This window comes from Mustela erminea, chromosome 9, assembly GCF_009829155.1.
Source record: "Mustela erminea isolate mMusErm1 chromosome 9, mMusErm1.Pri, whole genome shotgun sequence".
Taxonomy (NCBI): domain Eukaryota; kingdom Metazoa; phylum Chordata; class Mammalia; order Carnivora; family Mustelidae; genus Mustela; species Mustela erminea.
In genome coordinates this window covers 17,948,027-18,020,115 of record NC_045622.1, presented here as the reverse complement: position 1 = coordinate 18,020,115, position 72,089 = coordinate 17,948,027, and the positions used below count along the sequence as shown (strand labels likewise).

Here is a 72,089-nt window from a genome sequence, read left to right as displayed (position 1 = left end):
GAGAGAGAGAGAGAGCGTGCGCAAGCAGGGGAGGTGGTGAGGGAGAGGAAGAGAATTTTTTTTTTAATATTTTAGTTATTTATTTGACACAGAGAGAGAGATCACAAGCAGGCACAGAGGCAGGCAGAGAGAAGGGGGAAGCGGGCTCCCTGCCGAGCAGAGAGCCCGATGCGGGGCTCGATCCCAGGACCCCGAGACCACGACCCGAGCCGAAGGCAGAGGCCCAACCCACTGAGCCACCCAGGAGCCCCAAGGAAGAGAATCTTAAGTAGACTCCTCATTGAGCATGGAGCCCGACCTGGATCTCGATCTCATGACTTGAGCCCAAATCAAGAGTTGCTCAGCCAACTGATCCTCCCAGTTAGGTGGCTCATTAGAATTACCCTGGTGAGCTTTTAAAAATCCTGATTCCCAGTCTGCTCTCTGCACCTGTAGATCAGTATGGTTGGGTGGGAGCCCAGGCATCAGTGTTTCCTGAAGACCCTCGATGATTTCAATGCCCAACAAGTTTTTGACTCATGGAGATGGGGGACACACCCATGTCCCCGAAGCAAAAGAGAACAGGGTCTGTGGCCTTCCTTTTTATTTCCCTTCGGATTGCGTTTTGCACAGGAATGTAACAGGAACAGAGCTGCAAAAGGTACCACCACCTGGAGAAATCAGAATGAGGAAAATGGTTAGATCACAGAAGGTATAAAGGGGGAGGGAGGGAAGGGGAAACAGAGGGAGGGAAGAAGAGGGGAAGAACTCCAAAGCTAGCTGTTGCAAGAAAACTTGGGAGTTCCACAGAAGGTGGTGGGAGGGCTAGAAGAACCTTGTCACTGAGGAATATGCTGGAATGTGGGTGTGTAGAGGACATGCTTGCTGCATTGTAGGGATCTCCTGAGGATAGTTTGGTTTAGGGGAACTCATTCTCTACAAGGAATTAAACAGAGAGAGTCCTTCCTAAAACACTTCTTAAGTTCCCCAGAAGGAATTTATACACAGATACAATGTCTCCATTTACTATCAGACAAGCAAAATGCTACAATTTCTGTCTGCTTGACTCTGCCCTCCCTGGTGCAAAGCTGTCCAAATCTAGAGAGAAAATGACTCCTTTCTGCTTGGAGGCCCATGCAGCGTCAGCTCTTCTGTGGGGAACCTTTGAGAGAGGGTGATCAGGTGCTCTGTGGAGAGTACGTGAGGTTGCACAGTTTTCCTCCCGAATGGTTCAGCATCGGAAACAATGGGAGGCTCTGAAGCCAGCCAGGCAATCCCCATGTCTGGGTTAGTTGGCTCTCCGATGGCCCCCAAGGCCCTCTGTTGTAATTGTTCCCTTGCCTGTGTCCTCCCTGGATGCACGCTCTATGTGGGTGAGACTGCCCTCCTTGCTCCCCAAGGGCTCCGCTGCACCCAGTCCCACTGCCGTGCCCATCTATTGAATGAATGGATGACTACCGCTTTTCTAGGTCACAGCTGAGTACACTTGCTTGGGTTACTCAGCCCCTCTGAGCTCTAGTTATCTTTAGCTGAAAAGTGAGGATAATAAGACATATGTCATGGCGGGGGTGTGTGTGACAATTAGACACACGCCATGAAAGGTGCCTTTAGAGAGTCTGGCCCAGAGCAGGTGTCCTGTCTGATCCCTGTCACTGATGAGTCCCCCTGGTAGGCACAGGATTCCTCTGTTACCCCATTCCCGGCAAACCACAAGTTTTCATGAGCCCTACTTCAATGGAGCATCCAAACAGTTTCCTTTTATTTTATTTTATTTTTTAAAAGATTTTATTTATTTATTTGACAGATAGAGATTACAAGTAGGCAGAGAGGTAGGCCGAAAGAGAGAGAGAGAGGAGGAAACAGGCTCCCTGCTGAGCAGAGAGCCCGATGCGGGGCTCGATCCCAGGACCCTGGGATCATGACCTGAGCCGAAGGCAGATACTTACCCGACCGAGCCACCCAGGTGCCCCAGCAGCCAAACCTTCCAAACACACTTTCTCATGCTCTTTGTCTTCCTAGAGATCCATTTCCTGATTGTTTCTAGGGTTTTATTTCATCTCATGTTTTCTGTCAGGAAATACACCATTCAGAGCAGATATCTTTAGGGTTCATCTTTCCATCCCAGCTATGTGAAGGAGGAAAATTTATTTCTCCAAGTATTAGACTTGGTGCCAGAGGTCCGAGTTCTAGCTGTGGCTCTGCACAAGTGGTTACCCGAGAAGGGGCTTCAGGTCTTTCCTCTGTTAAAGGCAAAGATTGGGGTAGAATGGTTGGTGTGCACACTGTGCTTGAAGACTAAGATTTCTGTAGAACTTTCAGAGAAAGTTTCTTTCTAGAGAAAAAGGTGGAAGCTTAGCTCTTTAGGATAAGCAGCCATCTTTCCTCTGCTTTACATATTAAATAATGATTACTTTTTCTTTCTCTCCCTTGCCCTCTACTCCCTCTGTCCTTCCTTTAAAAAAAATTATGAATTTTACAGATAAAGTTTGAAAAGCACTGGACTAGGAGAATCTTTGCAGCCCTAACATTCTGTGCTTCTGATGACCCTCTTGTGTACATACCCCAATAATAAAAACCCTAAGAGATTTGACAATTCATAGGGTCCTGATCATTCATCAGAACCGGAAACTTCCACAGTTTCCTTCAGACCCTATTTGCTACTGAGCTCCTCTGGGAACAAGGATATGGATGCATGCACATTTGCATTATAAATTTTCTATTTTTCTTTCTTTTAAAAAAAGATTTATTTATTTACTTAGAGAGAGAGAGAGAGAGAGAACATGCAGGTGGGGGGAGGGGCAGAGAGAGAGAAATCCTCAAGCAGATTCCATGCTGAGTGTAGAGCCCAACACTGGGCTCCATCTCACAACCCATGAGATCATGACCCAAGCTGAAACCAAGAGTTGACGCATAAGCAACTGAGCCACCCAGGTGCCCCTCTATTGTTCTTGTACATTCTCTTGTTCTGGTATATTGCTTTTTTCCCCTCCAACGTCATCTCCTCAAAAACAACTAGCTTCACCTTAATTACATGGAGGGACTTTTTATGTTTTCCCAAAGGCAGAACTTACCCGTGTCTTCATCTACCTTGGAAGAGCAAAGACAGGACCCTAGACCGGAACTGTTTCCACCTCTTTCTTACGTGGGCTCGTCTTAGGGTCTGGAATAACTCAGGACTCCCGTGTTTGGTCCAAATCATCACTGGATTACTTTAATCTCAAGGAGATGAAAATGTCAGGACATCGAAATGTTGTGTTAAGAAGTGCCTCTACTGGGCACAATTCCTGCCCTTTTTCTGAAGGTGGACGTCTTTGATCACCGAAATGGCTCAGGGCCCCAGAGTAAGTACAATTTATTTGGTCTTTGAAGGCAGATGACAGCGGAGATGGCTGCTGTACTTGTAGCCATATCCCTGTCATTATAATCAGGGGTCCACCTTGAAGGAGGGAAATGTTCCAACCCGTTGTATTGTGCTGCTTGGTGCAGAAATTGTAGGCTAATTGTGTTATTCAAACATAAGTCTCTTATATAATTCAAAGCAGATTTTATAGAGACATCACATCCCAACTTTTCAAAAATGTCATTTGAACACTGAGAGACCTTCCTTCCCTACTTTTTAATGAAAACTTCAGAAAACAAGTATATATGATTTCTGGGCAAAGATGTACTTTTCATGGGAAATTGGCAAACATGATGTGTTTTTGTCTTTGTTGCAAATCTATAGCTTCTCTTCGGTAAGGCATCTGCAGATCCTTCTAGTACTTTACTTAAGAACAACAGGCAATTGTTAGAGTCTGTTAATCTGGCCTGACTCTTGTAAGAATGAAGCGGCTTCCTTATAGTTGGTGTTCTACGGTAAAAGAGGACATGATCACAGGGGGTGCTGGGGAGTCCATGTAACATCTTCTGAAAACCCTTCTATGTAATTCAGACTGAAATTGAAACATTACCTAAATGGGGCATCTGGGCGTGGGGGCTCAGTAGGTTAAGCATCTGCCTTCGTTCGGCTCAGGTCATGATCCCAGAGGCTTGGGATGGAGCCCCATGTCGGGCTCCCTGCTCAGCGGGGAGTCTGCATCTCCCTTTCTCTCTGCCCCTCTGACCGCTCCTGCTCGCTCTCTCTCTCTCTCTCAAATAAGTAAATAAAATCTTAAAAAGAAAGAAACATTGCTTAACTTCTATGGTATGTTATGATGTCATAAATAATGATTGTCTGACCAGACATCTCATCCGAGGATTCCCTGGGAGTCAGAGCTACCCAAACTTTGAGGATGAGTCTTGGTAGCCAAGGTGATGGGTAATATCTGTCTATCATTCTATCAAACATAAGGTTTTTTAAGAATCTGACTTAAGGTCTCTGTTATGGGTGACTTGTGTCCCCCCAAATTCATATGTTGAAGCCCTGACGTCCACTACCTAAGGATGTGACTGTATTTGGACCTAAGATCTTTAAAGAGGTAATTAAGTTGAAAAACGAGACCAACAGAATGGTCCTTAATCCAATATGACTGGCATGCTCCAAGAAGATGAAATTTGGAGACAGACATGTGTGTCCATGGAGGAAAGACCACGGGAGGACACAGTGAGGAGGCAGTCATCTGCAAGCCAAGGAGAAAGGTCTTGGAGGAAACCAACCCAATGACAACTTGATCTTGGACTTCCACTCTCCAGAACCATGAGAAAGACATTTCTGTTGTTTCAGACAGCCCTAGTGAACTGAGGCAATCTCTAATAAGTTCTCGGGCTATTCGACTTTTTAAATTATAAAAATAAAATGATCACATAGTGAAGTGTTAAAGACTACACTGAAACAAATTTACTGGGCAGTTAATAGCTATTCAACAAATGACAAATAAGAAAATGTTGTCCGTAGAGATGGCCCGCATTGGAGTGATCAGAGGTGGCCCTGTGGGATTGTGGAAAGTGCTGGGGGTCTTGTAGACACAGATTTTAGTCAGAATCCTGTATCTGCACTTACTACAAGGTGGTTTGGGCCACGTTTCTAAACCCTTCTGAATGTTATGCTTTTCATTTGCATATTAGAGGAAAATAGTATTTATGTGCAAAGGCTCTGTGAAAATAAAGATCATATGGGTGAAACATGTCATTCTGTTTTTGGCCACAGAACGTACTCAAGAATTAGTGGACATGGAAATACTTTCAAAATAGCATCCTGAACTGATTTGGGCCAATTCCCCTTGCCAGGATATTCAAGAAGCTCTTGGTCAGGAATGACTAGGAAACGCCTGTTTTGACTTTGGCTAGGTTTCTCCCATCCTCTTCCCTTTTTGGGGTCCCTCTGGTTATCCTCTGTGTGCCCCCAACGGTACCCATCACACTTGTACGTTCACATCTGAGCACACCTTGGCCATTCACCCTGGAACTGCTTCCAGCTCACCACCTGGATTTGCATTTCTCCAGAAGTTTCTGTTCTCATCGCATCTCAACCCTCTGAGGATGTCAAGTGAGGGGATTTTTAGAACGTCTGAATCTTGGCAGGAGAAGAACAACTTCCTAGCTCAATCCTTCCCTAGGGACTTCCGTCCTACAACCATCAACTCTTAACCCCACCATTGCTGTCTATGTTCCCCCCTCTTCAATGTCTGTCTCTCTGAAGTGGCTGGGCTTAAGCCATTTCATTTCTCATTACTGTGCTGTGGTTTAACTATTTCGTGAGTGGATACATGGAGAGGTCACAGGAACCTTGAACTGTGTTTCCAGGAGTAAGGATGGATTTCTGCGGCTCCTTTCCTACCCTCTGCGGCAGACTCTATTATATGCATCTACAATATCCATTCACCTCTTCCCCGCTAATAAATCCCAGTTCCGTCCAAGGCAGAAACATACACAGCCTCAGATGAGATGATCACTTTTCCACCTCTCCTGCAGATGTGAGTGGCCAGGTGACATAGTCCTGGGAAGAAAATAGAAGTGGAAATCTTTCCTATAAAGTGTTTGCTTTCTGTGAGAAAAAGGGATAGCCAGGACTGGCAGCAGTCTCTTATTCTTCTTCCTCCTGACTTGGAAATTGTTACTACGCATGGAGCTGGTGTGTACTTCTTGCCACCCAGAGGCATTGAACATGGGAGAGAGAAGGATCTCAGAGAATCTGACCCTGACACCACCAACCAGTGCTAACCCAGTGCTGGCAGCTACTCACCTCCAGATTGTTTAAGTCAGAAAAATGAATCTGTATCTTTCATTTAACCATTAGACTGTGAGTTTTCTGTTATTTGTAGATAAATGGTTTCTGTACAATACTTCTCTCTTCTGGCCCCTCAAATGACTTACTAATCATAAAGAATTTACAAGTTGGATATAAATACCTGATCATGTTTCTTGGAATAGCAGTATATTATGAATTGTGAATAGGTGTTTCATCACAAAAGGGTTTGATACTCAAGTGAATCTGAGAAACACAGAGATCAACAAAGTTAAATGGATTTTCTTGACAAAAGGTCTTTTTTTCAATTAATACTTTAATGTCCTTTTTGAATCTATAAAAGACATATATACACACATATATATATTTTTAAAGACTTTATTTGTCAGAGAGAGAGAGAGAGAGAGCACAAGCAGAGGGAGAGGGAGAAGCAGGCTCCCCACTGAGCAGGGAGCCTGATGTGGGGCTCGATCCCAGGACCCTGAGATAATGACATGAGCTAAAATCAAGAGTCAGACATTTAACCAACTGAGCCACCCAGGTGCCTCTGACTTTGTTCTTTTAAGACAGTGTTTTTATAACCTAACCATGAAGTGACATCCCAGATACCACACTGTACTTACTAGATGTCAGTCAGTAAGTCAAGCCTGCACTCAGGCAGAGGAGATTACCTAAGACGTGAATATCCAAGGCAGCAGTCTTGAGGTCATTTTAGAGACTGCCTACCACAAAACACTTTTCTTTTGTTACAGAACATCTACTAACATTTCAGGAGACAACACTCATAATTTGAGTCACTCATGATTTGAGAAACCACGAAGCAGGGACACGCTAGGCAGCCCCAGAATGGCCATAGCATTAGCTTTTTGGATTGAACTCATTGCCCTACCCTATCAGCGAGGCAAGGTGACTGGAAATGGTGGCCAATGGGAGAAAAGGAGGCCCGTCCGGTTGGAGGGACCAGATGCAGACAACATGTAAGAAGCATATCAGTTGGAAAAAAAAAAATTCAACAAATCTACACCAAGTGCCTGCGAGCTGCCAAGCATTTTGCCAGGTGCCAACCTTATCAAGGACACATCAATGCACCTGTAAATAAGTCAAAGTATGCTGAGAGGTACAATAAAGCAGGTGAGGCCACACAGAGAGGTCACCTTGGTAAAGTCGCTTATGAAGACTGTTATAACAGAAGGGTGTGGGGAAAAATGTTACGGGCATGGAAAGTATTCAGCAAGAGGCTTTGTTCCAACACCCTGGGGTAGGAAATAATTTCTGTGCAGAAAAGAGCCTATTAACCTGGCTGAAGCAGGGAGTCCGGAGAAGAATAGAGGCTCTGCTGGGGCTGACAGAGGGGCCTGAAAGCCTAGCACAACGGATATTCTAAGCAAAGGCAGCCGGCTCAGTCCCAGGCACTGGGGACCTGACCTCCTCAGGTGTGGGGCAGGGCGTTGTCTTTGGCTCCCAGAATATCAAATCACCTGAGCCACCTGTCCTGCTTCAAACGTAGGCTTTGAAACATTTCATTATTTTCTATATTTAGCAAAGGGATACAGGTCTGTAGTTAAAATGAAATGATTTGAAAAGCTTATGTCGAAAGACCAGCTCTGACTCGAAAGAAAGAAAGAAAGAAAGAAAGAAAGAAAGAAAGAAAGAAAGAAAGAAAGATAGATTAGCTACTCCTGGGGCACCTGGGTGGTTCAGTGGGTTAAGCCTCTGCCTTCAGTTCAGGTCATGATCTCAGGGTCCTGGGATCTAGCCCCGCATCCGGCTCTCTGCTCAGTGGGGAGCATGCTACCCCCTCTCTCTCTGCCTGCCTTTCTGCCTACTTGTGATCTCTCTATCCCTGTCAAATAAATAAATAAAATCTTAAAAAAAAAAAAAAAGACAAGCACCTCCTTAAACTTTGTCAGCTGATTCTAAGGTTATTTGCATCCCTATTTCTAGGTCAAATGCTTATTCAGTTATTTCTTGATATATCACTTTTACATAGTATCCCTTCACTTCCCTAAACGTTAGACAGAATAGTCCCCTGTCAAACCTCTATGGTCAGCTTCATTCCTAAAAGACATTTTTGCTGGATATGGAACTCTGGGTTTTACTAGCTCCTTCAGACCTAATTAGAGAGTTTGCACTGTCTTATAGCCATCGGTGTAAACACTCACACCTGCCTGGTTTGTTTATGGTGTTTTTGGTCTTCCAGAAATTTCTTCCACTTCTTACAAAATGACCCCAATCTTAATTATCTTAAATGAGGGTACTGGAACCATTCTCCAAAGAGTTTTAAGCATTGAAGTCTGGAAAATGTGGACGAGGACTTAGAGCTACCCATGTGAGAGGATCATGAGGAAAAGGGGAGAGAGAGGAGAAGAATGGGCTTGTGGGGTCGGAAGTGGACAATGGGATGCAGCCAAGGAAAGTATTCAGGATTAGAACCTCAGAAATAGTGTAGCATTCTGGAATGAATCTGGGCAGAGATCAGGACACCAAACCTGTTGTGTTCCCATCTGGGCTCTTCCGTGAAAACTCTGGGGCCTGGGCTGTCCACTTAATGTCTTCAGGATTTGGTGGTGTGATGTGGAGAATATAGGATTTGGACCAGATGACCTCTACGCACCATCCCTCCTCCACCATTTTTCGGTTCTACAATTAGAGGATTCTATAACTCTAGGTGGGAAAGGCTATTATTTGTTTTCACATTATTGTGAACTAATTCAATGAGCTTGCTTTCTCAGGAACTGCCATAGCCGCCATTGAAGAGAAATGATTTTTGATTAGAAGGCAGGAATAGAGTATGTCGTTTAGAAGCATGAGAGGGGGCAGGTAGGTTAAGGAGAGGTAAGACTGAGGACGAAGCCCCACAAAGGCTGCCGGTGAGGTTCTGTTAGCTTCATTTTACACGAGGAGGTCCAAAAGGGTGGATAATGTCACCCGGCTAGCAAGGGAGGGATTCTGAATTTTAACCCAGTCTTTGTCAAGTTCTGAAGTGTAGAAGAGAGGCGCTCTGGGAAGTGAAAGAAAAAGGCAGAAAGAGGGAAAGATGAAGATTTCCCTAGTCCAAATTGACTTTGCTCAGTAGGAGGAAGCACAGTGCTTTGTTTTTTTCCTTCTTGTACACCCAGACAGGTCCCTGGGTCCTCTCCTGGGTTCTGTGGCCCTGGCTTAGGACGAGGAGGCCACGGCTTTCGTAAGACGCTCTCAGGACAACTCGGGGGTTTTGATGCCGCCAGTTCCTGCTACAGCAAAGCATTTGAGGGAGAACAGCAGATGTACTCAGGATTTCTGAAATGGGGGATTTTACAGAAAGTGGACCGATTAGGAGTCTCCTGCCCTAGGTTGATGCTTTGGTTCTCAACGTGAATGAAGGGAACTGCAAGACACCAAGTTTAGACACTGAGTAAGTAGGCCCTCACCAGCCCAGCATTCAGACAAGAATAGGACTGCATGGCCAAGGCCTCTGACTCTACTGACCACCGGTTCAGGATTAAACACCTGCATCGGGTACCCGCGGCGACAGAAGCACGGAGGGGGCATGGCCTTAGACACCAGCCCAAGCATAAATACGAGGGTCTTGTTTGCATAAATCTGGACAGAAACAGTTCGCACCGCTAGGTGGCAGTATGGCGTTCCTCTTTGTTTCTTCTAAATGGCTGCATCTTCCCGACATAAGGAATTAAATTTTTTACGATCAACCCAAGTACCCTTTCTTTCCGCTCCTCTTGGTTTATGTCCCTGTCCCTACACATTCTGAGACTCAGCACTGTGTGTGTGTGTGTGTGTGTGTGTGTGTGTGTGCGTGGTGGTGGTGGTGGCGGCAGCGGATCAGAAGCATAAAGGTCGAGGATCCACTCGGTCTGTCCCTGACTCCCATCCTCTTTCTGTACCTCTGCAACAGCTCCATTAGCCCTTTGTTTTATTGTTGGAGATTTATAATGAAAAAAAAAAAAAAGTAGAGGGCAAGCCTAAACATAACCCTGGAAGGGAAATTCATTTCTAGGCTGAGATGTATAAAACTTCTGGTGAAAATATCTGTGAGGGGAAAATCCTAAAAGGAGGAAATAAGATAGTTTCCGAAAGATAAACTGATGATTTTTGCCAAGGGCCAACGGGCCGAAGTCTAGAGGCGGACCCTCAGGAAGTTAAGTGTGGAGCTGCTCTGCCATCTGGTGGACAGAGTTGCACCTGCCGTTTGTAATCTTCAGTTCCCAGACTTTTGAGATTTTTATGCATTATAAAGAAAAGACAAAAAATCCAAGCAAGAAATCCTTAGCCCCCCAAATCTTGAATAAATAAATAAAACTAATGCATGGTTGACAACTTTTTATTTTGCAAAGTAATATATTTTTTAAAAAATCTATCATCTATGGTTATCATCTTTTTACTTTATTTTTCTAGATTTTATTTATTTATTTGACAGATACAGAGCACAAGTAGGCAGAGCAGTGGGCAGAGAGAGAGGGAGAAGAAGGCTCTCCACTGAGCAGGGAGCCCGATGAGGAACTTGATCCCAGGACCTTAGGATCATGGCCTGAGTCGAAGGCAGCTGTTTAACCGACTGAGTCACCCAGGAGGTCTTACTTTTAAAAAAGGAATAATTCTGGGCGCCTGGGTGGCTCAGTGGGTTAAGCTGCTGCCTTCGGCTCAGGTCATGATCTCAGGGTCCTGGGATCGAGTACCGTATCAGGCTCTCTGCTCAGCAAGGAGCCTGCTTCCCTTCCTCTCTCTCTGCCTGCCTCTCTACCTACTTGTGATCTCTCTCTCTCAAATAAATAAATAAAATCTTAAAAAATAAAATAAAAATAAATTGGAATTTCTTCTGATTTAAAAAAAAAGGAATAATTCCACCCCCCCTCCAAAAAGTGTTTTCATTTTCTCAAAAAGAAAATAAAGGACAGCCCTTTTAATGAATATTTAGATTAATGGAAATATTACTTTTTTGTAATTTTATAATTTTGTTACAAAAGGGGTGAAAATTTTAGCAAGCTTCAGTACTGGCCTGAGGAATAACGTTTGAGAATCACTGATCTAAAACACTTCATACAATTACTTTAAAACATTTTTAATAATATAAATATTATATTATTGTTGAAACATTTTCACATAGAGACTTGGAGTTAAACCACCAAATTCAAAATTGTCTTTAGTGGCTTAATTTTAACCAAAAAAAAAAAAAAAATTGTCATTATTTCAGTTTCTGAGTCTTTGAGATGCCTGTGGATTTCTCACATTTGTTCCATCCTTTCATGGTTTAGGAGTAAGTTGCCTCAATCTAGTATTATCACAGTAATTTACTGGTGGTAACACGTTCTTCTGATGCACTTGTCTCTATATTTGGTTGTGAAAATCATGTTTGAGCACCTACCAATTGTTACATGTGTATTTATTCTATGAAGTTCATAATGTGCTGTTATGCACAGTCTTTTTTTTCCTAAAAATTTTATTTATTTATTTGACAGACATCACAAGTAGGCAGAGAACGAGTGAGAGAGAGAGAGAGAGAGAGAGAAAGAGAGAAGCAGGCTCCCTGATGAGCAGAGAGCCTGATGCGGGGCTCAGTCCCAGTACCCTGAGATCAAGCCTGAGCCGAAGGCAGAGGCTTAACCCACTGAGCCACCCAGGCGCCCCCTGCAGTGTATCTTATAAAGCATCCACAAGACACAAAACTTTAAATAATATGAAATTAAAAATATAAGCTTTAAGTTCTCATGCCACCCCCAAATCCTCCTGTGTTCCCCGATAAGCCCCACCCGCTCAGCTTATACTGTTCTCTTGTCACTCCTCTGCTCAAAACTCATCAGTACGTTCCCCGTGTGGAGATCTAAGTCTGCAACACACATTTCAAACCTTCTCCAACTTTCTATCTAAATCAGCGTCGACCTAAATAAGTGTCTGGCCCATCTTAGGGGTCCTCAGATGCCCAGACCCCTTCAGGTCCAGTCCTGACCCACCTCCCTCACCTCCCCCAATATGGCCACATCTTCCTCCAAGATTCCATTCAGCTGCCCCCTCTGCTGGGGAGTGACTTCCTGAATTCCCAAAGATCTCTTGGGATCTCTCCTTTGAATTGGGACGGGCCTTTTGGTCAACACTGGTACGTGAGGAAAATCAGGCAGAAATAGAGAGGCCAAAGTAATGAGATATATCATGCACAACAAGTTGGAAAAGAGGTGATAAAATAATTCCCACTGGGGTAGAAAAATGTTTGTTCTTTTTGAAATTCCAAGAAAATCCACAGAAAAATGGTTAGAGATCATAAGAACATTTAGTAAGGTGACTGTTTGTTAAATGTATATCATCTGTGATTTTCTCATATACCCTTGATATTTAGAAATATAAGATAATCTCAGTCTCAGTGTAACTCCCAAACTGGACTATCCCAGAATAAAACTGACCAGCAGGGTACAAAATCTGTTTGAAAACAACTCTAAAATGTTTACTGAAAGAGAATATTTAAGATGTGGGCCCTGTACCGTATTTCCTGGGGTTGAGACCCATCTCAACCATTTCCGTCCTATGTGACCTCGGATAAGTAATTAGCCTTTATACAGCGGTTGCACAATATAGAATTTGACTTCCTTTTATCCTTGGTTCCTAAGAAGGAGACTCTGCATCCTTGGGATTTTCTAAGCTTTGTTATTCTTGATGGTCCCTGGGACCACACCTGAATTTATGCTAATGAGATGGCTCAGGATGGGGCTAGTCCTGCCAGAAAGACCAATCATGTGACAAGCATCAGTCTGACCACGGGAAGATTGCGGGGATGAAGACTTAGTTCAGTCTCATCAGCAGTGATTCAATAAATCATGCCACCATGGTAGAATCCCAGGAAAAAGCTCAATGGGGCTTCCTGGTTGATGGACACGTTGATGTCCCAGGAGGGTGCCATGTCCTGATAGCACAGGGTAAGGACAGGAAAGCCCTGCATTCAGGACCCTCCCAAACCCTGCCCCCTCGTCTCTTTATCTGACTGCTCCTGATCCTTTATAATGAAACCGTAATCACGAATGTAATCACAAACACACCGCATTCCTGAGTTCCAGGAGTCTTGAGAGTGAATTGTCAAACCAGAGGGCACAGAAGGGTGCCCTAGAGCTCCAGGGCAGCGGGACAGGAGTAGAGGCAGGAGATGGTGTGCATTGTGAGCTGGGCCTTAAGGAAGGTTCAGGGTGAAAGTGAACCGGGGCGATTCTGACTGGTGTAACCGTGGGGGAGGTGGCTCCGAGAACAGAAACAGGACAAAGAGGAGGCACCACAATTAGAAACAGATGAAGAGCTCAACTGTCGCGGTCATGTGAGGCCCCAGAGGAAAACCCAGGTGAGCAGCACCCAGAGGGGAGCTGGAGTAGGGCTGGGGACCGACCTGGGCGATGTTCTGGGGATGTCCCAGCAGAGTCCCAGAGTTTGGACAATGTCCGATCCTGGGAGGAAGAGGAGGAAGAGGAACAGCTACTGACACAACCCACCAGGTCAGTCTGGCTGCGGACCCCACACTCAAGAAATTGTTCTGGGATTAAGTTTCGGGAATAGCATGAGAATCACATGGGACCCTGTGATGAAGTACTTTTTCTACAGCCTTATATCTAGGGTGTCCCTTCTGTTACTGAGACCAAGGTGAGGAAGAAAGCAACAATCTGCAGAAGGCCCTGTGGGGGAGGGGTGACTTTTTTTTTTTTTTTAAGATTTTATTTATTTATTTGAGAGAGAGAGAGACAGTGAGAGCATGAGCGAAGAGGTCGTCAGAGGGAGAAGCAGACTTCCCGTGGAGCTGGGAGCCCGATGTGGGACTTGATCCCAGGACTCTGGGATCATGACCTGAGCTGAAGGCAGTCGTCCAACCAACTGAGCCACCCAGGCGTCCTGAGGGGTGACTTTCCAAGATGTCCTCAATGGGGTCACTGTGCCTTCTGGTTGTTCTGTTCAAAATCCTGCCAGGTGGGGTTGGGTGGTGGGAAGAGTGGTGATGTCTGGGGTCTTGTAACTGCTATTTCCCCCTACAGAAACTAACCTTCGGGGTAGTTTTCCAGTTTGTTAGTTAAGAGTTTCTTTTTCTTTCTTAATTTTCTTTTTAAGATTTTATTTGTTTATTTGACAGGGGGAGAGAGAGAGAGAACAGCAGGCAGAGCAGCAGCAGAAGAGGGAGAGGCAGGCTCCCCACTGAGCGGGAGCCAGATGTGGGGCTCGATCCTAGGACTCTGGGATCATGCCCCAAGCCAAAGGCTGACACTTAACCAAATGAGCTACCCAGGTGCCCCAAGAGTTTCTTTTTCTTATTCTTGAATGTCAACTCAGGATCAAATAGAGCCCCTCTGATAATCTGGTTTGGTTAGAAGTAGAAAAAAGCCTGAATTGACAGGGTGCCCTGACACAGCATCACCAGGGCCACTGAGGGGCGCCCCCTCCGGCCTGGCCAGTGGGGGGGGCCTCCCTCACCCTCATGCCCCCTCATCTCCTAGGAATATTATTACCTGCTTACCATGTGCCTGACGCTGCAGTATGCCGGGTCTACAAAGATGGCGGGACACAGTCCTTCCTCCGGTGGGAGCTGATGGGTTCGTGGCCAGAGCTGAAAAACTAGTTCATGTAAAATGTCTGTGCTCCAGACCAGTGTTCACTAAGTGCTCCGAGGCCATGGAGTAGGGACTTCTAGGTCGTCCTGAGGCAAGGGACATGGTGACCTCTGAGGTGGATCTTGAAGTTTGAGTTGGTGTTATCCAGTGAAGGGAGAGGTCAGTGGGAAGGAGGAATCCTGTGTGTAGAAGCACAAAGAGTGTAAATGAGTGTAAGTGTGTAAATGAATCTGGTGGGCTCAGGCTAGGAAGCGACTGGGTGTGGCCAGCTTGTAGTGTGGTGTGGTGTGGGTGTGTGTGGGGTGGGTGGTGTAAGATAAAGCTGGGAAGGTACTTTGATGTGAGCAGGATTTTACAGGCCTCAGAAACTTCTAGGGGTTTTGATTTTGAACACATTTGTTTAACATTTGTATGCAGCAACCTGACTCAGGGCATGGGTCAGATATAGAACCTGCCGTTTGGGCTGAAGGAGAAGAGAGGAATCATTTGGCAAAGATGCGTTAAGACTCAAAAATAAGGTTAATGAGTTCTCCAACAGCGGTGCAAACAGGCAAGATATTGTATTGTGTGGTACTCTGACGCATGTGGGAAGCCCAGCATGGTGGTAGGTCTTAAAAGGGAAAGATCGGGGACACCTTCTCTTGTGTATTGCTCTGCTGTGTTCATCTTAACCTATAACGAGATAATTGGGTAACAGGCCCTCAGAGTAGCCTGGGCACAGGCCCGAGCTGACTGGATACTGGGAAGACCAGGGCGTGGATATTGATACAAAGGCCACATGCACAGATTCATCTTCGGGTTCAAACTTCCTCAGGATAAACTGCCTGTTGCAGTGGGAATGGAGCTCAGGATACAAACCCAGGTGTGCAAAGCCGATCCGATTTCTTAATTTCCTTTAAATCAAACTGGATCTGATTCAAAATCTCCAATCAACTTACAGGCAGGAAATTAAACCTTACTCGCTATTGGAGTTCCTCTCTCCAAACGTGCAAACATCCAAAGGTTGGACGGTGCTCAACACTGGGGAGGCCCTTCTGGTTGACGGTTGTTGGCTGAATGGCCAGAGTCTTTGTGAGTTTATCCTTTCCGTCATGACCTTTGCCTTTCTGTCACCATACTGCATTACAGAACACAGGACAAACTTCCATGACTTCTGGCTCCACTGTTTGAGGTCCAACTGCTTTAGGTAAAAGAAGCGTCCAATCCAGAGGAGGAGAGCAAAGAAAGCTTCCTGGAGGAAAGGCTCTTTCTGCCAAAGCATTCTGCTTCATTTATTTCCTTTCTTCTCAGGAACCTTCTGGTTGGATAATCTTTCACTTTTGTCCTCCTCATCCTGCCACACCTGGTCTGGTTCCTCTAGAATGGCCTTGTTTGTCATCTTGTTGTCTTTCCTGCAGAGACACAATAACCACCTAAGCAACATCAAACAATACAATTTCCAATAGTAAGACATGGTATGAAGGGCTTAGGAAGGAGGGGAGGTATCGGTTCTTTTAGGCTCTCTGTGTATGACCTTCTTGTTGGTCTCAGGTATCCATCTGTTTAGAAGTAGATCAGGTTCTTCTTTTTTTTTTTTAATGATTTTATTTATTTAAGAGAGAGTGTCGGTGGGGTGGGGAGAGGGAGACAGAGCAAGAAGCTCAAGCAGACTCCATACTGAGCAGAGAGCCTGATGTGGGGCTTGATCTAAGGACCCTGAGATCAGGACCTGAGCCAAGACCAAGAGTTGGACTCTTAGCTGACTGAGCCACCCAGGGACCCCAGATCAGAATTCTTACACACGAAACACAAGGGAGAAGAAGAGAGTGAGGGAGGAAGAAGAGAAAAGCAGACTCTACCTTTCATCTTTTCCCTTCCTCCTGAGTTTGAGACATTTTAGAATCTCCAAGTCTTTGCTTCCACCCTGTGGTCCAGCAAGCCACTCTCTGCAACCCCCACCCCCATTCATTCGGATGCCCTGCAGAGCAGAGCTGGGAGGCAGGCAAGGCACTGAGCCATCTGAGGGCTCAGCTGTTCAGCTTTCTGTATACACATGAAGCATTCCCCAGGAACAACTTAGATGACTGTACTGAGTTCCACTAAATCTAGGCAGACTCGCCTCCCTTCATAACCTCTGGCTGGGACTGGTGAAGAACACAGAATCCAGTAAGACACAAAATAAATAAGCTTCATTTTCTCTCACCTGGGAGTATATTGCGAGCAGATTTCCATCCTGGTACACCATACAAAGGAGGGCTACGGGACGGGACAGAAGGAAGGGATTTTAGAAGCTGTAGCCCAAAGGCAGAGACGAGAAAGTTGGGGTATGTTTGGAGAATAGTGAGCGGTCCACTTTGGCTGGAATGTTGGATATACGTGGGGCAGTAATGGAACGTGGATCTAGAATGTTGGGGGTCATTTGCACAGTGGAGTGAGGATTTGTCAGTGTATCAGTGAGACATTAGCATTCATTATCCAGAGATTTAGAAGAGAGGGTGTCATTGTGAGACAACCATGCACCTATTAGGTTGAGTATGTGGACATTTTTGACATCCAGAAATAGTGTTCTCATTGGTTCTACCTAACATTTAAGGCAACTATCGTGAGTTTTTGTGACATGAAGGCCAGTCTTCATTTGTTGGCTCAGAATCCACCAGCAGGAATCTCCTAATGGATCAGTCTTCATTAAATTGAGTCTTTGATCATTTGTCCCACCATTTGCTAGTCTCCTTAGTTGCCGTTTCACAGACACACATTTCTCCATTTGTTTTCCTCTACAGAATATGGTTGAAAGTCATTGTCAGATGCCTTGATAAAATCTGTTTTCGGTGCAGGTACCCTGTGAAGGCAAAGAACAAGGTTAATCTGACTCTTGGGGAATACTCTTGGGGAACCAGCTCTATTTCTGACTGTCCACCATTTCTTCCTGTCAGTGTTTCTAAATAGCTCTGAAAATAATCATTGTCCAGTTTTGCTCAGGGATAGAATGGAGCCAGCCCGAGAATTTCAGGCTATACCTCAGTTTCTAAAAATTCTCCCACTTTCTAAAACAGAAATATTTTATCATGTTTAAATATATATAATATATAAATATATAAAATGTATATAAAACTGAGCCTCAAAAATTTTCAGAGGTCATGGTTTCACAGTATGAACTTTGAGGAGAACTGATGTAATTCTCAGATACTCAATTTCAAGAGAAAAGCTATGTATTATTTATTTTTTAAGTAAGAGACTTTTAAAGATTTTATTTACTTTTAGAGGGGGAGCTGCAGAGGGGGAGGGTCAGAGAGGGAAAGAGAGAGAAACAGACTCCCCAGTGAGCACGGGGCTCAACTCAGGGCTTGGTCTCAGGACCCTGAGATCATGACCTGCGCGGAAATCAAGAGTCGGACCTTAACCTACTGAGCCAGCCAGGTGCCCCTTAAGTAAGATATTTTTAAGTAAGGAATTGATCTTGTAGGGGCCAAGGTTAGGCTGATCCAAAACGTACTGCTTTGGCGTCACGATTATTTTAACTGAAAGTTACTTAGGAAACAACCAGTGCAAAGGAGGAAATAAATCTCCCATTTGAAAGGCACCTTCTTTGTACTAAGAAGTAAAAAGACATCCTTATCACCAGAGACAGGGACTTTAAAACGGAGAAGGGTGCAGAAATAAACATTGTTACTTTTTTTTCCCTAATTTTCTATCTCAGCTCAAATCCCGCTTAAGAATTCCTTGCTAATTAAAGCTCCCAAATGCCTGTTTTTCTTCATCTTGTCAATTCCTCATCAATTTATTATCTCTTTGTCTAAAAAGAATAAAAACTGACTGCTGTGGTCGTTTCTTCAGGTCTCAATTTCACTATTGGGCCTCTGTGTGCACATAATAAAACCAAGGATTTTTCCCTCCTGTTCATCTGTCTCATGTAAATTTAATTCTTAGTCCAGCTGGAAGACCTCACTTCAGCTGCATCCTAACCAAATACCAGAGCTGCAGTATATTGTGAGTTTGTAATAATTCCAATCTCTAGGCGATGATATTGTGGAAGATTCCAAAATGCACTGAGCATTGCAAAGAGAGTCATTCAGAAGGGCGTCTGGAGGATACTAGGAAGCGGGGCTTATACACCTGTTCTGTCTCAATTCGCAGAATAAGGTGAACTTTTGACTTTAATCAATTGCATTTTGACGGTTTCATCCCCCCCCCCCCCCCCCCCGCCCGGCCCCGACTGCCTGGAAAATAATCCTGGCTCAGGTTCTGTCCTCGCTTGTTTTTGAGGGGAGGTTTCTGTCCTCAGCCTTTAAGTGGGAGATTCTGGTTTCAGGTTCTCGGTGTGTACTCCATTATGGGAAGTAATTCTTCTGAGGGGACTTCTTCCTTTTTAAGATTTTATTTATTTATCTGACATAGAGACAGCAAGAGCAGAAACACAAGCAGGGGGAGCGGGAGAGGAAGATGCAGAGAGCCCAATGTGGGGATCAATCCCAGGACCCTGGGACCATGACCTGAGCCAAAGGCAGATGCTTAACGACTGAGCCACCCAGGTGCCCTTTAAAAGGACTTCTGAGAGCCTCCTGCTGGAATCCCTGCAGGATTTAGGTTTGAGAAATATGGCTCCTGCTGTAAAATTTTGGCCCCATTGGACACACATTACCGGAGATGAGTTATAATTCCATTCACCAAAACGGGGCATTTTTGATACCCCCAAATTAGTTTACTTGTACACATAACTGGAAAAGGTTTGTAAGACCAAACAAAATGAGGGGGAAGCTTATTTTAATTGGAGGCCTTTAAAAGAAACCCTGCAAATTTGCTTGCCTTTGGGCAGTGAAACCCAAACTTCAGGAAACTGAATCAGCCAAGCTAAGAAATCTAGAAACATTGGCTGAAACCTTTAAGCCCCTTCCTTCTTCTGCTCACTGCCCCCAACCCCCGCTCTTCCTTCCCCTTCCCCACCCCCTCCTGTTCTGTAGCCAGCCTTAGCTAAACAGCCCTTCCCCTCCGGAGACCCTGACAGCCTTCTGATCCTATGGGACCCCAGGTAAGGTTAAACCTTGGGGAGGTGAAAGACCCTGGAGCCACACCCAAGAATCAAACAGCACGCCTCCACTGGATGCAAATTGCAAGAGGTTTATTGGTTACACAGGCGCCTGCGGACACATCAGCCTTTGAGGACTGAGCGCGCCGGGCTAAGTTGGGGAGCAGATTATATAGGGCAAGGTTGGGGTGGCGGGAAGCGAGTTTACAGAAGCAGATGCTTGGTTACAGGGATGTGATTGGTTAACCTAAATCAAGCATTGTCAGGCACTGTAACGGTTTGTTCTGGCGGGAAGCGGTGGCGGGAAGCGATCCTACAGAAGCAGATATGCATGGTTACAGGAGTCTAATTGATCAATTTGATTCAGGCATGATTGGGCGTTGGGGTCAGGGCGTTCTGGCGGTTCCTTGGGACAGCACTCTGGAAAGTCCCGGTACATTTCGTTTCTCATTTGTCTCTCCTTTTGACAGACCGGGTGACCACAGACAATGTGTTGCCATCAGGCTATGGGGACAATAGGTTGCTAAAACAAACCTTACCAAGGAGGAAGGGGGTCTTTCAGAGGCAGGAGCTGCCCACGCTTCCTTCACCCCATAGTCAAAACCTGAACTATGGCCCATAGCTAAACCATTTCTCAAAGCTACCAAAGACCCTTGTACATTTGCAGGGGAATTTAACACCGTGATGCAAACACATGACCCCAGTTTCTCTGGTTTGTATCAACTAATTATAAAGCGAGTTGGTGAAGGCCTAGCGAGAAACTGGAAGCGGGCAGCTCACTGATAGAACCCACTAGAACATTTCCCTGAGCGGAGAACCCTTAAATTGGGAAAAAGACTGTGAAGCTATTCCTGAGGCTTTCTTCCCCAAATCCTTAATAGGGAAAAGATTCCACAAGGTATTCAAAGTCCCTATGAATCTGTCTTGGTTACTCTAACTAGAGAGTGTCTTTGCCGAACACTCTGGCCTTTCTGCCACCCAGTGAGCCAGCTCCGTGATAATGATTATTGTTTTAAAGATTTTATTTATTTGAGAGAGAGCAAGCATGCTAGCGTGGGAAGGAGCAGAGGGGGGAGGATAAGCAGACTCCCCATTGAGCACTAGCCCAGGGGGGTCTCAGGACCCTGAGATCATGACCTGAGCTGAAATTAAGAGTCCTATGCTCAGCCGGCTGAGCTACTCAGGTGCCCCAAGACAGCTGAATTATTTTTCATTCTACGTTTGCTGATGGCCTAGGTACAGAACTATCATTTCTTGTTAAGCAAACCCATTTAAATTAGGCAAAGTATGCAAACTCCTGATCTTATTAATCTAGCTAGTCTTTCCTGGCCGCAGTCTAGGCAGCCTCATCTGCTATGGGGTCTCCCTGCTATCGGGTCGTCTCCTTTTTAGTGTCCCTTATGGTGCGGGATTGCTACTTCTTTTGGAAGCCAGATGGCTTTGAGGGGTTTTCGTATCTCTTCCTTGTTTTTGATAGCTTTTCCTGCGGTAGTAGGGAGGCCTCTTTCCTTGTAGACGGCCTCCCTGTATATGTACAGTAGCAAAGGCATATCGAGAATCAGTGTGGACGTTGACCAGCTTGCCTTGACTGAGGGGTCTAAGGTGTGTAGTTCAGCCCATTGTCCTGACCATCCAGCTGGTAATGCCTTAGCCTCTAGGACTTTAGGGGTCGTGGTCACTGCATAACCCACTTTTTGGGCACCCTCTTGTAGGTAACTGCTGCCGTCGCTGAACAGCCCGAGCTCTGGATTTTTTATGGCTTGATCCCATAGATCTGGATGGCTTGCGTAGGCTTCATCAATTACTCTGGAGCAGTCACGGTCTGGTTTCCCCTCTTCCATGGGGAGATAGGTTGTTGGGTTTAATGTCCTTACTGTTCCAAGGGTGACCCATGGATTCTCGCAGAGGAGCCCTTGGTACTGTGCAGGCCGAGAGCTGGAGAGGAAGTGGTGCCCCTCTGTGTTCGTGAGGGACCCCACTGCATAAGGGACCTTGACGTTAAGTTCTTGTCCCAGGCTGAGCTTGTCTGCCTCCTTAAGGTGTAGGACTGTGGCTGCTAGCTCCCTGAGGCACGTGGGCCACGGAGTTCAGATTCTTTCGCAGATAGGCAGCTGGCGGTTGCCAGGGCCCAACAGTCTGGGTGAGTACCCCGAGAGCTAATTTTTTTTTTTTTCATGTACAAAGAGATTGGAGGGTTTTTTCCTCTGTTTGGTAGGCCCAGGGCTGGAGCCCGGCCCAGGGCTGGAGCCCGTCCCAGGGCAGACTTTATCTATCTGAAGGTGGCTTCTGCTTTCCCAGTCTGGGCAGGGGGTTCTCAATTCGGTCCCCTGAGAGATCACAGAGGGGTCTTGTTACTGCAGAGAACCCAGGAAGCCAGATGCGGCAGGATTCTGCTGCCACCAGGAATTCTCATAGGCTCCTCATCGTCTGGGGCTGTGGCAAGGAGATGATTACTTTCTTCCTCTCCCGCTCTAGTTCTCTTCCCTTGGGTGCAGAGGAAACCGAGGTATTGGGCCTGTTGTTGGCAGATTTGTGCCTTTTGTGTAGTCTTCTTGCGTGTCACTGGCGGGGAGGCGGCCATCCCCATACTGGAGGGGGGTGTGCATGGATCTGGGACCACTGGGTTTAGGAGATGACTGCCTACCTTGTTGATGGCCTGCAGGTCTTGGGCTGGTCCATAGCCCCCTCCTGGCTTCTTAACTGGCAAGAGTGGGGGTATTTTAAGCCAATTGGCACTCAATTAGGATACTTGTGTTTTTTAAGTTTGGCCAGATGTTTGTGAAGGCCAATCTTAGCTTCTTGTGGGAGCGGCTATTGCCTTTGTGTCTGGGATTGGGCTTCCAAGATTAGTTCAGCAATGATGGGGCCTGATTTTGGTCTAGTCCAGTGGGTTGTCTTTGGCCCACACTGAAGGGAAAGGTGAACTCCAGCCCCATTTGGCTCCACCTGGGTGCAGAATAGCCTCCATTCTTTTTTCCTTGGTGTGGTAATTCCTAGTAACAGAGACCCTGTCTGCTCTTGCCCTGGGTTTAATTGGAGAATGGTATGCCCGGTGGGCTCAAGCTTATCTGAGCCCCAAGCTTAGAGAGTGTATCTCGGCCCAGGAGGGGGATGGGGCAATCAGGTACATAAAGGGAATTCATGTTGGACCTGGTGGCCCCAAGTTTACACTGACAAGCCTGGCAAAAGGGCTGTTGTATTGCCGTGTCCTGGTAACCCCAAGGATGGCTGCAGTCCTCTTGCTGAAAGAGGCCACTGGGGAGGTGACAACAGCGTGCTTGGCCCCAGTATGAACCATGAAATCACTGCTCGGCCCCCTATTTTTATTCTGATCATGGGCTCATGGGGGCCAAGGAGAAGAGAGCGCAGTCCCCCACCACACTCTGAGTCTGTTTCTGCAATGCCTGTGAGGCCCCCCTTCTCCGGGTTCTTTGTTGAAGTGGGTGGGCTTTTGAGCCTTACCCTGGTTGGGACAAGGTTTATTCTTGCTTTTTGTTTGTTTGTTTTTTAAACGCACCTTTACTGTAGGCACATTGATTCCCAGCCAAGATCAGGGTCAAACCCAGAACCCAGGGTTTCCCGCTTTTGGTGGTTGGGACCTCTCTGCCAACAGGGCCACTCTGAAAACTCTTTCCCAGAATGAACAGGTGGGCTCATGGGTCCAGTGGAGAGGGTCGGTGGTGGAGAAAGGTTGATAATACATCATGGAAAGGCCGGGTTGGTGACTCTTTGTCTTTATTGTGCCTCTCAGATTCTTGATTCTCTTTGTACTCGCATTTGGAGGGCGCCTCGCCTGGCCTGGGGCACAGCCTGGCTGCTGGTCCCGGAGAAACTGGATCCTCTGGGCCTAGGGCGCTGGGGAGGCTGATGGCAGTAGAGTGTCTGGAACTGGAGGGGGCCAGGTGTAGATGGCCTTGGGGGCATGTACGGAGGGGGCAGGATCAGCTTAGCCTTGGGATCTCTGGCTGGGGATTTGGTGGTCTTTTTGGATTGCTTGGATGAGGCACTGGCCTGTCTCTGCCTATTGTAAGCAGATACCCAGGGGGTAGGGTCTGGGCAATTCCTAGCCAGGAGTCGATGTACAGAAACTGGTCAGGGTGTCCTGGCTTCCCTGTTACAACTTGTCACACCCAATGAACCGTTGGGACATTCTGAAGGCCAGTCAACATTAAAGGTGGGCCACTGTAACTCACAAAGTGTTCTCAGTTTGGTGGGATACATCCTAACTCCATTGTCTTTTGAAAACGCCTTCCTGAAATTTTGATCAGTCTAAGACTGTAGGTTTGCTCTGCCCTGACCCCACGGTGATGTTCCCGTGTGTGGGGGCCCAGAGACAGACAAGGGTGCGTGCCCCTTCAGAGGAGATCAGTCAGATGCCCGCCTGTCCGCCCTTGCAGAGGAGACGTGGGTGCCTCTTGGCCGCAGCAAGTCCATATAAAACCCCGGACTGGCGACCTGAAAGGCTCACCCTAGACCCCATGAGGTCACCACGGAAAAAGGTTGGGGCCCACTCGGCAGACTCCGTAGTCTCAAGACCGAGAAGCCACATAATCAGCTCGCCTGAGAAGCCAGGTCAAACGGCATGTTCACTCGCGCATTCACACCGAGGTTACTACAGTTCCTCCCCCCCCCCGCCCCCTGCCCCCAGGCTGTACCTGCGGAATTCCTTTCAGAAATTCCCTTCTGATCCCCCTTTTGGGGGGTTCCTGACCTGAGGGACTTCTCTCCCTGGGAAGTCCTACTTGTGAGACCTCCAAGAAGTCTCCGGAGGTGTTCAAGCTCCTACTTCCACCCTGATGGGGGCCCGGGGGCCCTGACTGGTCCTGGGACCCCAGGCCTTACCGGAATCCGATGTGGGAACCAGGTCCTCACCCGCCCAGTCGAGACAAGCGGGAACAGCTGAGCGGGGTCTGTTCGAGGGGACCGGGTGGGAGACTGCCAAAGATTAGGCAGGGCGCGCCTTCTCCTTAGGATCCCTCGTCCCGTCACCCCCGCGTTCCATCACCACCCCCCCCCCCCCATTGCCCTCAAACCCGTGGTGACAATGGGCCAGCGCGGTTGGGGTTCCAGGCCAGGGAACCAGATGATATGGAAGGCGGACTGGATCCCGGCCAAAAAACCCAGGCGGCCCTCGGAGACCTGGGAGGATGGGAGGTTTATTTTACACCAGCGGGCTCAGAAGAGAGGAATCTCAAACTCTGAGCCCCGAGCACAAACTGAGGGGTAGTTTGTACTTTTGAACCTCCATCTCTCTGGCCTCTGCGGCTGGTGGGGCAGGGGAAAGCCCGGAATGGCTCCGGGGCTGGGACTGGATTCCCCTGCTGGATTGGTCGGCCACCTGAGAACACAGATTTCTTTAGCAGCAGCACCCGCGGAGCAGTTGAGACTGGCCTCCTGGAAGAGAGGAGAGGCTTTGCTTATCTACACCAAATCCCTGCTCTGCTTCCCACCGGGATTTCTGCTTTTCCAATATACTGAAGAGGGAAAGAAAAAAAAAAGTGCTCCATCCTGATTGGTTGGAAGGGCCTTGTCCTGATTGGTCAATACGGGCAGACAAGTCAGGCAGCTCATTGGTGCTTTTTGGAGTCAGGGTCCTGGGTTTTAAGACCAGCTGGGAGAGGGAGCACGGTGGTTCTGCTCCCATGGTCTGTGTCTGTCTCTCTAGCTGGAAATAAGCAAACCAAATAAGCGAAAAAGGAAACAAAACAAACAAACAAACAAAAAAATAGGGCATCTGGGTGGCTCAGTGGGTTAAGCATCTGACTTGATTTTGGCTCAGGTCATGATCTCGGGGTTGTGGGCTGTGCTCCCCTGTTGAGCAATGGGGAGTCTACATGGGATTCTCTCTCTGCCTCTTCTGTGCCCCCCCCACTTGCTCTCTCTCAAATAAATAAATAAATCTTAGAAAATAAAACACTAGAAAGAAAACCACACAAATCATGAAACTTCAACATTAACAACTACCTCTAAACCAACACAAACCCCTATTTGAAGTGTTAACTCCAAAGTGTACCTGTTATTACTGCAAAAGGGCATTTAAAAATTTTTTTAAAAGACTGTCCAAAACTCAAAGGACTGACCCAAGATAAGGCTAGTCAGTCGCCTCACTCTCTTAATGAAAGGGCCCCTTCCACCAATCTCCCCAGTAGGGCTACTCCAAAGACCTTGAGGGATCTGCCTTTTCTTGGGGACAGTTGATGTAACCATAGGGGAGAGATAACCAAGGCCCTGATAGACACAAGGGCAACTTTTTCAGTTCAAAACCTAACCAGCCTCTCCCATTCCCTTCCTCAGAGGACTCAAACTGTGTAAATGGTTGGGCTTCTTAATACCCTATTATGGTTTTCAAGTCTTTCCCTATCCTATTCCACTTGGGATCCAATCAGCAACATCATCTGTTCCTCCTGGTCCCTTTGGTTCCTATGCTTATAATATGGGGTCAAGATTTTCTTGAAGCCCATCCGGATGTTCTTCTTTTCTCAAAAACAGTAAATATTTTTGAGTAGCAAACCCCCAAGTCCCCAAATTGATGAAAATATTGACACCCTAATATCTATCCCTGTGTGTTTTTGTTTGTTTATTTGTTTTTGTTTTTCTGTAAAACTCTTAACACTGAACTCCTCTTGGCTTCTATTCCCAAGACTCTTTGGTCAAAGAAATGCCACTGATACTGGGTGTATTTTTTTCTGCGCCGCCCATTAAAATCCAGATTGATAAAAGAAAGCCTGTCCCCAGTAACAAACAATACCCTTTAAATGCTGAAGAAATCCAAGGAATCAAATCTATCATGGAAGATTATTCATAAAGAATCAAGTGCCCCACGTAACACTCCAATCCTTCCCATCCATGAGCCACATGGAAGGGGGACTGATTTCTCAGGATCTTAGGGCAATTAATAATACCATATTGTGGGGCGCCTGGGTGGCTCAGTGGGTTAAGCCGCTGCCTTTGGCTCAGGTCATGATCTCAGGGTCCTGGGATCGAGTCCCGCATCGGGTTCTCTGCTCAGCAGGGAGCCTGCTTCCTTCTCTCTCTCTCTCTGCCTGCCTCTCAGTGTACTTGTAATTTCTCTCTGTCAAATAAATAAATAAAATCTTTAAAAAAAAATAATAATACCATATTGTGATACTCTGTTTCAGAAAATTAATCACTGAGCATAGGATTATCCATTTTGGGCTCTTATTATAAAGAAACTAAAAATATCTGGATCTTTTAGTATACTTAGTAAATAACATTCTGTGCCACATTGAGAAAGCATGTATTTATTTGTCCATTTACAAGACCACAATTGCTTGCTTCTTAGTTTTTTCTGGGAATTAAGGATTCTAAAGGTAAAAAATTCTAATTAATATATGTAAAAACAAAATGACTACAACTAATAAGGATGAAAAGAAATGATTATGAAAAGTTTACAAGGAAACAGGGTGTGTGTTTTTAGTAAAAGAAGATTTGAGGATTGGAAATGCATTTTGCTACAGGAAAATGAAAGCGATTTTGCTGTAATGCCCTATTTTGGAAATGCAAAGAACAAGGGACAAACTAAAATGAACCTAAGAAGTTGTAGAAAGTATAGGGAAAGACATTTTATGTTGCATGGTCGAAGCTGGCTAAGATTGAATCTATTTATTTATAGCTTTCAAAAAATGAAACTCAATAGGGTACTGATGCCTCATTAGAGTTTGGTTTTCTCTCTGTTAAAACAGCAAAATGTTCTGAGATTTTTGGTCTGTTCTTAACAAGAAATTTCTTTTTCACTTATGTAATCTGCCTGGGAAACAAACACCCCATGTTTTGTCTTCTGTTTTTGTCTTTATCACATCTTTAATTACTTACAAAAACTGAGACTTCTCTATTCAAAAAGAGCTAAGACTTCTGAAGCTACATAATCTTCTATATTTGTTCTTGAAATCTTTTTGTCACCTTGGTTAAGTAAATAATTAAGTATTGTTTCAAAATATTCTATGATCTTATTTAGTCAAGCGCCCAAGCGTTTTATATTTTTTGTAAACTTCCCCAAATCAAATTCTAAATGAAGTCTTTTTTTTTTTTTAAGATTTTATTTATTTATTTGACAGAGATTACAAGTAGGTGGAGAGGCAGGCAGAGAGAGAGGAGGAAGCAGGCTCCCCGCAAAGCAGAGAGCTCGATGTGGGGCTCCATCCCAGGACCCTGAGATCATGACCTGAGCTGAAGGCAGAGGCTTAACTGAGCCAGCCAGGCGCCCCTAAATGAAGTCTTTTTGATCTGGAAGAAACTTGGATTATTTTTCCAGAGGGTCCCTGGAACATTCCAAACGATTTAGGCTTATTTAATATGTTAAATTACATAGGGAACACTGTCAAATAAGTAATACTAAATCTTCTTGGATTTAGTATTTATATACTTTCTGTATTTACATAGGTGTATGTTAATATAAGTGTTCCAAAATTTATATGGATAAAAGGAGATGTACTTCAATTTTGCAAAAGCCTAATCAGATCCATAGAGAGGAATCCTACTTTGGTAGAACAGTCTTTCCACCATACACTTCTGGGAAATGAAGACGTTGAACATCACAGCCTTCAACCCAAAGACTTGGTTTATTGGAAAAGATACTTCTTCAAGGAATCGTAACAGCTATTGCTAACCAATCCTTGTGCCATTAAACTAGAAGGCATCCATTCGTGGATTTATGTTTCTCATTTTAAAAAGGCTCCAGGGTCACCTAGCTGGCTCCATGGGAAAAGCGTGCCACTCGTGATCTCAGGGTCATGAGTTCAAGCCCGAAGGTGGGTGTAGAGATTACTAAAAAATTAAAATAAACAATAAAAAAGGCTCCAAAGTCCAACAGGACTACTAAGCCAACTTAGACCTTAAACTGACAAAATCCTAGAAAAAGAAGCAACCATCTGAGTAGAAGGCTTCCCTGAGTCAGGACCATGCCAGTACAATAACTCTTTCATAACATCAAGCACCCAATGGAAACGCCTAGACTCACTGAGATTTTAGCACTATTGTTTCTTTGTTTAGAAATTCCTATGATTTTTCTGTTTTATACCCAGTAGGACTTCTTCACCGGTGGTAACTGAGTCTCAGTGGTTTCTGTATACCTAGTGGTGTCCTCTCCCTGCCTTGACATACATTATGTCATTATGTAGCTTTAAAATCCTATTTATGAAGCTTTAAAATCCTATTAGTTTTTCTCCCTGCTCTTTTCTCCTCCTGAACCTGGAAGGATAATGTTGTTGTTCTAATGTCCCAATCCTTAGCTTCATCTGGCCACCTAACTGATCGATGGATTAACCATTTCCCACTGGAAGTTGTGCAAAAAAATAATAACCTGATATTAGTGCCTATCTCTTATTTTTAAAATACTTAGTTTTAAAAACTTTACCGTAACTTTTGATAAGAGGTCTTTGGCTGTACCCTACCAAGTTTTTAGCCCCCCAAATCTCATTCATGCTTTCTTTTGGTACCCTACACTATCCACCTTTTCCTCCCATATAAACTCTGGAAGGGAAGTTTCTAGGCTCACTTGTACTTGCAGTGTGAGTACAGGGACCCCCCCCCCTTTCCTGAGAAGAACTCACCAGTCTGTAAAACCTTCTTATGCAACCCACTTCCCTTCACTACCCTTCCCCACGCTTGCCAACTTAGTGAAACTTCTGGGCACCCTTCCCAAACTGACCCCTGGTTTGAGCTGGCTTCCTCCTCATAGCCTGCTAATCTGCTAGTCAAACTATACTATCGACATGTCTGGTTTGCTCTGTGCACCTAGAGAATATATTTTTATATGTGGATATGATCACCAGTTTTGGGCTTATGAATGTCTTAATTGGAGAGGCTGGGCATCTGGGTGGCTCAGTCGGTTAAGTATCTGCCTTCAGCTCAGGTCCTGATCCCAGGGTTGTGGGATCGAGTCCTGCATTGGGCTCCTTGCTCAGCAGGGAGTTTGCTGCTGCTTCTCCCCCTCTCTCCTGTTTGTGCACGTGTTCTCTTTCTCTCATGCTCTCTCTCTCACACAGACTCCCTCAAATAGATAGATAGATAGATAGATAAATAAAATCTTTAAAAAAATAATTGGAGAGTCTTTAGTGGCCCATGTTTTGGGAGACACTTAACATCCCCCTTAATTTATTCTCAAAATGACTGTAGCTACTACTCCCAAATTTCACTTGAGAAGAAAAAGGGCCTTCATAGTAGATGATCGCCCTGATAAGGGCCCTTCTGAATATGAAGGGCCACAGGGGAGGTTGCCACCTTCCTGCTGGGTATTCTAGAGGACAGCTTAACTGATCCCTTCGAGTCGTAGGTTTCATGGCTTGGAGTGGGCACAGCAGGCTTAGAAGTTAGGATGAGAAATCTTACGGAACTGGTAACGGACTAGCTCACGCGACCACCAGAGCCACCAGAACGCAATAAGGATCTTCAGATTCCCTAGCTTGGGTAGGGCCTGGACAACAGGATTGCTGTAGATTATAGTTTGCTCTGTAGCTAATATGTCTTGCTGTACTTAGGTAAACACTTCAGGAGAGGTGTGAGTAGAAACCACCAACTTACCCAAACTAGCCAAATCCTTAAAAGGACATGTGAGTTTTACCTAAGAATGGATTGATTTTAGGTTTTCTTTTCTTTCTTTTTTTTATTTTTTAAGATTTTATTTATTTATTTGACAGACAAAGATCACAAGTAGGCAGAGAGGCAGGCAGAGAGGAGGAAGCAGGCTCTCTGCTGAGCAGAGAGCCTGTTGAGGGGCTCGATCCCAGGACCCTGAGATCATGACCTGAGCCGAAGGCAGCAGCTTAACCCACTGAGCCACCCGGCTGCCCCAAATTTTAGGTTTTCTGATATTCTTAGCTGGCTTCCTTCGGAGTATAAGAGCTTTCTTATGTTGAGTTTCACAAATTGCACTGTTGAATATTATTTTAATTTGTGCCCTCTGTGTTATTTTCCAGCTGCTTATTCTGTGTATTTTCTGTTGCTACTCAAAATGTCTAAGCAATGCTGGCTCAAAGACTAGAGGTCATTCATCAGATCTACACTTTGACTAAAAGAAATGAGAGCCTCACTGACATCTAGACCTTATATCCCCAAACCTCTTTGTTACCCAAATGTGGCCATTACATTCTCACTTAGCCTGCTTGTTGAACGTATCAAATGTCAACCAACTACAGAACTGCCCCTACTGGGGGGCGTGAAGGACCTAGAGCAGGTTGCCAACCATCCCAGTAATGAAATGGGTACATGATCATGAAATTGATCCCCCATGCTTTCCTGCCTGAAAGATCTTGATCAAAGGGGGAAATGTGAAAGAAGATTCCAAAGGGAAGCAAACATTGCTATGAAAGTTATTCAAAATGCGGTGGGAAGGATACTGAGGAAACAGGTTTTACACCCTTTCCTGCTTCAATTCTCAGCACTTTGGTCAATTACAGCTTGTCAATCAGTTCTCATGCCTCAGGGAATACAGCTTTAGACTAAAATAAGGAGACACCTGTTACTAAATAACCAGCCTTGTATTAGGTAGTCAGTTTAACTGCCAGCACCAATCATCATCTTCCCAATTTATGTAAACTTTGGTTTTGCCTTTATAAGCTTGCGTTACTCACTTGCAATTCTTTTTTTTAAATTAATTTATTTATTTTCAGAAAAACAGTATTCATTATTTTTTCACCACACCCAGTGCTCCATGCAGTCCGTGCCCTCTCTAATACCCACCACCTGGTACCCCAGCCTCCCACCCCCCCGCCACTTCAAACCCCTCAGATTGTTTTTCAGAGTCCATAGTCTCTCATGATTCACCTCCCCTTCCAATTTACCCCAACTCCCTTCTCCTTGCAATTCTAAGCATGCTTTGGTTGGCTGACTCTGTGTCTCCCAGATTGCAATCCCTAAATCTCCCCAAAACGAATTTCGTTGTTTTACGTCCCCATTGTCTTTTGGGTCAACAATGTCTTTTTTTTTTTAAGATTTTATTTATTTATTTGACAGACAGAGGTCACAGGTAGACAGAGAGGCAGGCACAGAGAGAGAAAGGGAAGCAGGCTCCCTGCTGAGCAGGACCCTGAGATCAAGACCTGAGCCAAAGGCAGAGGCTTTAACCCACTGAGCCACCCAGGCACCCCCAACAATCTCTTTCTAAAAATGAATTGTTACTGTTTAACATGAATCTTGGTGATACATTTTAGTTATTCAGGCAAAAACAGTTATAGGACTGATGGATTTAAAATGCATGGAAAGGCTCCTGGGTGGCTCAGTTGTTAAACATCTGCCTTCTGCTTGGGTCAGGATCCCAGTGTCCTGGGATCGAGCCCCGCAGTGGGGTCCCTACTCGGCAGGAAGCCTGCTTCTCCCTCTCCCACTCCCCCTGCTTGTGTACCCTCTCTCTCTGTTTCCGTATTAAATAATAAATAAAATCTTAAAAAAATAATAAAAAATAAAATGCATGGCAATTGATTCTGAGTCTTATATGAAACACATTTTTTAATGTCATCAGTATTTGGGGGTGGAGGTAGATTGGTAGGACACACTCAATGTTAAGGTTTGGAGAGATGTTTGCAAAATCGACCTTAATGGAAGTTTAGGAATATGAAGGCTCAATTATACACACTTATGGCTGTGAGTTACAGAACAATAAGAACTAAACCATCAAGATGGGGAAAATCGAGTACCTTGTGTAGGAGTGAATAGATACATAATTGATCTCATGAGTCAGTGGGGCTTAGTGCAGACAGCGCAGGCTGGGGAATCAGAAGTTTCAGGTTTAAGTTCCGACTCTTTTACCAGCTCAGTGTCCTTGCACAAATTATTTAATGTTTGTGTGTCATGAGTCTTCACCAATAAAACAGATTTTTCCCCTGCCTACCTCCGGAGTGGGAGATTACTTGTCCTACACAGAATAATGTATTTTCAAGCATTTTTTAAAAAAAGATTTCACTTATTTATCAGAGAGAGAGAGCACAAGGGGAGGCGAGCAGCAGGCAGAAGCAGACTCCCTGCTGAGCAAGGAGCCTGATAATGGACTTGATCCCAGGATGCTGGGGTCATGACCTGAGCAAAAGGCAGATGCTTAACTGACTGAGCCACTGAGCCGTCCCTAATTTTAAGCATCTGTAAACAACAGAACACTATTGAATAAAATCAGGCTTTATTTTTTATATTTTAAGTTACATGTTTGAAAAAGTGTCAGCCAGCACTCTTCTGAGCTGCTGCTGCTTCTTTTTTTTTTTTTTTTTTAAGGTGCTCAGGAAACTTAAATTCAAAAGGTTGAACATATAGAATTAGAAAATTAGATCTGTTCCAAAAAATCATGCTGTATCACGAAGTCCCATCAGTAGTATTGTGGCAAAGCACGGTGTATCACAACAGCCTTTTCTGTAAATGCATGTGGTTTCTCACATGTTTTTCTCTTTTCTTCTATAGCATTGATTCTTAAATTGTGGTCCCTGAGGTAATAGCATCACCTGGGAATTTGTTAGAAATGCAAATTCTTGGATCCAGGTTAACCATCTTAGACATTTTGGGAGTTTCTTTCTATGTTTTAACAAGCTCTTTAGGTAATTCGGCTCCATGATTCAATTTGAGAATAATTATTTTAGAGAAGTCTGAAATTACAGGATATGGGCCCCTAAACAAATGTAATCTTTAATGATCTCAAGTAAAAATTAATGTATTGACTACTCAATGCCAACCACTTTCTTTTTTGTTTGTTTTTTTAATTTTATTTTTTCAGTGTTCCAAGATTCATTGTTTATGTGCCACACCCAGTGCTCCGTGCAATCCGTGCCCTCCTTAATACTCACCACCAGGCTCACCCACCCTCCCACCCTCCCCTCCAAAACCCTCAGCTTGTTTCTCAGAATCCACAGTCTCTTACGGTTTGTCTCCCTCTCCAATTTCCCCCAACTCACTTCTCCTCTCCATCTCACAATGTCCTCTATGTTATTCCTTATGCTCCACAAGTAAGTGAAACCATATGATAATTGACTCTCTGGCTTGACTTATTTCATTCAGCATAATCTCCTCCAGTCCCGTCCATGTTGCTACAAAAGTTGGGTATTCATCCTTTCTGTTGGAGGCATAATACTCCATTGTATATATGGACCACATCTTTATCCATTTGTCTGCCAACCACTTTCAATTTGACGCTTTCTATTTAGTTTTCTGACATGAGGATTTTTACCCTCCTTTGGTAGATGAAGAAATTAAAGTTCAGAAATGCGAGCAATTCCAAATCCAGGGCTCTGTTCACTATCTTAAGATTTATAAAACACAAAGACTACCTAATTAACACAGGTCATGCCAATGTGGTTTAAAAAATATTTGTTGTTGTTGCTGTTTTCATTTGAAGCAAAATGTATGTACTGTTGTAAGTTTTGGAGTCTGTCACTATTATTGGGATTGGTTGAGGTTTTTTTGTTTTTGTTTTTTTGCCTTGACTACATCATAAGCTGACTGGCACATTTAATTAACAACACCTCTTCTGTGAAAGGCGCAAACACAAAGTTGACAGGACAATGCACTTGAATAATGGAAAGATGAATGGAAACTTGTATATGAATAAATCTATTTCTAAACTACACTCCACGCCCAGCATGGAGCCCAACATGGAGCTTGAACTCACCACCCTGAGATCAAGACCCTAGTTGAGATCAAGAGGTGCTTAACTACTGAGTCACCCAGGAGTACTGGGAAGCTCTGTTCTAAACAGTAGTTTCCTGATTGACAATAACAGTTTTCTGTAGGTCGAGGGTACCATCGTCAAACAAGCTTGAGAACACGTGCATTTAACAGTGTTTTTTTTTTTTTAAGATTTTATTTATTTATTTGAGAGAGATCACAAATAGGCAGAGAGGTGGGGATGTGGGGGTGGGGGTTGGAAGCAGGCTCCCCACTGAGCAGAGAGCCCAACATGGGGCCCTATCCCAGGACCCTGGGATCGTGACCCAAGCAGAGGCTTTAACCCACTGAGCCACCCAGGTGCCCCAACAGGTGGTTTTTTTAAATAAAGGCAGACAGTTATCCTAGGCTGTGTTGTCAAGCTCTGTCTGATAAGAGGTTATGGTAGGGAGTAGTGTTTCTCAAATATAAGTTCACTTTAAGGTTCGAGACTTTCTGTGGTTTTCTAACCTATAAGATAGATATCCCCAGAAATAAGTCTGCCTTTCCAATTCCACCTTTTGTTTGTTCCGATAGACACTGCAAAACGATTTTATGACACAGTTACCGCCATCAAGGCTGGTGAAGTGCTGGGCTGAGACCATCCCATTCATCCTACGGCGTTCTCAATGCTCCTGTTCTTCAGGTATGTAAATGAAGCATAGAGATGTTAATTAACTGGTTTGAGATTACACTGATGATGATCGCAGGCAGGGTTCGGCTTCAAATCCAGGGAGCCTGGACCTTAAGCATCTGTACCCATAATCACTATTCTGTGTTCCTGTTCAGAAGTGTGTGACCCCAAAGCCTGGGATGTCTGATAACTTATAAGAAAAGCAAATAACAACCAAAAAAAAAAAAGCAGTCTCTTTCTTTACTTCCTTCCTTCCTTTAAACAAAAAGGTCTTGAGATTTAAAACCATTTGATTCTTATTTAGTGTGTAAACCATATTTTAAAAGTGGCATGTAATTTTTGAATAGTTAATGCACTCATATGCATAGAATGGAGGTGTTTGGGGGCTCCTGGGTGGCTCAGCCGGTTAAGCATCTGCCTTAGGCTCATGTTATGGGACAGAGCCGTATGTCAGGCTCCGTGCTCAGCAGAGAGCCTGCTTCTCCCTCTCCGTCTGCCTGCTGCTCTGTCTACTTGCGCTCTCCGTCTCTCTGTCAAATAAATAAATAAATACAATCTTTAAAAAGAATTAAAGAAAGGTGTTCGGTGCAAAGTCTTTTGCCACCTCTGTCCCTCAGCCTTCCAGGTCCTCTTTCTGGAAGCAAACACTGTTATCAGTCTCTTGTGTATCATTTCTCAAAATATTTTAGTAAGTGCTTATATGTAAATGTTTATATACATGTCCTCCTCCTACCTTTTTAGACAAATAGTGGAAGATGACAAACATGTTTTGCACTGTGTGTGTTTAATTAACAAAATATCTTGAATACAACAACACCCAAAAGCTGTCCTCACTTTCTGATGGATGGTTAATATTCTATTGGATGCCTGGGTGGCTCGGTGGGTTAAAGCCTCTGCCTTCGGCTTGGGTCATGATCTCAGGGTACTGGGATTGAGCCCAGCATTGGGCTATCTGCTTGGCGGGGAGCCTGCTTCCTCCTCTCTCTCAGTCTGCTTCTTTGCCTACTTGTGATCTTTTTCTGCGTAAGGACCTATTTAGCAAGAGGCTTTCGTTAAAGTTAAACTGTCCCTGCTCCCCTGCCCCCAGGGGATTTACTTAAAAACAAGTCCTGGAAACCAGCTCCAGGTAACAAAGCCCAGATACAAGGGTGGGTCAGGCCCGTGGAGATATCCGATCAGAGGGGGGTTGCATACTGTTTCCCTAGCTACCAAGGAGTGTGGGCCCCGCCCTTTGGGAGGTTTTGGCGCCAATTCTAACCAAGGTGTGATAGGCTGGTTCAAATGTCTACTAGGGTAAATTGTAATTAAGTTGCTCACCTAGGACGACTGTGCAGCTTTCTCTGTGTGTTACAGTTTCACTGGCCACCTGTGCGTGGCCAGGCCCAACTGCATGGCCTTTGCCCTTAAAAGCTAGTCTGTGAAACAGAGGAGGGTCGCCCTCTCTTGTAAGAGGTGCGTCCCCGAACTTTCGGTCTGGTTCTTGATGCTTGGTGCTGAATAAAGCTTTGCTTGACCTTCGCTTTATATCAGTCTCGCTTCTTTAATCACGGACCCGTTATTGGGGCATAACACTCTGTGTGTCAAATAAATAGATCTTTAAAAAAAAATGCTCTATTGGATGCGTATATCATAATGTAACCCCTTCTCTCGCTGGACTGGTCATTTGCAATATTTCGCGATTTCAAGACTACTGTCATATGTGTTCGTATTTTGCACGATCAGAAGTGAGTATGTAGGATAAATTATGTTCTTCAGGAGTGTTTTTCAGTTTTGTTCATCAGTTATACACAGTTCTGGCTTCTTGGGTATTGGGGTTGTGCTCCCAAGTATTTTAGCTTTCTGTTGCTACTCCAGTGTAATTTCTAATGTCTGTATTTCTGGGTGCTGTTCTGACCTGCTTTTATTCACAACACTTCTTCTTCCCTTTTTTTTTTTTAAAAAGATTTATATATATATATATATGTATTTAAGAGAGAGCACAAGCCCAAGGGTTGGGGTGCAGAGGGACAGGGACAAGCAGACTCCCTGCATAGCAGGGAGCCGGATGTGGGGCTTCATCCCAGGACTCTAGGATCTTGACCCCAACCAAAGGCAGACGCTTAACTGACTGAGCCACCCAGGAACCTCTGCTCACCCTACTTCTAACACCAAACACGTGGGTTTTCCCCCCACCAACAGCCAGTTCTCTAATTCTCCAGACACAGCTGAGTGAATGACTTAAATCAGTCCTGATACGAACGGCCCAGAGTTAATGCAGACCCCAACCGTCTTCACTTCAGATGGCAATTCCAAGTCCCAGCCCTCTCCTACTTCTGGCTGACTAGCTCTAAATGGAGGTTTCCCTGTTACTTTCTCCTCAGGTTCACAGTTTGCTGGAACAGCTCACAGAACTCAGTGAAGAGAACTCACTTTCCATTACTGGCTTACGATAAAGGATGTTAGAAAGGATAGGCACATAGGGCAAGACCAAGATGAAGAGGTACATAGGACAAGGTTGGGGTGGGAAGTGTGGAACTTTTCATACCCTCTGGGGGAGCGTCTCCTTCCTAGCACTTTGATGCATTCTCCAGTCTGGAAGCTCTTTAAACCTCATTGTTTAGGGATTTCTATGGAGGTTCCGTTACATAGACACGATTGATGAAATCATTGGCCACTGGTGACTAACTCAAGCCCCCCCCCCCCCCCCCCCCCCCCCCCCCCCCCCCCCCCGGGTTGGGTCTGAAAGTTCCAAGCCTCTGATCACTTGGTTGTTTTCTCTGGCAAACAGCCCCCACCCTCAAGCTATCTAGGGGCCCAGCAAGAGTCCTTTGCACAAATTCAGGGTTGAGATAGGGTTGAGAGGGGCTTATTCTGAATAACAAAAGATGCTCCTCTCACCCATATCTCTTAGGAAACTCTAAAAGTTTTAGAAGCTCTTGTGTTAAGAACCCAGGCAAAATGTCCATTTCTTATTGTATCACAGTAGTACAGCTATTGATTTCTGTACTCCAATGATGTACCCATCTGTCTTTCTGAATTTTCTTTTTGTTTATTACAGTTTTTCAGTGGATTCTTTGGGGTTTTTCAGATTTATAGGATATAATTTGCAAAAAAAATGATTTATCGCTTCCTATCCAGTATTTATACATCTTACCTTTTTCTTTTTCTTCCCCGGAGTGTTTGCCAGAAACTCGAAAACAAAAGTCAACAAATGGTAGCCCATTTGCCAAATCCAGCCTGCCCTCTGTTTTTGTAGGTAAAGTTCTAGAGAATCACACCCATACTCATTTATTTACGTAATACCTGTGGTCTTTTTAGTAGAGCTGAGTAGTTCTGACAGAGACAATCTGGCCAGAAAAGGCTTAAATATCTACTATCTAGCCTTTTGTAGAAAAGATTTCCCCATCTCTAGGCTAGAACAATGTCAAATATTAAATCATAACTAATAGGGAGCATTCTTGTTTTGTTTCTGACTTTGATGGAATGCTTCTGGTGTCTCCCATTTAAGTGTGATACCATAATGGTTTTTATTTTTATATATTCATTTATTTAAAAGATTTTTATTTACGAGAGAGAGCATGGCAGGGGGAGGGCCAAAGGGAGAGGGGGAAGCAGGCTCCCTGCCCAGCAAGGAGCTTGATGCAGGACTTGATCCCTGGAGGCTGGGATCATGACCTGAGCTGAAGGCAGATACCCAACCGACTGAGGTTAAGACACCCAAGGGTCCCAGAGTAGACCTCAGTTTTAAGAGGCCTGAAGCAGATACTATTTGGGAGGCACTCTAAAAAAAAAAGAACAGAAAATGAGGAACATAAGTTTTGGGCCCAGGCTTTGGAAGGAGTCCTTCCAGAAGACTTAGTTGGTTAGCTTGTCAGAGGCCTAGCAATTAGACATTAGCATGAGCTGGGTTCAGAGGCAGGTCAGACAGCAGGTCACTCAGTGTCATGTGTGTGTGGAGAACCCAGGGGACCAAGCCAGAGCAGAGCCAGAAGCCCGGAACAGTCTGGGGGCAAGGACACGTGAAGCTGCCTCCAAGTCTGGAGTCCAGATGCTTCCATTGCAGGCCTCCTGCTCCCTCTACCACTGTAAGGGGGACACTTTGTTTTAGGTAAATGTGGGGTGGGAATGGGGAATAATTTCACCGGGCCAGACTCCTCAGTGGGAGAGGGAGAAGGAGAAGGTTTCTTGGGACTGTCTGATTGAAGCCATGTAGGGTCTCCATTGAATACCTCCCTGTGTTTCCTGGGCTTGCTCCAGGCTTCCCGAGGACTGACTTTGGCTCTTCCTGGTTACTTTCCTATTCTGGGCTTCCCTCATACCTGTCATTCCACATGCACAGGCCGCGCTCGCCGACATGGTTGGGACCTGTCCTATGAAGCAGAGGATTTTGAGCCCTACAATGCCTACCCCTGCAATATTCCATACAGTTACAACCTGATTAGGATCAGGTGAGAGGACATGTTCTAAAATACTATGTGAAGAGCCCCTCTTCTTAGGGCTTTGGGTTTCCCAGTCATTGAGATCAGAGATGTGATGGTTTAGCAATGTTCTGACAGTGACGTCAAGCTTAGAGACTTTGGGCACCACCAGTTGGCACCAGGACAGGAGCGTTGGGCGTTTATCATTACCTAGTCCAGAAAACATGCCAGGAATGGACTCCAACCCAGATGCGTGGAGGTGCAAGTGATTCTCCCATGACCTGGACAAAGTTTGTGCCTCGGATTTTAGCAGATAGTTCCAGGGACGCTCCCAAGTTCTCATTTTTGTTCAGGAAAGCCAAAGGCAGTTTCCCAGAGATGACAGAGAACAGATAAGGATGAGGGTGTGGAGGACCGTGCGGTGGCCACGGTGGCCATGGCCAGGCTGGCCGTCCAGCTGGCCAACCACCTGTCAGGTTATTGTCCAGGAACTTTCCCCTGGGTTGGTTTTAGGAATGGATGCGTCTGGCTTTGACTTGTTTTTACACACTGTTGGTGTCATAATGATCCCAAGTAGAACCCCAAGTAGAATCTTCCAGGCACTTTGAAGTTACCAAAAGCTCAGACATACATCGGCCCACGTGACTATTGCTGCACTCGGTAAGGTAGTTGGAACAGGCCCCTTCTATTCAAGGAATATACTCTGTGGCTAAGTGTTGGTCTGAGAAAGAAGCAACCATATGTCAGGCCCTGCACCAGGACCTTAGGGTACCTTGTGCTCTTTAATCCTTCTTGATAACTCCACGAGGGGGGAATTTGATCGGACCTTGACAGTTGAGAAACTAAAATTGTAGAGAGATTAAGGAAGCCAAATAAAGTCACACAGCTGTCTCAAGCAAGTGGTAGATCAGTGGTTGGAATGGAGGTCAGTCTTCTGTCTCAAAGTCCTGTGTTATTTCCACCTTCCTCTTAAAAAAAAAAAAAAAAGGAACCCTGTCTTACCTCCAATTGTTTCCAAATGGAAGCATATGTTTGGGTTGGTTGTTGAGTCTGAAATAAATAGCTTCTTTTAGACTGTTGAGACAGCCAAATGCTTTCAATATGCTCCCAAGGCCAGTGATTGGGTCTGAATAGAAGCCAGATGTCCTGGATTCCAGAACTATTTCCTTGTTGTATGCTTCCCCTAACCCCCAAACCCCCATTAAATGGAGGAAGGGAAGGTGAGCCCAGACTGATTTTTGCTTTTCACATATTTCTCTTTAGAAGGAGGAGGGGAGGGAGCAGCCGAGGTTACCGTTGGGCCAGAGCAGGCTGTGGGCTTGGGATGGGAGGTGGCCTGGAAGAAAAATGGCCAGGAAGACTGTGCGATCGCTTATTCCAGGCCCGTCGAACCCCTCTGTCGCCTGACCTTTCTGTATTCCTTCACAGTTGACAGCCCAGACTGGGCTTCCCGCTAGGAGGAAGTCCCCTGCAGTTAGTCTGGTGATTGCTAAAACAGAACCATCATAACACTTGTCAGCTCGGCTTCCTCTGCGCACTTTGGCAGACTTTTTTTTTCCCCCCCCCAGTTTCTTGTTTTATTACTGTTTGTCAGACTAGGGAGCCTTTGAAGTTCTTTACAGATCTGACTTTTATCAGAGCATGGAGGAGTTGGGGGGTGGCGAGTGGGGTGGAGGCAGCCATCAAAATATTCTATTCTGCACCCAGCAAGCTCACCCCCCTCTGTCTTTGTCTGAAAAGGTTTTTGACATGGTGTTTCTATACGTGGCCTGCCTTCCAGATGAGAGAGTGACATCTATTGTCGTAATATAGGGAGGAAATTATGATTACTTAATGATAGGATGTCACCGCTTGTCACTTCTTTATTTTCCTTTTAAATACTTGCTGTCACAGCAACACACAATTGGCCTTCCATCCCGGGGCTGGGTGGGACCTCGTGTGGTATAAGGGGGTGCAAGGATTAGTTATTGGTAAAGTGGGAGAATCAGAGTGAACAGGGACCTATTTCTGTGTGCCTGGTCTGGCTCCCTGCCCTTCCTCTGTGGATGGGAAGCAGAGGCTTGCCTCTGGTCCGCTGTCCTGAAAACACCGCGGGCAGCTTCAACATGCCCAGGGCACCCTTAGTCCCCCAGATCCGCACGATCTTTCCTTGTCTGCTTTACACATAGAATCCGGAGGCCATTGTTCATGGAAACAGTGAGCAAAGGGTAGACGGGCTGAATGTCTCCTGGCTGCCCTGAGCTTGTGCATTCTCTGATGGCAAGCATTATTTCAGTCCTGTTTTGTCACCTGGTGTTGATGCCCATTTGTTCAAACCACAAAGTGCAAAGCCCTCCTTGCTTCCTGCACTGTCTCCCCCAGTTTGGCCCAGATCAACCTGAACCCCACTTCCCAACCACCTTCCCAACCTTTGCGCCGGCCATGTACCTTGCTCTGTTCCCTGAAAAATTAATTTTCGTCCTGGAATGTTGCAAGCATAGGAAACAGCCAGAAGACCGTAGACACTTGTGTGTCCACCAGCTAGGGGTAAATGTAAAAAACATGATGTTGAGTGTAGAAACACATAACAGGGGAATATTATTTATGAAAGCTTGTAAAGCCCCCAAAGCATGTTCTGTCTCCACCTGGCAAGTATCCACTCGTCTTTATGACCCTGTTGACATACCGCCCCCGCTCTCGAGTCCCGGGCTCCCTTGCTCTGTAGAATCGCTGTTCCTTCTCCGTGACTTCCAGCCACTCATTCATCCACATCCCCAGCGGATGTTCGTCCTGCCTGAATGATGGTTTCCTGTTTGACATTGGTCTCCTGCACGAAGCCATGAGCTCCTGAAGACAGCGACTCGGTTGCATTCTTCTTGTTTGTATGAATGGGACCTACGCTCAGAAGTTCAATGAGACTAAAAGACCATTACGAGACACAGGACCATGATCTAACTGTGGGCACCATCGAGAACCATCTAAAGTGGGGTCCCTAATGTTAATAGCAAAAGCTGTCTTTTATGGTAGACAAAATGCTTTCTGCTTCATGAGATCAGCTTCGTTATAATTCTTCCAGGCACATAGTGCATTTCTGGTTGAAGAAAGATGAAACTATGCCTCCGAGAGGTTGAGTGACTTGTTTGTTGTCACACAGCTTGTAGGTGACGGGGCTGGCTCTTCTCTGTGGCATCTTGGAATTGGAGTAACTCCACACATCCGTCCCTCCTTTTCTTCCTCCTCTGGTGCTCTCTCTTTCCCTTCAGTCATTTGTTTGTGTGACAGATACTAATGATGCCTCCTCTCTGTGTGCTGTGTTGGTCTCTGGGAATAAACTAATCAGCAAAACTAGACCTGGTTGTGGCAGCCCCAAGGGTACAGCCATTTGGAGAACTTGAGATGCTCCCAAACAAGATCCAGCATTCAGGCTTGTAAGTGTTCCGTAACTCCTTGCAAGACTGTGTTACGCTGGAATGGGGATAGGAAGATAAAATGCTTCCTGGTGCTTTGACAGAGTTCTGAGCACTTTGAGATTTTTCTGAAGCTAATTGGGAAGGGGGGGGATTTAATTCACTTTGTTTAGCTCTGAAGAGCTCTCCCCTCTGTAGTGAATTGCTTAATGGTGGAGGCTTTGATGCTGGCAGGTACTTTTAGTGGAATATGACTTCTGTTGCCCTCTCTTATAACCTGCACTGTTGTGTGGGCTGAAACCAATTAGACCTAAATTAATTAGCAAGAAAATGATGGGCCCACTTGCTGAGCCATTCACAATACCATGTGAAGAAAGAGGAACAGTGTTTGAAGGTTGCTGTGTGTTTCTGCTCCATCCTAATGATTGAAGTATTTCCAAATATGGAAGTAAATTCGAGCCATTTCTTGATTAAGCGGTCCACTTCTTTTAACCCATGAAAGTCCTTTATTCAAAGTCAAATTAGGAAACTAAAGAATTCCTATGGGTCCTAGGACCTTTGACGAGCTTTGGGACGAATTTAGAAGATATGTGGAGTCATTATATAATTAGACTTCCCAAGACCCAAAGCAGATGAGGAAATTGATGGCAGAAAATTGTATGAGGATCAATATCCCAAAGCATTGTGTGTTACAGGTAAGGCGGCTTTCTTCTGAAGGACAAGCTCGGTTCTCCCTGCTCATCATTTCTTTACAGTCTCCTTTGCTGAAACCTCTTCCACTGCTTACTCCTTAAATGAGAGTAGCCCCAGGGCTCTGATTTCAGTGAATGGTCCCATGCAACTATAAGCCCTTCTTCCTGATGGTAACTTCCACCTCTGCACTATTTCAAAGGCCAACTGCTATCCAGATGCCCTCCTCAACTCCAACTGCCCATATTTCCTCTACTGGATCTCCCACTAGTACCTTAAACACTTAGCTCTAGAATCTAACCTCTTCTTATTTCTACAGACCAGCCAACTGGTCACCCAAGCTAGAAACCTAGGAGTCATCCCGACCCTTTCTTCTCTCTTATTTCCCCCATCCAGGATACTGGATAGCTCTGTTCATTTTACATCTTTTTTTGAAAAAAAAAAAAATTTATGAGAAAGAGAGAGAGAGAGGGAGGGAGGGAGAATGAGTGGGGGAGGGGCAGAGGGAGAGGGAAAACAAGAGAATCCCAAGCAGATTCCAAGCTGAGTGTGGAGCCCAACGTGGGGCTCGATCCTATGACTCTAAGATCATGACCTGAGCTAAAACCGAGAGTTGGATGTTTAACCAACCACTCAGGTCCCCTGTTTATTTTACATCTTAAGTATTCTCAATTCCATTTTGTACCTTTCTTTCTAAACCCTTGTTTAGACCAAGTCCTTGCCCCTCTGCCCCCTGGCTTACTTTTCTGGACACCCTTGATGGCTCCAAGTCCTAAACTATCTCCTAAACATAAGTTTTTCCTAGGCATTTGCTGCCAGGCAAAAAGCAAATGACTGCCAATGGCAGCCAATGACTTTACTCATTTCATTTTCATGCTGAAGACTCTGGAATATGTTTCCAGCTGCAAACTGTCCCCTGAGTTCCTTGGCTACACATCCAGTGATAGGCCAGGCACCTCCACACTGAATTCCACAGGCATGTCAAACAGCATGTCTATAAGCAAGTTCATCATCTCTACCTCCCTCTCCAAACCTGCTCTCTTCCTATAGCGTCCCTATCCATTCACTTACACTAATAAGCAATCTGAGTGATGCCATCCAGGACTCCCGGCTTGGCTCTCTCCTTCTTGCTTTTAGACCCTTAGCCTTGTTTCCAAAGTTAGTTGGCTCCAAATTTTAAAACCACCAGTGTGTCCAACTCCTCATCATCCCCATTGCTGCCACGTCAGTAAAGACGCCACCATCTCTTCCCTGAATTACTGCAAATATTCTTTTTTGGTGATCTTGCATATTACTCTGTGTTTTTCTATTCTAATCCACCTTCTTCATGGCCAGATTGATTTTTTTTTTTTTTTTTTTTTTTTGAGTGCTGAGTGGCCAGTACCACTCTAAAACTTTGAAATATTCATGGTTGTGCAGCTCTGAGGATAATACCCAACTCATTACTTTGTCTTTGTAAGGCCTTTCACCATCTGGCTTTCTTCTCCCCCTGCCCTTTTTTTTTAAATAGTAGGGGAAGAGAAGGGAAGGGAGAGGGAGAATCCTAAGCAGGCTCCACACCCAATGCAGAGCCCTACTCAGAGCCCTACTCAGAGCCCCATTTCACAACCTTGAGATCATGACCTGAGAAGAAATCAAGATTCCAAAGTTTAACCAACTGAGCCACAGGTGCCCCCATGATCTGGCCTTCTAATAGAATCCAGGTTCATCCTTTTCTACTTCACTAGTGGAATGCCATGCTCTTCGGCTATATAGAACTTAGTATTTTTCCAAATGTGCAGTGTTTCTGCTTGTGTCTGGTTGTAAGAACTGTCAAAGCCTGTTTACTCTTCAGACCTTAGCTTAGATGGTCCTTCTTGGACATCAGGAAAACTGATGTAATTACATGTAATGTAAATGCTGGCTTTCTCATTAGACTAGAAACTTCTTGAAGGATGGGACTGTGTCTTCTTTGTTATTGTGCATCTAGATATAGGTTTGCTCTCTACGGACAGAGAAGAAAGATGATCCACTGATGGTTGATGATTTTGAATTTGAATGTTATTCTCCTCTTAGCCTCAACTTTTTCTAGCCTGTCTTCCACACTGCTCCAGAATGCTCATTCTAAAATGTATTTCTGATCAGGCTGCTATCCTGAAATCCTTCAGTGGTTCTCTACTGCTACTGGAGAGAATATGAGTTATGCTTTTTTGCCATGGCCCCCCATTGTTTTTATTACCCATGATGTATTAGTGCCACTTTTGGGAGAATTACAATAATTTCCCCTCGATCTCAGATTCTGGGACTAGAGTGAGGTTGACTTTATCCTAGCCTTCAGGGTAGAACGTGTGATCCAGGCCTAAGACAGTTGTAACAAATCATTCTCTTGTACACAGTGACTGGTTTGGGAATGAGCATATTAGTCAAAATGGCAATGAGAGTTTTGCTAGGATTTTTGAGAAACTGACTCTTCCCAGGTTATGGGAGCCCAGACCAAAACAGTGGAAAGTATAGCCCAGCTTGAAGAGAGCCTGAGTCCTGGTTATTTGATCCTTGAGCCCAGTGGTAACTGAAGACAGCCTTTCCCTGTGATTGTAGCTTGCATAAGCCAATACATCCCTCACTTGTTTAAACCAGGTGGGTCAAGACTGTTCATTACTCAAGTACTCATTGAGTTCTTGCATGTTCTAAACGCTATTGTCGAGGTTAGGGATACAGCAGTGAACAAGGCAGGCAAAGTCTCTATTTTCAAGGGGGTATCATAAGAGACCTCACTTATTCCTTGCAAAAGAATGCCACAGCTACTTCTATAATCTGTCTTATGCCTCCCTCCAGCTAAGCTAAATTTAGTCTTGTCCATCTGATGGAATATGATTCCATCAGATGGAATCTGAATTTCCATGTTCCTTATCACAGTAGGCCTCCATCTCTGGATTCATTCTATTCTCATTCTATTCTCTAAACACTCTTACCGTTTTACTTCTTGGCAACTCCATCCTCCTCCCCATCAAGACTTCTGATCTTTCATCTCCTTTTTACCGTCTTCCTCACACACCTATTACCATCCTGTTTCTACATTTCCCCTTGAGACTGACTTAGATGCTTAGGAGAGAACTCCAGCCTCAACCCCCTTGCCGTGTTCCTTTCTCCCTTCCCTGCCCTCAAAAACCCCAGTGCTGTGTCAGCCTGACTGCCCACCATCTATGGCCCTGTATCAGCTTTGCCGAGTGTGACTGGGGGAGGAGGGCAACGCTGGTTGCTGGAGCTGTTCTGCTTACTTCCAGGGTGGCCCGGAAGTGCTGGGACATGAAAGCCCTCCCTCTGCACCAGGACTTCAGAATTACTCAAGTAGTGACCTATGAGAGTAGGCGGATAGACACCCAGTCCCCTTGGTCCCCCGGGTGGGAAATCCCTGACGGGTGTATCAGGCAGACTGACAAGGGTTCCTGATGGAATTACACACCAGTGGCTCTGGTAGTAACTGGTTTAAACCCTCATGGGTATCTTCCTTCTCCACTCCCTGACTCCCAAATAAATTCCTTGCATTTCAGACCCACTTTTGTGGAACTCAAAAGTGGCGAATGAGCTGTACCAGGTTCCTGCCTTCGTGGCTCTTACATTCTGTAGAGCGTTACAGACCATGGAGACAAATAAACACTGTATTTTCACCTAGAATTTATGTGGTGGATAAAGGAAACCAGTATCATAGAAAGTCATGGTAGAGCAGGGAGGCAGGCATGGTGAGGGTGGGCTACATAAATGGGGTATTCAGGGCCGACGGGGTGGGTGAGTCTCTGTTGTTTTTCCACCTGTTGCTTCCTCTTGCCTGCATGGTCATGCCGTGCCGGTTCATTCTTCTTGATGTTGCTGCATTCTCTAGGCTCTGTAGATACTCATCTCCTGTGGTTTTCCTTCTGGCCTTTGTGGTGATTATACCCCAAACTTCTCTATGAACTTCTCTCCATCTATCTCAAATCCTACATGTCAGATTTTTTCCAGAGGCCCTTCCTGTTCCTCTTTTACCCCCCTTTGATGGCTTCAGCCAACACCTCTTGGTGATGATTCTCACATTTATGTATACTGTAGACCTTTTCCCTGAATTCCAAGTCCAGATGTCCAATATTTATTCCATATCTCTTCCTAGATGTTTCACAGACACCTTAAACTGAAAATATCCAAACCCAACTGAATCTTTTCTCTCCTCAAACTGGTCTTCATCTTAAATTCCTTAAAAAATTCTGTCGGGGAATGGCATCAGCCAGAAGTCTCATTGCTTGTTGACTCTTGACCCTGAATCTCCATTTCCATGACGGACCAATGTTCAGACATCATTCAGACCCCTTTCCTGGATTACTACAATACCCCTGAACATACCTCTGTACCCCATCCATCCATCCTCTAGGTGGTAGCCCAAATAACAGTTCTAAAATTCGAATTTGCTTGTGTCCCTCTTGTGCTTTATAATCATCATGGGCTCAGGTGCCTGGGCGGCTCAGTTGGTTAAGTATCTGATTCTTGATTTCTGCTCAGGTCATGATCTCAGGGTCAGGGGGTTGAGCTCTGTGTCGGGCTCTGGCTGAAAGTCGACCCCTGTTAAGACTCTCTCCCCTTTTCCTCCCTCTGCTCCTCCCCTGCTGCTCACACACTTCCTTTCTCTCAAAAAAAAAAAAAAAAAAAAGGTCCTAGTGGGCTCCCATCAATTTCAGATAAAGGTCATACTGTCTAACATTAAAATCAAGATGCTGCAAGATCTTGCTCTTGACTCCCTTTCCAGCTTGTGTCATTGCTTACATTGCTTCTCCCACACTTTGATGCCTGGTTTATTCTCGAGCACTCTGTAGGATTCAGCTAAAGCATCACTTCTTTTAGTAAAGATGTCTTGATCCCCAATAGGAGGAGATTTTTCCCCTCCAAAGTCTCTTAGCTCCCTCCATATGAGATTATCTATCTGTAGTACATTGTCATGGTTTGCTCTTTGCCTACTTCTGTCACTTAACTTTGAGCTCCTTAAAAGTAGGTAATGGCTTATTTATGTCCGCATCAGTGTCCAATACATGAGGATGTGCAGTCAAGTTTTGCCCAATGAATAAATAGTGTAGCTTACTCCCAAGTGGACATCTGGGATTAACTATGAACTTGAACCTTTTCCCTAAATCATACTATGGTAAATTCTCTTTTATATAGAAATGCAAGTTGTTTATAAAGATCACTCACCCTATTCTTCAATCCCCCTGGACCTTTGCTTTCTATGACACAGGACTTCAGGTTAACCAGCCCATTTCCTGCACTGACTGTGGTTGCTAACAGGGAGCTGTGGTTCAGTCTTTGAATTCTTGTTAATTTTTGTTCTCTTTATGTGCTTACAGTCTTAGACAACAGGATAGAGAGGGTGGCTTATTCACTAATTCTTCGCTATGTTGTTTTTGAAATATGCTTTTGTTCTCTTTATCTCTATACAAACCAATTTTGGAGGCAACCCATGAAAAACAAATTGAGGGAAGAAAAGCAGATTTGATAAATTTCTATTCAACTTCCTATTTCACTGACTTAGGATCTGTGTTTGCAAGGTCTCTCCCATCTTGCTCGCTCTCATACAAAGCATCGCTTGTCTCTGCAGTCAGCCCTTTGTTTAAGCATTTACTACATTCAAAGCAGAGAAATAAGCACCTTATGTCTATTATCTTATTCAATCTGTCCAACAAACTTATGGAGGAGTAGCGTGTGGAAACCTCTGGAGCCGAGAGAAAACATGATAAATATGGGAAACTGAGAGCAGTTCTGTGCTGATTTCAGCGCTGAGGTTGTGAGGGTGGAGGAGGTGAGAGGGGAGAGAGGGTAAAGCTGCAGTGAACCAGAAGATAACCTCTTGGGGGCCTTGTAAGTCACGTGCAGGAGTCTGGGCTTTATCCCAAGAGTAATGGAGCATTGTGGGTGGTGGCATTCTCAGATATGTGCTTTGCGAAGCTAGCTCTGGCTGCAGAGTGGACAGTGGACCAGAGGACCATAAAACTGAAGGGAGAAAGAGACCAGTTATGCTAACCCAGTAATCTAAGTGTGGTTGACCGTCAAACAACACAGGTTGGAAATACATGGATTTAAAAATAAGTACAGTACAGTACTGCCTATAGATTTTCTCTACTTTGTGATTTTCTCAATAACGTCTTCTTTGCTCTAGCTTATTTTGTTGTAAGAATACAGTGTATAACACATACGATATACAATATATGTTGACTGACTTTATGTTATCACTAAGGCTTCTGGTCAACAGTAGGGTATTGGTCAAGTTTGGGGGGAGTCTAAAGTTATACACAGATTTTCAACTGTGCTGGTGGTTGGTGCTCCTAACCTACATGTTGGTCAAGGGTCAAGTGTGAATCATAATGGTGGCTTGAACCAGGGTGGTGGGATCATTCAATCAACAGAAAGGTAGGAATGTAGTATAGGGTAAGAAGCCAAACAGAAATCAATACAAATCTCTCTGCCATGTATTAAAATGACCTTAGGCAATTTAGGTAAATTTGCTAAATGTATTTTCTCATTTGTAAAATGGAGTTAGTAGTAGCCATCTCACAGAGTTCTTGAGAAGGTGAGATAATACATGTTGTGGTAGCCAGACTACTGGCCCTCCAGTCCTAATCCCCAGAACCTGCGAATATGGCAAAAGAGACTTTGGCAAAAGAATCCTGAGATGGGGGAGATTATCTTGAATTATTCCTGTGAACTCAGTCTAACCACACATGTCCTTAAAAGTAGAGAACCTTTCCTGGTTGTGGTCAGAAAAAGGTGTGAAACGGAAGTGGGTCGAGAACTGTTATGTTGATGGCTTTGAAGACTAAGGAAGGGGTCAGGACTAAGGAGTGTGAATAACTTCTAGAAGCTGGAAAAGACAAAGAAATGGATTCTCCCCTAGAGGTTCCAGAAAAGAATGGCAACACTTTGATTATACTCCAGTGAGACTTGTGTTGGACTTTTAACCTACAGAACTGTAAGATAAGATGTGTGTGTCATATTAAACCTTTAATTTTGCAATAAATTGTTATAGCAGCGGTAGAAAAATAATGCATACACAAAGGGCTCAGCCTAGTGCTGCCTCTAGCGGGCACTGAAAATAGTGAATGGGTCGGACATGGTGATTGATTAGACATCGGGGAAGAAGGAAGAGTCAAGAAGGGTGCTTGGGAATCCATGCTGTTGCCATGGTTTATTTTGGGAAAAGCTAAGTTTAGAAATCTGAGAGGGGGGTTTCTGGGTGGCTCAGCTGGCTGAGCGTCTAACTCTTGGCTTTGGCTTGAGTCATGATCTCAGTGGTGTGAGATTGAGCCCCGTGTTGGGCTCTATGCTCAGTGGGGATTCATTCTCACCACCTTCCTCTGCCTCTCCCTCTGGTTTCTCTTCTCCCCCACTGCCACCAAAAAACAAAACTAAACTAAACAAAAAAAACCCCACAAAACAAACAAACAAACAAACAAACAAACAAAAACAACAACAAAAAAGAAATCTGAAAGATCTCCAAGTGGACATGTTCACTAGGTGGTTGGCCATAGAGTGTGAACCTCAGAAGAGAAGTCTGAGTTACAGATTCCCATTTTAGAATTAACATCACAAAATGAAGGAGATTGCTTCACTCCATCATACCCATGAGATAGTTGGGGGAAAATGATCCTTCCCCTCATCGCTGATTCCTCAGACTGACTTCTAAGGCCTTATATTTATTATATATACTCTGGATTGCACAAGTCCAAGGGAGGGGGCATCCTTGCATCTTGGTCAGCCATTTTTGGTTGAAACCAATGTCCTAAAGGTGGCCATTTGACCCAGGAAGTTTCTGGAATTGGATATTACTCTCCTTGAAGCCACAAAATCCAACTGAAGACTTATTTCCTATGTGAAAAGCAGTGCCAGGCCATGGATTTCAGCGCCACGGACTACAGGTGGCTAATAGTAGGTGGTTGCTTTGATTGATTTTAATGTGTTGAACATCTCTCTTAACTACCAGCAACCCTAGCCATGAGGTGGTGTCATGATTCTTCCTCCTTCTTTCTGTTACCACCTCTAGTTCTGAGAGCTAGTCCTGTAGTCCTGTTCCCTTGTCTTGTATGTCAGAACACTTGAGTAAACCACTCCCCCGCCACCCCAGTAAGTGATTCTCCGCTGTGAGGATTTCATGGTACATCTTCTCTATCTCCAGCAACAACAGGTTGATCCAAGAGACCGTCATGCTTCCATATTAAACATTATTCCATACCCAGAATAGAAAAGCCCCTATGATGGTCAGCCTAGTGCCCAAACTCAGGTCTGTTATGTCCCAAGCACACGATCATGGACAGGAGCACTCTGGTTGTGCCAAGGCCTTCTCCACTCCCTGAGGTCTGCCGCAGATGTGCCTGTTGGCTGAGACGACTTACCAAGGCTTAGGGGCTTATGTCAGTTCAAGGTCCGTCGCAAGAGGGTACACTGTATTGTCACCACAGCACACAGCATGTGCTAGAAGGCTACACTTTGCTTCACCCTACCCTAGGGCTCTTTCTGTGTAAAGTTTCTCACTCTCATCACAATGTAACAGGAAGGATTATTATGACCATCCTTGTGACTTCATGACCAGGGTTCCCCACCCTGGATTTGCTTATTTATTTTTAAATTCAAACCACTATTGGTTGAGGGCCTTCTGTGCTGGGGCCCTGTGTGTGTCGAGGGGGATGTGTTTGCTGTCTTCAGAGAGCTGACTTTCTAATGGGACAGACAGATAAGAAAACAGACAGGCACTCTGCTGTGACAAGGGTCACTGTGGAAGGAGGCAGCTCCTTGTGGGGATGTGGATGGAGAACCATAATGTTCTCCTCATCTTCATCATTTTATTTGCCTTTCCCTAGAGGGGCCTTGTTCGAGATTGATTGTGGTCCTTCATCTGTGTGCAAGCAGTCTCAGGGATACACAAATACAAAAATGCATAGATATGGTCCTGGTTTATACAGTCTCCCAACTCGGGCGCTGTTCGTTCCCTGCCGTGCATGCTAGGGACAGCTCTCTTCCCCCATTCATGATAAAAGAAGCAGCAGAGATGCATAAACCATGCCACAGTCAGTATCTATTACCTGGAGGCTGAAGGCCAAGGCCACAACTCTGTCGTCTCCCAGACACACATTTGAACTAAGAGTTGATCTCCATTGGCACCTTGGGGACCGGCCCTCCAGAGTCTCAGAACTGGACCTTTTAGGGCAGCCTCATCAGAAGCCCTACTTTGCCATTCAAGGCCCCAGCCCTTTCAAAGCCACCAGCATCCAGCAAGATGCTATTCACCAGAAAAAAGTGGGACTTCTCTCTGTTTCCATCCCGACTTCCTGTTCTCTGAAACCTTGACCTTGGTTCCTATTCACAACTACACTTTACTCGATTGCCCTTGTGTTTTAAAGTGTTCTCCTTGGATGTCCTCTGCCCCACCTGTCCTTTTACTCACTCACTGACTTTGCCTTTGTCCCTCAGACTGGCTTTGACCCACACCCGCAGTGTTTCTGAGTATGGATAACTGGCAAACACCCGATTTTGATCTCTTTTTTGCTGGTCCCATAGGCCCTGGCTGGCTTTTGCATCTGTTTGTTCTTCCCAAATATTACTCTCATTCAGGAACCTTCAAAGATCACTCATTGCCACGGCAAAGATTTTAAACCCTTGATCCTGTCTTCGGAAGCCAGCCCGCGTTTTGGCCCCTACATCCCTCTACTGCGCAATCCAGAGCCCACGCTCCAGCCCATGGGGACTCCCTCCTGGCCTCAACGCATTCCTGCTCCTGCATAAGGTACTTCATGCTCCAAATATGCTTCATTCATTGTTTCCCTTTTTAAAGTTTCCACATCTGCCTGGCTAGGTCCAAGAGCCGGTCAGAGCCTCTCACTGCAGGGGTGGGGGTCACGGAGCGCCTTTTCACAGGCTGCAGGAATGACCTCTGTCCTGATGTCAGGTGTGTCCCTTGCACACAACGTCTTACTACACTCTGTGGCCATTCCTTCCCCTACCTTGTAAGTAGTCTGGGGTCTGACACCTTGCCTCTCTCATCTGTTTATCCCATCTGTAATACCCAAACACAACAACTGGCGTTATAATAGATGTTCTGTTCTTGTTTCGTGGGTAAACAGATCAATACTAGCTTTATATGCTGTTTGTTTTGAGCACAGGATTTGACCGTGGTTAGGAGACAGGATGGAAAATGTCACCAAGATGGCACTTGCTGATATGAAACCATCGAAACGAAAAGGATTTTACCAGGCAGAGAAGCGAAGAGGCACATTTTAAGGAGAGGGAAGAGCTCCAGGCCATTCAGGGGCCAGGGAGAAGTGTGGTGGGTCTTAAAGGTCGGGGGGAGTTGTAGGAGATGATGGACAATCAAGTCTGGCTCCGAAAGAGCCCAAACTGCTGTACTGAAAAGTTCAGACCTTTTCCTGTGGTGACTGGAAGGGCCATCGGCCTTTTGAAATGTCTAAGGGAAGAGCGACATGATTAAATACGGTTGCTGCTGCACTTTGAGGCTGTTGGTTTGTTTTTGAGATGTTGTGCATAGGTGTTCTGGAAAGTGGTTCCCCCAAAGAAGTCGTCATACTGTGTGCTAAGCTCATAGAAGGATAGGGTTGCCCTCTGGGAACAAATACAGGCATTTGGTCCTCGTGGCTCAGCCAGAGGCACGCCTGCCACTGGAGGTCACTGTTGTACCATGGATGTGCGTGCAAGGCGCCATGACGCCCTTTCCAAGTTGGCATCTGCAAAGGGTGAACCCGACATCACCTGGGCTGGTTGGAAAGTGCCCAGCGCAGACATCTTTCTGTCCCGATCCAGGACTGGCCTCCTGACCTGAAACATGTGGCTGGGGAAGAGCTATGTCTGAGGCAAGAGGGAGAGAGGCCGGAGGACCTGGTGTAGGGAAGGGCTGGCGCAGTAATCAAATACGGGGAATTTCGTGTGATCTGGATTTCATTACGCCGATGTCTGGCGTGGGAGGGGCTGGCTGCCCCTTTGGGTCAAGGCAGCTTTTCTCCTGCTGCTTTCTGGTTTGAATCTGGTTGAGGTTAGGGAAGGTTATGATTGTCCTGTGGATCCATAGAGGTCAGGGGACACAAACTGAGTTGGGGGATCTCAGACTGCACCCTAGGGGGGAGTCTGGGGATGGGAAGAGGCCTTCTTCCCTCTTCTGGGCTGTGACAACAGAGCTGCCAGGTAGGGGAGGGGAATGAAAACCGAGGCCCACTACTTAAACATGCTCATTTCCAATGGACTGCACCCAGGGCTGGACCTCAGCGAGGAGAACAGCAGAGAAAGGAAAGAATGGGTGTTTCTAGTGAGAAACTCTGTCCCAGGCCTTTGTGTGTAGTTTCTCACTCAATTCTCCTATTAAATGTGTACAGTGGATATTATTTTGCCCGTTGATTGTTTGAAGAATTTGAGGTTTAGGGCCCACATGTGAACCCCTGTCTCTTAGAATACAAAGGGCAAAGATGGAAAAGCAATTACTTGTGGACACCTTCTGAGGATTGAGTCATGCAGGGGAACAGAGTCTCTGGTTATGTAGTTCTGGTAATAACTCACTTCCACGTTGGTTGAGAGTAATTTCTGCTAGGAGTTGAGTAACCTTCTCATAAGTCATCATTTTCTGTAACTTTACATAGACCCAAGAACATCCACACATGATAACTCATTTGATCCTTAAAATAAATATCCCCCTTTCTGCAGATGAAATCTGAGATAGAAGGATTTGATTTGCCTAAGATCACATAGTTAGTGATAGTTATGGGACTCAAACTCAGGTCTTTTTATTCCAAACGCGGCTCTCTTTCCAGCACACTGTTACTATACTCCTGGGTACATCTCAGATGATGGGAAACACTGTATTGTAGAAGTCACTAACAGGTCATGGAGCCCAACATTTTGTTTTTAGAGATGAGGACATTTCAACCCGGGAAGGTTAAGTTCCTTGCTCAAGTTCCTATAGATCTGGGGTGAAAAAAATGTTATCGTCCTAAGTCAGGGTTCCCAGATTGAGCAAATAAAAACACAGGATTCCTAGTATTGATGAGATATACTTGTCCTTAAGAATTATTTATCTGAAATGCAAATTTAACTGGACATCCTGTGTTTTATCTGGCAACCTTATCCTAAGTCCAAAGAGGGAAAGCTAAGCTTGCTTTGAATTTTGGAAATGAAAATATTTTCAAAGGAGCACCCTGAGTACCCTTAAAGAAGTAGGAAGACTTTGTATGGTTATATCCTGACTTTGCCAACCACAACCTCCATGAGCTGATTTTGCTCTACCACATCACCTAAAAGGTTCCTGTTTTTTAAAAAAATTTTTCTTAACATATAATGTATTATGAGCCCCAGGGATACAGGTCTGTGAATCGCCAGGTTTACACACTTCACAGCACTCACCATAGCACATACCTTCCCCAATGTCCATAACCCAACCAATCTCTTAAGAGGTTCATTTTTAAGGACATCTATGAAAAAAACCATTGCAAATCAGCTTGAAAATTCAAAGGGCTTCAGGACAATTACGAAAGAAACCAGCCCAGCTAATCATACCAACTACTCAAGGGAAACCAAATCATGGAAAGAAATCCCTAAGGGGCATTAAGGAGACTACCCTTCCCCTGCACACCTTTAATCAAGATTCATAAGGAAGACAGTTTGTTCCCTTTGGAAACTGTTATGTAATGAAATCAACCCTTCTTTGTACTTGCAGACTAATTACTGGATTTATTCTCCTTACTCAGTTTATTTCTAGGTATTTGAATCTTTATCATTGATATTCTTTATTTGACTGAAACTAACAACAATAAATAGTAATAATTGTTTGACCTGAACAGATGTAAGTATGCTGATTTTAGAGCTAATGGTAAGGATATAAAAAATTAAAGGAACTTCATGCTTCTTAAATATATGTGTTTAAGTATAAAGAGAATTTCCCGATCTATTGTGTGCATCAACGCAGGGCTTGTAATGATCAAGCTCTCTGTCGATGGGGTGGTCCTCCCTGATGCTGGACAGAAAAAACTTTTTGATTCTTAAGGTTACATGGTGATAGGGTGGACAATAACACATGGATGTTTCTCCTAGCACTGTATAAACACCGGCAGTTTGAACTTTCCTGCCTCTTTCCACCTTTCTCATTCATTCATTTGCCTTTCCCTCTCATCGCTCATTATCTCAACAAATATTTTGGGGGCACCAGCTGTGAAATATCTCCTGTGACAGGGGCTGGGGACACAGGAGTGGAAGCCACAGCTCTGTCCTCAGCATGCTCACAGGCTGGGGGAGGAAGAAGAGCCTGTAAACAATGAGGTTGAACAGAGTAAATGTGAAAGCAAGGAGGAGAAGGCAGTTAATTCTTCCCTTGGGGGAGGTAGGAAAGGAACAGAAATGTCAGTTCCAGCCCCTTGTAAAGGAGAACAGTGTTTACAAGGCAGAGGCTTTTTGAAGGACCCAACATGGTTTGTGAATGACAAGAAATTTACAGCGGAGTGAAGGAAAATGAGGCTGGGTGGAGAGCGGGTCCGGGTCAGGAAGACCTTTGTACCTGAAACGAAGGGTTTGGGTGGATCCATGTCAGGGTCCGTGTCAGGAAGACCTTTGTACCTGAAACGAAGCGGTTTGGATTTAAAGGGAAGTCATTGGACATCTTTAGCAGGAGAACGATAGCAGTTTGGCTTTAAAGGAAAAGACGCCGGAGAGACAAGTCTAGGATAAATGGAGTGGAGAAGGATCAGCAGAGAGGCTGGTTAGGATGGCACGGTGTCCAAAGGGGTGATTTGGAACTGGTTAAAAGCTTGCGCTAGAGGGCCTGGAAAGGAGGAACATAGACTCCCTTTGATTGTATTCCATTATTATTATTCTTCTTTTAAGATTTATTTATTTATTTGGGGGGGGCAGAGGGAGAGAGAGAATCTTAAGCAGACTCCATGCTAAGCATGGAGCCCAACACAGGGCTCCGTCTCATGACCCCGAGTTCGCGACCTGAGCCGAAATCAAGAGTTAGATTTGCTAAGCTGCCTGAGCCACCCAGGTGCCCCTCCATTTTTATTCTTTTGGCTCTTCTCATCTTCAGGTGCTGCAAGACTCAAAGTGGCAGTTCAGTAGGATGATGTAAGCATGTTCCGATCATAGGAAGTGTTGCCAGAGTGGGGAAGGGTCCATAGAGATCCCACAGGAATGTCATTATGAGAATATTTCTGCCAATGTTAAGCCAGGCCCAACCTCTCAATTATTTTTTATTAATGATTTGAAGATAGAAACTTTGCTCGGATTTATAGATGTTAGAAAGTTGAAAGGGATAGTTCATACAGTGGATAAAAAAAAATCAGATTCCAAACAGATAACTAAAGTATTCAAAGATCTGCTAAATCTAGTAAGATGAAATTTAATAGGGATAAATGTGAGGTTTTGCAGTTGTGCCAAAGAAATTAATGAATAATTACAGAATGGAGAATATTAGTTCATAAAGATGAGGAGTTTTAGGTGATAACATGTTGATACAATGTCCCTCCTCTCCAAATTAATGGTTTCTTATGCTGTTCCTTTCTTTTTTAAAAAAGATGTATTTATTTGAGAGAGAGGGAGAGTGAGATTGGGAAACGGGGCATAAGGGGTGAGGGAGAGAGAGAATTCCAAGCAGAGTCCTTGATGAGCCCAGTGCTGGGCTCCATCCCATGACCCTGAGTTCATGACGTAAGCTGAAATCAAGAGTTGGAAGCGGAACCGTCTGATCCACCCAGAAGCTCCCCTCCCCTGCTCCCCCGTTTTTTGTTTTTTGTTTTTTTAAGTAGGCTCCACACCCACTGTGAGGCTTGAACTCATGACCCTGAGATCAGGAGTCATATGCTCTACCGACTGAGCCAGCCAGGCACCCATCTTATGCTTTTCCAGTAGGTGTATGGTATTAGGATAATAGATGCTATAAAAAAAAAATAGAGCCCTAAATCTCAGCGGTATAATATAATTGAAATTCAGTTAACTTTCCAAGTCAAATATTCTGTGTCTTGTGTGTTATTTCTGTCTACGTGGAGACCCACATCCTGGGGTTCTTCCATCTGGTGGACTCAGCAATTCTTCAAGCTTTGGCCTCACTGTCATTTGCATCTAGTTTGAAAAAGAGGAAAGAGAGGAGAGGGGACCTCTGATTCATAAAACTCTTGGTTCAAGGGTATCATAGGCCATTTCCCCTCACATTTTATCAGCAGGGGAGACTAGCATATACAGGTCCTGGATGGGCAACTGTTTCTAGCGACAAATTTATGTTATAGAAGTTGGAAGATACGTATTGCTGAATTGTTTTACCATCTATGGACTTCATGCCATCCAAATGGAGATGATATTTTTAGCTTTTGTTGGTTTCCAGTTCATGGATTAGTATCAGTTGAGAGTGTCTCATTTTAGGAGGGAAACTGGCAAAGTGAAATATTTGGAATCAATTGAATAGAAGACACAGTGGAAAGATCCATGAATGTTCACTGTAGAAAAGAGAAGACCCAGGAGGAACGCAAGGGCGATCTCTAGCCATTGGAAATTGTCTTAAATGTTATTGTTCCCCAGGGTTCTGTGTGTATGCTTCTCCTTTCTGTATCTGGTTGTGTTCTATAACTGGATGATCATACACTGTCTTAAGCTTACATTATTTGTTTAAATGCTGGGTTCATTGCTCCAATTTGGTCTTTCCTCTGAGTTGACTTGTATCCAATTACTAACCATTCATCTTCACTGGTGTTTTTTTGTTGTTGTTGTTTAAGATTTTATTTATTTATTTATTTGAGAGAAAGAGAGAGAGAGAGCGTGCACAAGCAGGGGGAGTGGCAGGTAGAGGGAGGAGCAAGTTCCCTGCTGAAGCAAGGAGCTGGAGGCCTGGCTAGATCCAAGGACCCTGGGATCATGATCTGAGGCAAAGGCAGATACTTAGCTGATTGAGCCATGCAGGGGTCCCCATCTTCCCTGGTGTTTCCTTTCCTTTTTTCTTTTTTTCTAAGATTTTATTTCTTTATTTGACAGAGAGAGACACAGCGAGAGGGTGAACACAAGCAGGGGGAGTGAGAGAGGGACAAGCAGGCATCCTGCCAAGCAGGGAGCGTGGCGCAGAGCTCCATTCCAGGACCCTGGTATCATGACCTGAGCCAAAGGCAGACACTTAGGGACTGAGCCACCCAGGCCTGCTTTCACTAGCATTTTAAAGTAACATCAACAAACTCAACTTCAGCTCATTCTAACAGCTCCAGCTTGGTGTACCAACAACTGACAGTACCAAGAGCCATTCTAATTGGATTACTCCAATTAGAAGCTAAAGAGTTATCTTTACTCTGCTACCTCCCTTTTACCATCTTCATCAAATTAGTTTTCCAGGGGTACCAGTTCTATTTTATAAATATTTCTGAAATGAACTCACATTACTACAGAGTGAATTCAGGTTTTTGTCATTTTCAATTTTTCACCTGGATAACTGAAATAACTTTTTTTTTTTTACTTTTTTTTTTTTAAAAAGAGTTTATTTATTTATTTGACAGAGATCACAAGTAGGTAGAGAGGCAGGCAGAGAGAGAGGGAAGCAGGCTCCCCGCTGAGCAGAGAGCCCAATGCAGGGCTCCATCCCAGGACCCTGAGATCATGACCCGAGCCGAAGGCAGAGGCCTAACCCACTGAGCCACCCAGGTGCCCCTGAAATAACTTCTTAAATGGTTTTGCTTCTTCTGTCTTTTTTCTCCACACTGCCACCAGAATGATCTAACAAGAAGGTAGATCTGGTTTTATTATTCTCTGTTTTAAACCATTTTGGAGGTCCTAGGTAGACATACAAGTCTCTCTATCAGATTCTTGCCTATGTCTCTAACCCCATTGCATACCACTCCTTCCTTATATCATTCCACTTGTCGTTCCTTGAATATACCACACTATTTGCCATTTCTGTACTATTCCTGAAATTTTTGCCTTTAGAAAATGGCTCCCTTGGCTAACTCTTATTTGTCCTTACAAATGTAAGATTTCCTTTAACTTCCCAAATCTGGAATAAGTGCCCCTTTCCATACATCTGAACACTGAGTATACTAGTATACATCTCTCTCCCCATTACAATGTAAGTATCACTAAAGCAAGAACCACGCCTCATTCATTCATTCATTCATTCAGTATCTAGTACCTAGCACAATGCCTGGCATACATTCAACAAAATGTCTATTGACTTGAACTGTCCTGTGGAAGAGAACAGATTTGGTCTCATAATGTTATCTCAAAGTGCAAAGTCACAATAGCAGGTTTTGGCTTTTATTAGGTGGTAATGCATAAAATTGGTGAGTGACTTTAGAAAGCAGTAGGTTTCTCCCTTGTGGTATTTGAGTGGAGGATGGGAAAGCTGCCTGATAAGGTATCATAGTAGGGATTCAAGAAGCCAATGGAGGCTTAGACTTCACATCCTGGAACATCCCAGTAAACTATGACATTTATTTTTTATTTATTTTTTTTTTAAAAAAGATTTTTATTTATTTATTTGACAGACAGAGATCACAAGTAGGCAGAGAGAGAGAGAGGAGGAAGCAGGCTTCCCGCTGAGCAGAGAGCCCAAGGCGGGGCTCGATCCCAGGACCCTGAGATCATAACCTGAGCCGAAGGCAGAGGCTTTAACCCACTGAGCCACCTAGGCGCCCCAAACTATGACATTTTATAGTTTTGATTCACATTTGTTTTTTTTGTTTTGTTTTTGTAAAACAAATGTATTATGATCATCTGAAGTGTGTTATGAGAGTTCATAATCGATGGTCTTAGAAAATATTTTATAGAAAAAATAGACACAAAGATCTGTAGGTAGGAAACCCAGTCTATATCTTAACGAGCTTCAGAAAAAATATATTCTTTTTTTAAAATCAGACCCCTCTACCTCACTTTTCTGATGTCTGTACATATTATAATAGCTGGGCCACAAAGGAGGCTAAGACCTATATTTGAGATGCTTTAATGAGCAATGATTATTCTTTTATATTGCACTCTGTACCTCAAACATCTACATATTTAGTTTCTCATAAAGGATTCAACAGAAAAAAATGACTAATTACTCAAGAGTCCACGAATACATTTTTTTGAGGGCTCTGGACTAGTGCCTTGATTCTTGTACCTATTTAAAATAATTGGACCCTTACTATTGTGACCTCAAACTGCAAATCTTTTGGTCTAGCTTTTCTGGATTGCAACATTAAGAAAGGAAACAGCATTAGGCAAATAAAATAAACGTTTTCTTTTTTCCAGGAAAGAGCTCTCTTTTATCTCCTGGGCCACCTTTGCCTTCTGAAGCTGAAACTCAGGGAGAAATGTAGCTTTTCATTATCTGGCCTTTAAGCCTGCCAGCAAATTTTATTCTCTGAATGTACAGGAGGTTATTTTTCTGAGCCTTTTTTTTCCATTTTTTAAAAATTTTGTTTTTTCAGTGTTCCAAGATTCATTGCTTATGCACCACACCCAGTGCTCCATGCAATCTGTGCCCTCCTTAATACCCACCATCAGGCTCACCCGTGCCCCCACTCCATCCCCTCCAAAACCCTCAGTTTGTTTCTCAGAGTCCACAGTCTCTCATGCTTCATCTCCCCCTCCGATATCCCCCAATTCACTTTTCCTTTCCTTCTCCTAATGTCCTCTGTGTTATTCCTTATGCTCCACAAATCGCAAGTGAAACCATATGATAACTGACTCTCTGCTTGACTTACTTCACTCAGCATAATCTCCTCCAGTCCCATCCATGTTGATACAAAAGTTGGGTATTCATCCTTTCTGATGGAAGCATAATACTCCATAGCGTATATAGACCATATCTTATTTATCCATTCATCTGCTGAAGGGCATCCTGGCTCTTTCCACTGTTTGGCAATTGTGGCCATTGCTACTATGAACATTGGGGTACAGATGGCCCTTCTTTTCACCACATCAGTATCTTTGGGGTAAATACCCAGTAGTGCAATTAATGGGTCATGGGGTAGCTCTATTTTTAATTTCTTAAGGAATCTCCACACTGTTTTCCAAAGTGGCTGCACCAGCTTGCATTTCCACCAACAGTGTAAGAGGGTTCCCCTTTCTCCCCATCCTCTCCAACACATCTTGTTTACTGTCTTGTTAATTTTGGCCATTCTATTCATGAGTCTTTAAGAACGATGACCCCATTTTTCTTACAGTAGGATGAGTGTGCACTTTTATACCTTCCTTGCATGAAAAACAATGGTTTTGGGTTTTTTTTGTTTTGTTTTGTTTTTAACACATGTAAGCTCTTTGAGGGGAGGCATATTGCCATTATTTAAGAAAGAGCTGGGTGTGGTGGGAAGAGCACTGGATCTGGAATTAGGTCCCCAGTTTTAACTCCAGACAGTTTTAACTCCAAACCTGGCTGTTGTGTCTGAGAGTTCTGCTCCCAGCCTACAAAATGGGGTCATTGGACAGAATAACCCCTAAAGCTCCCAGTGACTCCCAAAGTTCTGTGTTCTGAGATTCTAGATGACACCTCCCTAATGCTTGCTCATTGGGTATGATGAACTTAAATAAAGAAAATGACCTCCCAAGTTCTCAGTTACATTTTGCACAAAGCACGCTCCTCCAGAAAGAATGATGTCATTGACCTTGGATTGCCTTTCACGGATGGCCCCTACCTCCATACAAGGACTGTTGATCAATGATGGTTAATTATAAGCATGGGATCCTGTTTATAACAATTACTTCTAAATTTTTCCCTCTTCCGCCAGTAGCTTTCTACTCCAATTTATCCTATAAACTACCACAAATTTAATTTTCCCACTGATTTCCTTTCATTCACTTGATCAAAAATGCTTGTGAATTCTTCATTGTTTATGGGGAAAAAAGTGCCATATTCCTATATATGCAGTTCAAGGTTCCATATTATGGCCCCAGTCTGTCTTTCCAAATTGATCGCTGAACGTGCTCCGTGCATAAAACCTTTGTTCCAAACAGACTGAAAACATCATTGTTGTGCCAGTGGGGAGACGAGGTGCTTGCTTACCTACATACATGCCTTTGGTCACACTGGTTTCCTTTGCTCTGACATCCCCATCCTTATTGTTTAGAAGTCAGTGAAAATTTCTTTAGAAATTTAATTAAAATTTGATTTAAAATTGAAAAAGAAATTCTTCCCATTTTTTACGGTCAGTTCAAATCCATTCCACTATCTGTCCCTGACCCCCAAAGCCCGCCATGACAGCTCTCGACTACTGTGTAGATCCCATAACGAGTTCAACATCAGTCTTCACATCTGACGTGTTTGGGATAATTATACATTTGGCACTGCCTGCCGGGCTAAGGTGTGTTTTTCTTGTTTTATCACTAGATTAAAATCTTCTTGAGAGCAAAGATAGGGTCTTAGCCATATTTGGATTCTCGGTGCTTGCTAGTCTATATTCCCATATTATCTTGTTCAAATCACCAATAAGGTATTGATCATAAGACTTAGTAGCTATTAACAGTTCTGGCTTTGTAGTTGAGCTATGAGTTTTTTGATTTAAAAAGAAACAACACCTGGCTTTTTTCCCTAGTCGGGAGCCCCAGTGCCTGGCCCATACATGGTAGACACTCGGTAAGTGTTTGTTGAAAGAATGAATGCGCTCAGCTTTGACTTTGCCAGGAAGAGCTGACTGTGTAAGAAGTTGATAAATTGAACTGCTTTATGATCGTCTAAAACATAGAAGGTGATTGCCTCTGAAAATGGGATGCATCTTTTCTTTGTTTCTTGGCATTTTTCCTATTAGGACTAGAACTTGAGCAGATTAAATAGGACTCAATCTTGAATCCACAAATGACACCAAGCCTGAAATGATGCTGAGGTTGGAAGCGATTTAGTTCACTTGAATTTTATTTGGGGCATAATGTTTTCCTTCTGGGAAGAGAAATGCTAATGAAAAAATCGCCTCCCGACTACAACTCAGAAGTAATAGGAATCTGGCCAGAAATATGATCTTATGAAAATTGTCCAAGCAAAGCATCTTATACTCATGTCTATGCCTTTGGATTGACATTCTGGTGTTTGCCTTTCTCTAGTTTCCAGAGCTCAGGGTGGAGAGAGGCGCCAGGGTAACAAGCCAAATAGGTCTATTATGGGATGTCATGCTCACTGGGCATGAGTGCTGTCTCCTAGGACATTTATAGCGTTTATTACTCAGTCCAACTTTAATAACACATGGACAAGCCTGGGGCCATTTGTACAGGATCTGAGAGTTTTTTGTTATGAAAGTCTGTATTATAGAATTAGTGGGTCTCAGACTTGGACTGGATTGGAAAGATGATCTCATCAAAGGAGTCCCAGCTCTCTAGTGGAGAAGAACTCCTTTCAATATCCCTGACATTCTAAGTGGTCATGAGTATTGGGGGACAATTTATAAGAGTAAGTTAACAGATGGTGACTGTTAAGTTGTAAGTTAGGATATGGGCAAAATGGCAAATCCTGACGCACTTTTACCCTGGGGCCAAGGGTGCCTGTGGAGAGGTGGCACAGGGGAGGAGTGACCAACCATCCTAAACTTTCTGCTATAAACACAGAGAGGAGAACACGATGGGGATCAATGATATCAGTCAACCAAGAAAGATTCCAGTATCTTCTAGATTAGTGCTTCTCAAACTTTAATGTTCACAATATCACTTGGAGATCTTGATAAAATTCAAATTTAGATTCAGGAGTTCTGGGGTAGGGGTCTGAGATTCTGTATTTTTAACACAGTTCCAGGTGGTGCCAATGCTGCTAATACATGAACCACATTTTGAGGAGCAAGATTCTACGATCTTCCATACTGATTAGGTTGTTGGGAATTGAGCCCTATGGTAACCACCTCCAATAGAAAAGAAACATTACCTCATACTGATGAAAAGATTACTAATAGGTGATCAGAATTAAAAAAAAAAAACCTTCCACATAGTCCAGTTAATTGGTTTCCAAATTAAAAATTTTTTTTCAATTTCTTTTTTTTTTTTAAGATTTTATTGATTTATTTGACAGATAGAGATCACAAGTAGGCAGAGAGGCAGGCAGAGAGAGAGGGGGAAGCAGGCTCCCTGCTGGGCAGAGAGCCCGATGTGGGGCTCAATCCCAGAACCCTGAGATCATGACCTGAGCCGAAGGCAGGGGCTTAACCCACTGAGCCACACAGGTGACCCTCAATTTCTTCTTTAAAAACAAAATTATATGCAGAACCTCAATGTATACAAACCAGCTCAAAGCCTTGGTGCTTTGGTCAAGTCAACAGAAGCTTGGTGCCAACTCATCCTCCTAGGACTCCCCTCAAAGACTCCTAGGTCATCTCCTTGGAACCCTAGGACTCTGAGCAACACTGTCTGAAAACTACTGACCTTATTTAATGCATTAGGACATAATAAAGTGGAACGCAAATCCAAATCCTGATCGCTGGTCTGATGTTCTTTCCAATATGCAAGGCAGCATAATTTATTACCTTGACTTGGAAGCTAATTATCATTGATATGGGCTATCTTTGGCTCTCAGGGCTCTGGTCAGTCTCTGACAAAATACTTGGTCCTTGCTACATCACTTGCGCCCACAGCTAACCGTGTAGGCGGGGGAAGCCACTGGCTTTTGGAGCCTCCATTTCTGACTTAGAAAACGAAAACAATTACAACCTCTAAATATATCACCAGCACAGAGTGTCCAGAACCTTCGGGGAACTAAGTAAACACTGAGTGAATGTAAATTAAGGGAGGGCAGAAACTGCACTTCTCTTATCTACCCCTCTGAAGGTCTTGCATGGTGTCTGTCATAAGCAGATACTCGATAAATATTTGTTAAATAAATGAAGAATGATGCTATCATAGTCAGGAAACTATTTTTTAAACTTGTAAGTGTTATAAAAATTTAAGGGATCATTAGGATTATCATCATAATCAAATAAGCTCTAAATTGTCTGCGGTGCTCCGCTGGGTGTTGATAAAAGGGAGCCCCATTATCTCTGTCTCTGGCATCTGGTTACTCAAAACCTCTGACAAACAAGGATTGGCATATACAGGGCTCAGGAAGAGTTGCACACAAACCTAATCCTTTAAAAAGGGATTAGAAAGGACGATTTTACACAATATACAGATACAGAGACGCATTTCACATTGAGGAACAAGGGCGCCTACATTTTGGGTAGAGAGTAAAAACAGTCACAGATCTTTTTATTTTCACACCAGGCAGGACAAGGGATTTTGTGAGCCTTCTTTGGAGAAGCTGGAGAAGGCGTCCTGAAAGAGACGGAGTTTTCAGAATCTTGCAATCCCCAGTTCTTTTGGCAGCAGGGGAGAAGCCTTGGTCAGAGTGGAAGTCTGGCCCTGCTCTGGGTAATGGCCAGTCTGGAAAACGGTTGCGCTTTCGGTAAAGAATTGCAGAGCAGATAAGTACAAACTCTGATCCTTGTCCGGGTCTTGTTTGTTTTCCTGGGGAACAAGACAAGGGGGTGGGGCACATAGTGCCCAGATGAACGGCCTGGGACTGGTCGGTGACATGACCACTCTGCAGCAAGCATGTGCCCTTTAAACAACTACACCAGGATGAATTTATCTTCTTTTCTTATTTGCAAAAGGCTTGACGGAGAATATCCGCTGGTTCTGCTGGAGAAAAGAGACTTCCTGAGACATGATGTCATCTTTGCAAAGGGGAAACACATGTTGAGTCCCGCAGCACAGAACAATACAGAGGTGCTGATAGTCTCGCTGTCAGTCACGTGACGGGATGCAGGGTGGGCTGGCCAGCGCTACCCAGGAGCCTTTGGAACATGGGGGTGGGGGGGCGAGGGGAAGAGGGGAAAAAAAAAAAAAGGCTCCGAGACTTTTGAGATATGGGGACTCCAGTTAGTTTAGGAGAGCCTGGAAGAAATACTTTTCTGTGTTTCGTTAGCATGATCCTTGTGTTGGGAATACAGGATTATCACACACGGGCTGCTTTCTCACTCCAGACCCCGTAGGTACTTAGAGCATTTGGGTAAAGAAAAAGTTTGGGTAAATCTGCATTTACAAATTCGGCCTAAGAAGTGACGGTTTTATCGGCAGGATCATTCTTCATGAATTGTTCATGAGGTCATGTAGCTCATGGTGCTCTCACAGGGTGACGGGCTACACACGGGCACGGGGGATTTGGAGACGCTCTGGGTTCTCCTTTCCCCGAACACGTAACAATTTGATACGTATCCCTGTGTCGGGGGAAGTCAGGGCTCGGCCCAGAAGCAGGAGGTGGACAAAGGTGATGCCCATTTACGTTTCTCTCCATCCCTCTCTGTAAGCAGCTAGCTGTGTCATCTGGCTGCACACCTGTCTCAGGTGCTACGTCCTGATAAAAGACAAAAGTCAACTCACTTTTCTTCGTTACATAGTTATTTTTCTAGTTATTGAGATGATCGGAATATAAGACTTGGCGACCCTGAAGGGGGATTCCTCTCAGACCGGTGGCCCCGGCAGCTCTTGGGGGCTTGTAGCAATACAGAGCTCAGATTCCAACCGTAGGATTCACCTGCAGAGTAAATCCCAGAAACAGTGGCAGAAGTAATACATTAGGGGAACATACAAGAGCAAGAAATGACTTCCGGAAGGATGATAATGGAACGCTGACATGTGCCTTGAAAAATAAGTAGCTTGAAATAAGCACCAAGATTTGGAAATGAGAAAACAGTGGATCAGAGAACAGGGATTGTCTAATAAGAGGATGTGTTATGGGGAAGGTGGGAGATGGAACGGACAGATGGTTTAGGGTGGATTACCAAACTAGAAGTTTGGGCTTTTGCAGTGTAAATAGAGAAATGTGATTGGTTCTCGTTTACCTAGTAATAATTGTAAAAGTAAGAGTGACACTAACAAGGTTATGTTATATTATTAAAATTAAAGTGATTACATGTAAATTTCTATTCAAAGATTTTTTTTCAAAAATAAGAGATATTATTTCATTAGGTTTTTATAGAAACTATGCATGATGGGGCTATTGCTATATTCATTGAGGGGCAGATTAATGAAGAGGTAAAATCTTTTTTTTTTTTTTTTAGCAATTTGAAGGTATGGTTCCATTGTCTTCTGACTTGCATTATTTCTGGTAAGAAGTCTATGAGATATGTTTTTTTTCCCTTTCAGGTAATATAATGTGTATTTTTTTCTCTGCATACTTCTAAACTTTTTATCACTGTTTTATTTTGTTGTTGTTTTCTTTTTTTTTGCCATTTGGTTGTGATATGAATTGATGTTTTTTAAAAATCAAATTTGGAAAAAAATCTAGCCATGACTTCTTTATTTTTTCTGTCCTTCTTTTTTTCTGGGATTCTAATTACAAGTGGATTAGATGCTTGAAGTTCTTTTATATGTCACCAAGACTGTCCATTTAACTCCCAGTTTCTTTTCCTCTGTTATACTGTAGATAGTTTTTATTACTATGTTTTCAAATTTACTGGTATTTCTTTTAGTATGCTGTAATCCAGTAGACTTTTCTGTTTGAATATCATAGTTTTCATTTCTAGAAGATCCATAATTTTCTTATGTGTGTGTTTTATATCTTCATTTCTTTCCACATTTTGTTTACATTTTCTTTTAAATTAAGGGTTAGTAAACTACGGCCTGGGGTCCAAATCTAACTGATGCCCCATGAACTGAGAATGGGTTTTACATTATGAAAGGATATTAAAAAAAATAAAAATAGGGGTGCCTGGGTGGCTCAGTCCGTTAAGTGTCTGCCTTTCGGCTCAGGTCATAATCTCAGGGGCCTGGAATGGAGCCTCATGTTGGGCTTCCTGCTCAGCAGGGAGTCTGCTTCTCTCTGTCCCTCTGCTCCTCCCCTGCTCATGTTCTCTCTCTCTCAGATCAGTAATACGTGAATAAATCTTTTAAAAAATTAAAAAAATAAAAATATTCAATAGAGACTATATGTAGTCCACCAAGTTTAACATATTTGCTGTCTGGCCCTGTACAGAAGTTTGCTGCTCATGCTTTAAATCCCTGATTTAAATCCTAAAATAGCTGTATTAAAGTCCATGTGCTGATCCTGTTCCCTCGGTTATTTCTGGGTTTGTTTCTGTTGACTTACATTTTCCTCCTTGTGTGCTGCTTCTTGAAGAGTTTAGTAATTTTTTATCAGATGTTGGACACTATGAATATTATGTGTTGAATATTTGTATTTGTTGTCTTTCTTTAAAAATGTTGAGGTTAGGGGCGCCTGGGTGGCTCAGTGGGTTACGCATCCACCTTTGCTCAGGTTGTCATCCCAGGGTCCTGGGATCAAGTCCCGCATCAGGCTTCCTGCTCAGTGGGAATTATCTGATGGGGCATCGCAGATCTCAAATAAATAAATAAAATCTTAAAAAAAAAAAAAGACTAGATTAAAAAACAATAAATAAATAAGTTGAGGTTAGTTTTATAGGCTATAAAATTCCTTATAGATTAACTTGATAACTGTGAGGCTTTGTTTTGGGACTAGTTTAGCCACACTACCAAGTGTGTCTGGTGTCTTTTCTCAATGCTCTGCATGTTCAAAAAGGTCTCTCTATTCTGGTTGATAGTTACTAGAAACTTCTAGGCATGTGTGAGCTCAGGGAGTCACTCAGCTAATAGGTCCCTTGGGAGTGAATCAGTTTTCTTCATCAACTTGCATAGGTGAGTGTTTAGCCAAAAACCTGAGGGGACTGTTATGTAGATTTCTGGATCTCTTTCTTTACCTAGTTCTTTCCTTTTCCATACGCTTCTCCTCAAGTTGCATCTTCTTTATTGTACTTGAACTCTCTCCCCCACCCCTTTTTTTTTAAAGTGGGCTCCACACCCAGTGTGGCGCTCAGTGCAGAGTTTGAACTCATAACCCTGAGTTCAGCAGTCTGACGTTTAACTGACTGAGGCATCCAGGGACCCCTGAACTCTTATCTCTGACTCTTCAGCTCAGTCAAACCCTGGGGCTATTCTTGGGTTCCCACCGTGTAGGGCAGTCTGCACCCAGAGAGAAAGATGGGGCATCGCAGATCTCACTTTGACGGTTCCCTCCTCTCCTGGACTGCCTCCCCTGTGCTGCCTGTAGTCCAATCTCTGAGAATAGCTGTTTTTGTGTATTTTGCTTAGCTTCTAGTTGTTTACAACGGGAGAGCAAGACTTGTGCCATTTACTCGTTTGTGGGTGGAAGTCTAGAGCATGGGCATTTGAGTTAGACTGACTTGTTTTCCAGTTCTGATGCTGCACTTCCTAGCTGTGAACCTTAGGCTAGCCATTAACTTCTGTGAGCATCTGATTCTTATTCGGAGAACAGGAATAATAATAGGGTATTTGTGAGGATTAGATCGAGGCCGTGCATGTCAAATATTAACAAAGTACCTAGAAAATAATAATAGGAAATAAACACATGATGGTTATTATTAACATCTCGTTTTTTGGAGGGGGAAGGAGGAGACATGAAGTCGCCTGTTCAGTATGCGACAAGAAGCAGCTGAGTTGGTCTCCCTCCCAGGACTGACAGCTCCTAAGCCCCTGTTTCATGTCAGCACTGACCATGTCTAGCTCATAAAGAAGTGGTTGAGCCATAGACCAAAGCATCAAAAAGTCCAAGAAAGGGCCTCCCTTGCACAGAATGTCTTACAAAAAATGAAAGGTTCTGGATCATGATTAGGTCTGAGTGGAAGCTCAGACTGGGACCCAACTTTGCTGCTTACTAGGGGCAGATGCTGCATAATGGTGAGGCATATGCTAACATTTAGAACGAGTGGGTTTCTTCCTTACTGAGCGTTAGGTTACACTGTAGTCTTCTACTAATTGATTCAACCAATATGGTTCTAATTGTTCATACTTCCCATTCTCGTCTTCCACCCACATTATTGGGGTGTTTCAGTTAGACCAACTCTACCTTTTCCAGCTGTCTGCCACCCCCGGCTCCCTGGGTGAAATATCACTTCAGTGCAGGGGACTCCTGTATGCCATAAGTGGGTAGTCAGGAGGTGGAAAAGCCATCAGGACAGTCTAAGACATGTATGCCAAAGCCCCGCATCAAGATGGACCTCAGTTGTCCTGACGATGAAGCCATAGAGTGGCTCTGACAGCTTCCAGATGCAGAGAGCATGAATCTTGGTAAAAGTTTGGCTTGGATTCTGAGCTTAGCTCTATGACTTAGTAGCTGGGGATCATTGGGGTAACTAACCTTTTTTAGCTCCTAGTTTATGAAATGTTGAAAATAAATACTTCTTATGTTTTTATTTTTATTTTTTAAAAGATTTTATTTATTTATTTGACAGACAGAGATCACAAGTAGGCAGAGAGGCAGGCAGAGAGAGAGGAGGAAGCAGGCTCCCCACTGAGCAGAGAGCCCGATGCGGGGCTCGATCCCAGGACCCTGAAATCATGACCTGAGTTGAAGGCCTCCGAGGCTTAACCCACTGAGCCACCCAGGCGCCCCCCAAAATAGGTACTTTTTAAAAAGAGATTCTTATTTTTTTATTTGATAGAAAGTCAGTGGGGAGAGAGAGAGAGAGAGAGAGAACACATGAGCAGGAAGAGGGGCAGAAGGAGAGAAAAAAGCAGACCCTCTGCTGAGCTTGGAACCTAAGGCAATCCCCAGGGCCCAGAGACCATGACTTGAGCTGAAGTCAGATGCTTGACCAACTGAGGCACCCCAGAGCCCTGAAAATAGGTACTTTATAAGATTAAATAAAGCAATGTATGTAACACAC

The 72,089-nt window shown here is 44.3% G+C and overlaps 1 long non-coding RNA gene across 1 annotated transcript; it reads right to left on the bottom strand.

Moving 5' to 3' along the window:
- Positions 1-14,800: 14,800 nt before the first annotated feature.
- Positions 14,801-24,698, bottom strand: LOC116599330. The gene is made up of 3 exons (XR_004289309.1): positions 24,551-24,698; positions 16,889-17,524; positions 14,801-16,097 (listed from the first exon to the last, which is right to left on the bottom strand). It is a non-coding gene; the product is annotated as an uncharacterized LOC116599330 (long non-coding RNA).
- Positions 24,699-72,089: the final 47,391 nt, after the last annotated feature.